This window comes from Corythoichthys intestinalis, chromosome 18 (assembly GCF_030265065.1).
Source record: "Corythoichthys intestinalis isolate RoL2023-P3 chromosome 18, ASM3026506v1, whole genome shotgun sequence".
Classification (NCBI taxonomy): Eukaryota; Metazoa; Chordata; class Actinopteri; order Syngnathiformes; family Syngnathidae; genus Corythoichthys; species Corythoichthys intestinalis.
The window spans coordinates 36,162,560-36,234,648 of NC_080412.1; the positions used below are offsets into that span (position 1 = coordinate 36,162,560).

At 39.9% G+C, this 72,089-nt stretch overlaps 3 protein-coding genes across 4 annotated transcripts; 2 read left to right on the plus strand and 1 right to left on the minus strand.

Annotated features, from left to right (window-relative positions):
• Positions 1–1,728: 1,728 nt before the first annotated feature.
• On the plus strand, positions 1,729–15,799 carry b4galt4 (UDP-Gal:betaGlcNAc beta 1,4- galactosyltransferase, polypeptide 4). Its single transcript, XM_057821963.1, has 7 exons — positions 1,729–2,215; positions 10,551–10,984; positions 12,467–12,699; positions 12,771–12,958; positions 13,631–13,753; positions 13,927–14,031; positions 14,107–15,799. Exons 2-7 carry the CDS (start codon positions 10,723–10,725, stop codon positions 14,234–14,236), a joined length of 1,041 nt encoding a protein of 346 aa, XP_057677946.1. The 5' UTR covers positions 1,729–2,215; positions 10,551–10,722; the 3' UTR covers positions 14,237–15,799.
• A 7,196-nt stretch (positions 15,800–22,995) lies between these two features.
• Positions 22,996–55,388, plus strand: arhgap31 (Rho GTPase activating protein 31). 2 transcript variants are annotated; one of them, XM_057821879.1, is made up of 12 exons: positions 22,996–23,376; positions 39,731–39,833; positions 39,925–40,069; positions 44,139–44,221; positions 44,303–44,410; positions 44,507–44,649; positions 44,715–44,919; positions 45,041–45,162; positions 47,825–47,881; positions 47,961–48,605; positions 48,710–48,843; positions 48,949–55,388. In XM_057821879.1, exons 1-12 carry the CDS (start codon positions 23,277–23,279, stop codon positions 50,863–50,865), a joined length of 3,762 nt encoding a protein of 1,253 aa, XP_057677862.1. In that variant the 5' UTR covers positions 22,996–23,276; the 3' UTR covers positions 50,866–55,388. The 2 variants fall into 2 exon arrangements, with proteins under 2 accessions (XP_057677862.1, XP_057677863.1); XM_057821880.1 differs by having other exon boundaries at positions 39,739–39,833.
• A 13,353-nt stretch (positions 55,389–68,741) lies between these two features.
• On the minus strand, positions 68,742–69,867 carry gsx1 (GS homeobox 1). Its single transcript, XM_057820276.1, has 2 exons — positions 69,252–69,867; positions 68,742–69,177 (listed from the first exon to the last, which is right to left on the minus strand). Exons 1-2 carry the CDS (start codon positions 69,865–69,867, stop codon positions 68,822–68,824), a joined length of 972 nt encoding a protein of 323 aa, XP_057676259.1. The 3' UTR covers positions 68,742–68,821.
• Positions 69,868–72,089: the final 2,222 nt, after the last annotated feature.

A 72,089-nucleotide genomic window follows, 5' to 3' on the forward strand; every position in this document is an offset into this window, starting at 1 on the left:
GCAATTTTCATTTTTTGAGGAAAACAACCAGACTGAAGGGATAAATTACAGAAATATGTTAAGGGCTTTACAATGGAAAATATAATCTTTTTTATTACTAACATGTTAATATCATGATAATCCACAGATGACTTACTTTTACATTTTAATACAATATTAATAATTTCCTTGTCATCTGTACATGTGAGGAACATCGAAGATGGATTTCTTATAATCATTTTGTGACAGTTATTAACAGTATGGCATGGAATTTCAGCAGCCAACTGAGGGGCAACATTTGTAAAAAATTTATTAAAACCATCAACGATATCATTCATGTTATGGATGTTCCCATTTCCATCGGTAAAATAATCAGGATATGATCGAGCTGGAGATCCTTGTTTAATTAAATGATTTAGTGTATCCCAAGTTGCTTTCATATTATTTTTATTTGCATGTAATCTTTTTTTATAGTACACTTGTTTACTTGTTCTAATGATGTCGGTCAACTTATTTTTGTATGTTTTATATCTCTGTTCCGCCTCTTTTGTTTTGCTTTGATGAACTGTTTATATAAATTATTTTTCTTTTTGCAAGCATTCATAATTCCTTTTGTGAGCCAAGGACTTTTTGTCTTTTTTTTCTTGATAGAATATTCTTTAACAGGACAATGTTTGTTATATAAGAAGGTGAATATAACTAGAAAAGTATCGTAGGCACGATCTTTCTTACTTTAGCTATATGTGTTTTACCACGAGAACTGCATGTAATGCTTACTGTATCATTTACGATACAAATTAGAGAACGTATATATACAAATTAGTTTTTAAAAATATCTTTAAATGTTATTATTATGTTCAAGGACCACATAAAGCTTTCAAATTTAAAAAAAAATTAGAATTTTCTGTTCATTATTTCTGGGGTCGGGCATTATTAACATGATGTTCTGAACCTCCCAATCAGAGAAAATAAAATAAGTCTCTTCAACTCTTTCCTTTCTCTTAAAGATCTGATCAATTCTCCGTTGCATTGCCCATTTTTATTAATTAATTCAACAAGCTTGTTCTTTTTTGTTTTCCAGAAAACATGTGCATTTGAACCAATCAGAGATAACTATCCATGCTGATCACATGTCAGTATGTCAGCCAACTGAACAGATAACTGAGTCCAGGCCATGGAGGTGGGTTAGCTGAGCGCATGCACACATCGACGTGACTCATGTGTGGCAGCCTGGCAGATTGTTTATGGCATTACTTTAAAATACAATTTTGAATGAAAATCAGTTTCTCATGTATGCCTTAATACAATAAGTGTAGTGCAGTACCCTAATGCATGTTTAAATTTTTATTTATTTATTTATTTTTTTTTTTAAATTTGCATTTCTAGGGTTTTAGGAGGTTTCACCCCCCCCCCCCCCCCCCCCCCAAAAAAAAAAAAAAAAAAAAAAAATGAAATCTGGATCTGTGGCGACCTTTTGTCAAGGAGTTCCGGCAAGAAATTCCAGCCACTTTCCCCCTGCGAAAAGCTTATATTTAAAACCAATAGATGGACTTCCTTCCAGCTTAGGTGAAACCAAATAGACGGACTTTATTTAAAGACACCCATATGAAAGCAAGCGACGAAATTTCTTTTGTTTTACAGACGCCCTCACGAGTTATCAAAAACGACCTCATCCAATATTTAGTCTTCGTTTTTGAGTACACTTGCTTTTGTTTTGAAAGCCCCACACCGCCCATACCAGAAGTAGATATATACACTGTATTTGCGTCGATTTTACGCCGCCAAGTGGGGAGTGTTATGTTACTGCCTGAAGTGGAAACAAAACTCTTGTAAACTTTAACAGAGGCCTGTTTGCTTTCATTGAAACAAAGTGTCACTTTTATCGGTCGGCAAGCTGTCCACTTTAATAGGCCTACGTGCGCATTTTCCAGCGAACGTGGCCGATCTAGCGGAATACAGAGAGGTGACTGGGGAGGTGACAATCAGTAACGGAGGTAAACGACGAGTTGTATTGTGCGCAAACATGGGCAGCATCCGGGTGGAGCAGGACGTGTCGCCTTCGTGAAAAGTACATGCTCCTCTCATTTTTTTTACTGGCGTGATTACAAATGTACTGTAATACTGCACAGTAGTGCTGTGTTAGGGATGCTGCGTGCAGCTAGCCTATGCTAGCTCGACCTGTCCCGAAAAGATGTTGATGGCGTGGAAAAACAAGCATCACTAGAAGTCATTGGAGGTAAGTTGCTCAAAGTATATAAAAATACGTAAACTAGGTGCCATGATTGTTATTGGAGAGCTTCATTGTAGCAGTATTTTTACTATTAACTAAAACAGCAACATAATGCTTCTGGTGTAGCCATCTATTTTATTTAACTGCAGATTTTTAATGCAGCTATAAATTAGATGATAAAGTAAATTTTAAAAATATATGTGGCAAAATAGGTTTTGGGGATGGAGTGTGTTATATGGCAATATCTGGTTAAAATACTGAAACAAATTCTAACAACATTATGTCATGGCTTACACATGTTTCTGATTCCCTTTCTTTCTTTCTTTCTTTTTTTTTTTCTTTTTCCACTAAAGCAACCAATTACTTGGACAGCACGGTGAAACTAGTAAATCAGTTTTGAGATTCTGGGTTTGTAAGTTTCTAATCTTACTAGCAACTGTAGGGTGTTTACTAGGGGTGTGTATTGCCTCATATCTGCCGATACAATTCGTGTCACGATTCAATTCAATCCCGATACTACACTTGAAGACAATTATTTAGATATTTGTATATCACTTTAGAAAAAACAAATCAAAATGGACATAAGTACATTTACAGGGGTGGACAGTAAGGGAATTGAAGTTCACTGGCCCCCCTATCAAAACCACTGCCAGCCACAGTAATAGGGTGGTAGGTGGGTCCCACACTTTTTCTCTATGGCGTGACTCCCGGGGCGTGGCCCCCCTCTGCCGCGGGAGTGGCGGGAGGTCGGGGCTCCGAACCCGTGTCGCCCCGCGGCGGCTCCTCGGCACTCTCCTGCCTTCCCCTCTCTTCTCTGCCTGGGTATTCGCCCTGCGCCCTGTCGTGGGTCGCTGGTTGGACGCCGGTGTATCGGCTGGATGTCGCCTGCTCCGGCGGGGGACCCTGCCTTGCCCTGGGCTTGGTGGGCCGCTGGGGGTCCCGTGGCGTGCTGTGCCGATTTGGTGGGCTGCGGCGGCGGCTCGTGGGCTGGGTGGGCGGACGGGGGTGGGTGTGGGCTTGGTAGTGCGTCCCCTCTTCACATCCCTGAAGGCCGGTTGATGGGAGTGCGGGTGGCCCGGGGGACCACCCTGGAACCCGGGGGGTGACGATGACTTGTTTGCTGGGCTGCGGTAGGAGGGATGGGCTGCGCTGCCCCCCAGCCCCGACCACCCTCCCTCACCGGGTTGGCTGGATGGGGGCTGTGGCCCTGGGTTGGCATCTACTTGGCTGTCCCGTGTTTGGTTGGGCTCGCGTGCGGCTGGTTGTGATTGGGCGCGCTCGGGTGGGGGGTCCTGGTGCCGGTATTGGCGCTGGGGTGGCGTAGGGTCGGTTGCCAACAGGCTTACACTCGCAAGGGATTCACACGATTACTGGGTTCTAGATCACAGTGCTGGTTTATGTACACTCTACCCCTCCCGATCACTTAGCTTACAGTTTACCCCACCTCCCTCCCCTTCTTTCCCTGATAAACAGCCCCCCCAGATGGTGCCAACTGGAAATACATCTAGCTGATGATAGCACCAACATATTAATAGTTAGTTTAGACATTCAATGTGTTTCTTGTTGTTGCTTTTCTTTCTTTCTTTTCTTGTGTTTCTTTTTCTTCTGTTCCACCATAACCCCTTCCTGTTCGCTGCTTTGTCATAATAAATGAGGTATGTTGAATGATCACAATGGGAGCATTTCGTACTCTCAATGTGAAACATTAAAACTGTTCATACCAACCGACACTTAGACTCCCATTCTCTGTGTCAAACAGCTGAACAGGACAGGTTTTTAAAAAAAAAAAAAAAAAAAAAACACTGGCCCAGGTCAACGCGTCGGTTATTGATCCCAATAATTACGAAAAAGAACAATTTGCTAGAATAACTTTTTTTTTTTCGCGGTTGGTTTAATGAAAAGTGCAGCAAACTTTATTAACCATCAACGAGGTGGTGTGCTCGTCGACACATTTACGTCATCGATGACATGGACTACATCGACTAATCGTGACAGCTCTAACCTGCTTTAGTCCAAACCTGCTTAAATGCAGGGTTCTAAATACTCCATGGCTCTGTTTTTGCAGTCCAAAAGCCAAATGAGTTCAAATTTCAGACTTATAAAAGGAATAATCCAAGCAACCACTAGAGGGCGACGTACACAAATGTTTATTTGGATTAGTCTAATGTTGTTGTTACTTGAGCAGACTGCAAGGTACAGTGGGGCAAATAAGTATTTAGTCAACCAGCAATTGTGCAAGTTCTCCTGCTTGAAAAGAGTAGAGAGGCCTGTAATTGTCAACATGGGTAAACCTCAACCATGAGAGACAAAATGTGGAAAAAAAAACAGAAAATCACATTCTTTGATTTTTAAAGAATCTATTTCCAAATTAGAGTGGAAAATAAGTATTTGGTCACCTACAAACAAGCAAGATTTCTGGCTGTCAAAGAGGTCTATTTTCTTCTAACTAAGTCTAACGAGGCTCCACTCGTTACCTGTTTTAATGGCACCTGTTTTAACTCATTATCGGTATAAAAGATACCTGTCCACAATCTCAGTCAGTCACACTCCAAACTCCACTATGGCCAAGACCAAAGAGCTGTCGAAGGACACCAGAGATATAATTGTAGACCTGCACCAGGCTGGGAAGACTGAATCTGCAATAGGTCAAACGCTTGGTGTAAAGAAATCAACTGTGGGAGCAATTATTAGAAAATGGAAGACATACAAGACCACTGATAATCTCCATCGATCTGGGACTCCATGCAAGATCTCACCCCGTGGCGTCAAACTGATAACAAGAACGGTGAGCAAAAATCCCAGAACCACACGGGGGCACCTAGTGAATGACCTACAGAGAGCTGGGACCACAGTAACAAAGGCTACTATCAGTAACACAATGGGCCGCCAGGGACTCAAATCCTGCACTGCCAGACGTGTCCCCCTGCTGAAGCCAGTACACGTCCAGGCCCGTCTGCGGTTCGCTAGAGAGCATTTGGATGATCCAGAAGAGGACTGGGAGAATGTTATGGTCAGATGAAACCAAAATAGAACTTTTTGGTAGAAACACAGGTTCTCGTGTTTGGAGGAGAAAAAATACTGAATTGCATCCGATTTTCTGTTTTTTTTCCCCACATTCTGTCTCTCATGGTTGAGGTTTACCAGTGTTGACAATTACAGGCCTCTCTAACATTTTCAAGTGGGAGAACTTGCACAATTAGTGGTTGACTAAATACTTATTTGCCCCACTGTAATGCTGCTGTGCGCTGCAAACTACTGGACGGGAGTGGAAGTGCAGCCACTGAATTCTTTATTTCCACTAAAAACACACGAGTAAAGATCGATACAGATGGATTATGAATTCGAGCATTGCGTAACGTAATATCGTGATACATCTCAAAATCGATTTTTTTAACACCCTTAGCATTTACTCAGTCTCACCTGAAGTCAGCTGAGATGGGTTCCAACTAGGCATTTGCCGGTATGATATTCTGACGGTATGATAACCTTAAGCCAAAATATCATGGTATCACGGTATTGCAATTACAGCTCGAAAATGTTACTTTGAGATACATGGGTTTATTTTAAAAAAGAAGAAGAAAAAAAAAAACTTTTCCCTTGAACATGATTTTTATTTTTCAAAACATACTAGCAAATTGGAACATAAGTTAAATGTTAAGTTAAAATGAATTTTAAAAATATATATGTTCCAAATAAAATTACAATAAATGAAGTCCTTTAGGTGAGCCTAAACCCACGGCCACAGCTCAACATTATTACCATCAGAACAAAAATAATTTAATTATTTTCCATAAAAAGCACATGTGTATGGCTCATAGCATGTTTATATACACACACACTCTTTCTCAACACAGACAGTTGCCAGAAAGAAAAAAACACGTTTTACCACCGCTAGACACACGAAACACGCTGGAGTCCACTCTCGTAGCTGGTGGGGAACGTTCATGAGTCATGACAGTGCTTACATACCTTTAATTTTGTATAAATGCGAAAGCATATTGAACGTATTGCCTCCTTGGCAGCCACCCTCCGCAAACATGTATTACATGTCGTTTGGCCCTGTTCCTCTAAACTGCGGCCGTCTGTAACATTTCTGTAGCCTATGTATTCCCATACCAGCGATTTCGTTTTCTTCGTTGGAGGAAAAATTCAGGAGTTTCACCTCCTCCAGCCATCGTGTAGCACAACTGACTCACTGACACTGAGCAACAACCGGTGGGGGAGGGTTGAGCCTTGCAGCTGCAAGTGAGGGACTTCTCCATGCATTTTTTGGGACGTAAAATTATAGCTAATACCTTAGAGACGGTATGAAGGAAAATTTTTGCGGTTTTGAAACCTTGACATTTTCTTACCACTGTATACCTTGAAATTGATAATCTGCACATGTCCAACTTACCCTAATGAGGACAACCTCAATACAAAATGGATTCATGGATGAAAAGATACATACAGCAAATGAATGGTGTATTTACTGTATCTGATTTCACGCCTCTGAACAGTTGGCTTAATGTGAGTGAGAACTGGGACAAACAGTGGTATAGAAAAACGATGGATAATCGGTAGGGGGTCTGTGATGACACCTCAAATAGATCTGCAATGTGATACTTTACTGTACAGTTGTTAATATCACATAGGAGGCCCAGTTAGCATTGTCACCAAACTCATGGGTCTAAACACAAAGGAAAATAGTGCTCTAGATACCTAACCTGCAATGTAAACTTGACCCATTTTTGTTACTGTACGAGTTGTCATTGATATTTATGGAAGATTCCATTTTTCGTGGTATATTTAAGTTAACGTTGTCAGGACTAGAGAGAGGTTCGTGTCATAGAGTGATTTCAACTAGCCGTATGTTTGGAAGAAGTTGCACAAAGTTCTACTTTGTAGCAATTAGTTTTGTGCACTGACACTAGGCCTGAACGATATTGGAAAAAACTATTGTTGCGATTTTTTGGGGGTTTGTGATATATTGCGATATTATATTGCGATATTAAATAAAAAATATATTTTTAAAGAAATTTTCACTAGATGACTTGAATAGCTGTTTGGAAAGACTTTGGATGACTCACCATCACCACAGTGTACAGTGATCCCTCGTTTTTCGCGGTTAATGGGGACCAGAACCCGCCGCGATAAGTGAAAAACCGCGAAATAGCGCACCCCCCCACCCCCCAATTAAAAAAAAATGTTTTTTTGTTTTTTTGTGCTCAATGTATTTATTCAGATTTAGCATTGGAAAGAGATACATATAAGACATGTTTTTTCTCACTTTTTGCCCCAAAGTGATTTAAAAAATGTATATGAATAAATGTTTTTTAAGCACTTCAAATGTCATAATTATCATCAGTTTTAAACATAACTGTCCAACCAAATCATTTTTTAACAAGAATAAAGGACTGTTGTAGAAAAATGCTTGGCTTTATTAAATGCTTCTGTTTATCTACCTTAGCTGCGACTCTTGGAGTGACATGTAGAAATTTCAAACCCCTCATGATCATTTCTCTCTGGCATTTATTTTATATGTCTCAGTGTTTCCCACAGGATTTTAGGAGACTGTGGTGGGAGGGCCTCTGACCCTCGGGGTAGGGTGTGTGTGTACATTTTCAAGCCTGGTGTATCTCTTTAGGGCATTATGAGACCACTGAATGTAATATAAATTGCTGTATATGAACATAACAGGTTGGTATCATCCTTAAGAACACACAAAGGCATATCAGGAATATTTCAAATTTAATCTCGAATCAAAAAGCCATGACACAAAGTCATTAATTCATTCACTCACTCATTCAATCCATTGTTCATTCACTCACTACTGACACACTCTGCACCCTGCCATTGAACATTTAATTTTTCCTGGCTTTGTGAAGAAAATTTCCATAGCTCTTCCAAAATTGAACGCATTAGGGTTTGGTCCATTTATGGAGACTCTCAGGCAGGCAGCAGGGTGTTCTCCTTGCAGTCTGTTCCTGAGGTCTGATCTGACCTTGTACTCTCCTTTACTTGACAATTATGCACCATATACCCATTTCCCACTGAAACTAGTGGGTCAACGCGCGTTTTTCCAAGCCGATGCAACCCGCTAGCAATTGGCATTTGGCACCTTTCCCATTGACAAAAAAAAGCTGTCTCTTTTTTTTTTTTTTTTCCCCCACCCGTCTAACCCTCAACCCCTCCTCAGCCATGCGTAAGGTTTGTGACGTCACCACGCTAAGATGTGCTTCGACAAGTGCAACCGAATTCATTCAGTTCAAGGAAGTAAACAATGCAAAGCAACATAGAAGCTTCCTTTCCGTTTGTGTTCTCTGTTTTCATGCTTTTTACTGCCCTCAAAATGGTCGAAATGCAGCAAAGGACCATCACTCTGCTTGTGCTGAGTCAACGTAGGCGACGTGAATTTTGGCTTGAAATTTAAAGGAGTGGTGTATGTCACAGAAGGAGGAGAAGAGCCTTTGTTTCATCTGTTATGGCTATTGCTAACGCTGCTACACCGACTGTTCGCTGTATGTGGATCAGGTGTTGTGCCGAAAAATAGCCGCCCCACGTGAAACGTCCCCCTGACGGAAGCGCCCACACGTAACTCGTACAACCAGCTTTTTCTTACCAATCGATGGACACGGAAACGACTTTCTTTTACCGTGAATATGTATTATTTTACTCTGCTTGAACTAATAAATATTGTATTGTGATTATGTATTTTACTCTGCTTGAACTAATTAATCTTGTACTGTGAATATGTATTATTTTGCTCTGCTTGAACTAATAAATGTCATACCTGTGTGATTGTCATCGGGATATGGTCGTGAAAACTTGTATACTAATACATTTCTGTTCAAAAATGGTTATGTGGCCCAATCCACGTTTTGTTACCAAAATACATTACTAGGATTTGTTGTAATTTATTTATTTAAAACTGATTTTACAGTCGAAAATCCATTTCTGTAATGCGTCCATGAAAACATTTGACGTTTTCACCTCAATAAAGCCTCATAAATAAGCGCTCCCGTCAGGGGGGACATTTCACGCGGGGGGGACATTTTTCGGCACAACACCGGGCTAGAGCACATGGTTTTTGTTTTTGTTATGACGCATCACGTACTAGCCTACGTCACCACGTAGATTAGGGTGTTGACTGTTGACCCGGGGTTTTGCTTTCACACTGCATGGCGATCAGAGCCGAGGTGATTTTAACGCGGGTCGCTTGGCGGGTTGATTGACACGGGTCGAAGCGGGTCGCTGCACCTTTCCCACTTCCACCAAAAACCGATTGTTAGCGGGTTGGCCAGTGGGAAAGGGGTATTACATTCACACCATATATTATGCATATTTGGCACACCTGTCAGCACCTCTAGTCATGCCCTTACCCTGTTCATTGTGGAGAAGTCCCTCTCGCAGTTGACACTGGAGACTGGAATGACCAGAGCAACTCCTGCCAAGTGGCTCAACGGGAGAGCCGGCAATATGTTCCAATCTGCGGTAATTTCGGTTTTACATGACCAAAAACACATCGAGTCGCTAAAACCAACAGTCTGTCTCGCGCTAGCCATGTTGAATATGTTGAAATGTCTCTCGCTAGTTTCTTGTAGCTTTACCGACGTCGCGTCAGCCCCTCGCTGATTGGTCCGCTCCGCTGTCTATTTGCTGTGGCTGGCTCCGCCCTGGAAATTTTTTTTCTGTTGAATGGTGGCCAGACAGCTATGAGTCTGGCGTACCAGGCTAGTAGTCCCGTCTATGAGCGCGACCTGTTGGCGCGTGTGTCTGTGTGTGTGCACGCACGCGCGCGCTCTCGCTCGCACGGATAGTAGAGTGGAGTGGGCTACAGCTGTGTAATCGGCTGACTGACGCATCTGATTGTTATCTTTTATTTTTTATTTATTTATTTTTTTCGGCGGGGGGGGGGGGGGGGGCAAACGAAACTGTGGCGGGCCGCCACAGTCTCGTTCATTGGTGGGAAACACTGTGTCTCCAACATCTCCACACACACACACACATTCATCCCAGCGCAGCTTCCTTGCAGAAACTGTGTAACAAGTTAAATGATGATTGACACATTGCTCCGCTTTGAAGTCCGCTTCTTTGGCAAGATCAAAGACAACGAGCATCGTTAACTTTAATGAGCAAGTGCTGCAGTGACTGTGAGGAACAAAGGGCTGGGTGAGGGAGGGTGTGAGGCTGTGAGCAGAGCAGAAAGCAAGGCGTATGTGGATTAAAAAAAATAAAAACTATCGCACGTGCTTGCGATGGGACTATCGCGCACACGCACATCGCGATGGCAATGTTTAAACAATATATCGTTCAGGCTTAATTGACGCTAACATTTGGTCCCTCTCTCTCTCTTGCGCAGGTGATATCATTTCATTCACCAGAAACTACTTCAGGCTACAACCACGGATGTAACCACAGTAGTGAACCACTTTGTGGAAAACTGTAAAGCAGCAGCATGCTTCATTGTCATGGGCTGACTGTTCCGGCCATGGAGGACGCATTTTAAACTAGCGCTTCAACATCACACAGCCATGGGCATTTGTTCATCTACATGCAAGATGTTACGCAGGGTGAAGTATGTTTTCCTGCTGCTTCTCACCCTGTCTGTGCTGGCATGGTTTTCCATGTTCTCTGGTGGCAGTGTAAAATCTGCACTGGCCCCCTCAGCGGCAACGAAAGCTGTCATTAAACGGGACAGCATGCAAGACGAAGCAAACTCGGGAACATCAAAGGTGGTCCGCTTAATTACGCCAACACCCATCGTAGAATGTCCCAAAGAATCACCACTGCTACGTAAGGGAACTCTCACTTTTGATTTAACAGGAGAATTAGTGATGTCCCGATCGCATATTTTTGCACCCGTGTCCGAGTCACCTGTTTTTGAGTCCCGAGCCGATATCGAAAAAATATATGGCGGAAAACACTCAGGTGGCTTGAAGTCCCGCTCTGAGACCCCCAATTTGGCCAATTTTCAAAATTGTCCGATATGCATGTGTGATGCATCATTGGAAAGCATAAAATCTAAATTTTCTGAGGGGAGAAAAATTTTGAACACGAGGGCATTTAAAAAAAAAAATTAAAAATTAAACAGCAAAACCCTAGCTGGAGGTGAGAGCACGCAGGAGCACATTTAAAGACACCATGATTTTAACGAGATATTATCGTGTACTTACCTTGTTTCGATCCAAAAACTCCATGTAGCATGACTCGGTGATACCGAGTGTCAAAACCCAGCTGTGAATGGCCACAGCCGGACTTTTGGGGGATTTTATGGGTGAAACATGGTAATATAACAAGAAATCGCAGACATCAAGGAGTGGTCGAGATTTTCATTTTCATATATTTATACAATATATATATAATTTATATATTAAATATTTTTTTCAATTTTTCTTTGTTTGGATCGATTATTTATCATCTAAAATATTGGGGAAAATGCGACAGTAACAAAAAAATACAATTCAGCGATAGTCATGAGCTAGATATCCGTGACTTATACACACGCCAATTTTTTCATTGTGACGTAATTTGTTTAAAAGTTTAAAATATGCGAGGGAATAATTTTTTAAAGTCGTTTTTTTTTAAAACTAAATATTAGACAACAATTAATGATTCTAAGCTAAAAATAACTGGCATTTTGAATAATAAATACGATTACTTAACTCCTTCTTATGGCTAGGTTGAAACAAAAGCGGTTGCGCGACGTCTGTAAATGTGTGTTTCCAGGGTAAAACGGACAAATTAAAAATAGTTCTGGGGATTATTGCGCCATAAATCTGCTATGGCAGAATATAGACATATTGTTCTATCGAACACAACAGTTATTTTGGCTTAAAATACAGCAGTTTATTTTAAAGAGGGGGGCAAGAGCAGAAAATGCTTTTTCGGTCTTGTCTTCGTTTTCTGCCATATATTTAGTATATTTTTGTTGTTGTTGTTGTTTTTTTACTAAAGTTCCAAACAAGGTACAATACTGTACTGTTCACAGTACTTCCTCCTCTTGTTTTTCCAGTGTTGCGGAGGATAAAACGTTCATATTTTTGTTTCTTTTCACAATGCCATATTTTGTTTTGCTATGTGTAAATGCTATTTGTAATTGTACCTGCAGTACTTATTAAGGATTTTATAATGTGTTCTTATGAGAAAATTCCACTCAACATACGACCATTTCGACTTACAAACCATGTCCTGGAACAAATTAAATTCGTATGAAGATAAACCACTGTACTTCTGTAAGAGCCAATTCTGAAATGTCATTGAATTATAATTCCACAGAAGGCGCAGTGAGGCTGAACTTTGAGCCCTCCCTGAAGCTGAAGGAGGTGGAGGTCGAGAACAATCAAGTGACCGAAGGCCGGTATCAGCCTTCCTCCTGCACGGCGAGACAAAGCGTGGCCATTCTCATTCCCCATCGCAGCCGAGAACGACACCTCCTCTACCTGCTTTACCACCTGCATCCCTTTCTACAGAGGCAGCAACTCCACTATGCTGTTTATGTCATCCAACAGGTATTTTATCATACTTAACATAACTGCCCATACAGAACCATAATTTAATTGTTTTTTTCTCTGTTCAAAAGGCTGGCAATGCCACTTTTAATCGTGCCAAATTACTAAACGTGGGTTATTTGGAGGCTCTTAAAGACTACAGATGGGACTGTTTCATTTTCCACGATGTGGATTTGGTTCCTGAAAATGATAAAAATCTCTACATTTGTGATAAGCAACCCAAACACTTGGTGGTTGGACGCAACGCTACCGGATACAAGTAAGTTCAAGGCAAAGCCTAATTTTCTGTGTGCAACTTTTAAATTGTTTGAAATTAAGGCCACGTTTACAACAACGCAATCACAAAAAGGGAGACACAAAAAGGGTCTGTGACAGTAGGTCAGGATTAAAGAAAATAATAATTATAATTAAAAAAAAAAGAGGAAAAACCGTGGTGAGAGGTAGACAAATGGAAAAAAAAAGGCAATGATGCAACTAGCAATGAAGGGATGAACAAACTGTCAAATGGCAGCAAGTCAGTATCTCGGCAAGCCGCCTAGGATCTGTTTAAAAACACTGATGATGAGCTGGAATTAGATGCAGATATGATGTTGGGAACTCATCCCACACCTATGTAACAAAGCAATCTGACCAGCATCAGAATGTGACAAAATCATTCCAGTTGTCATACATGCATCGCTTGCTAGCCAGCACAGCTATTCTCCCAGTCCAGCCCAACCGCGTCATCACCCCCAGCGTGCATTGCGCGCGTCAAACATGGTGCCCTCCGCAGGTCAAAATCACCAAATATTATGGATTTTTAAATCAATGGCAATAATATATGTGTTTCTAATAACATATTTTAGTAAAAGAGAACCTCTAAGCCTCTAAGTGTTTTGATAATCCTAAACTACGTACTTGGAGTATAATATGAATGTGTTTCCTCTCTCAGGCTGCATTATAAAGGTTACTTTGGAGGAGTTACAGCCATGAAAAGAGAGCAGTTCCGTAAAGTGAATGGATTTGCAAACACCTACTGGGGTTGGGGTGGGGAAGATGATGACCTACGCATCAGGTGAAAAAAAATGTGCTTAAAACCACACACATCAGTTGTAGTTGCTGTTTTTTTTTTTTTTTGCTAAATGTCATAGCTTTAGTTTTTGAAAACATAAAAAATTGGGAGTTCAATCAGTTTAACTACACTGTTCAATGGTGAAAACAATTCATGTCTTGCATTTGGACTCTTAGGGTGGAGCTGCAGAAAATGAAAATTGTGCGTCCACCGGCTGACCTTGCACGCTACACAATGGTGTTTCACAAACGGGACAGCGGCAATGAAGTCAACAAAGACAGGTTGGTCGTTTTTGCGTTGTGTTCTGATGACTGATGATTTTTAGTAATTCTTCTGTTATCTCCTCCCCAATCTAGGATGAAGCTGCTGAGACGAACAACATTGGTTTGGAGAAAGGATGGACTGAACAGTTGCAAATATCAGACAATATCAGTGGATAGGCTTCCACTCTATATCAATGTGACTGTAGACATTGGGAAGCCATAGAGCTGATGTTTAAATTCACCGAAGTGGCGGGAGTCAAATATTAACAAAATCTTTTATAATTCCACTGATCTTCAACCGACTTCTCCGTGGCAACAAAACTGATCAACAAATTTTGTGTATGTAAAGCAACACGAGCCGGCTCCACATTTGTCAAACAGCACATTTAAAAGGGACCTTTGCTGTTGTATTCCTATTCATTTCAACTGTTATGTGTACTACTATGTGTCCATGAAGGACTCGGAACCTCAAATGACTGAATGTGAATTCATATTTTTTACTATACTCTTTGACATTTCAAGTACACGTTTCTCAAAATGTTGAACTGAATTTAATGTTTGGACGTGAAAAGCAGCAGAAATCTTTGATATTGTTGCAAGACTGAATAGAACCTTAAGTATGTCCAGTGAAAAAATAGCCTCCAAATTATATATGTGTATATATTTTTTTAATTTTAAAAGATTAATGTATATGGTAATTAGAGATACTTTATATACAGTCTGAAGGTTCTATTGTTTTAAGACTAAAGTCTTAATTTAATTATATCATAAATAAGTAACATTCAAATTATTATTTTTAACTTGTTATTCAAGAAACGTGTTTGTCGTGCAATGGAGATGTTATTGGAGTATGCAATAAGAAGTGACATTCAGTTGAATTATATAAATATCAATTTACATAGAGGATACTGTTGAATACTAGTTTATGACAGTCATTTTCAAAATGTGGAAAAAGTGCCCTTGTAGGATTTGGGTTGTGCGATAAATCAATGGCTGTCTCAGATCAAGATACTGTAGGTAGTTACTATTTTTACTATTAAAATAGTTAATATGCCTTGACTGCCTTTTAGATGTAGTCCTGCCAAGATCTTTAGCCTGATAAAATGAGATTTTTATTAATATTACATTTCATTTTTGCAAGGGTCTACTGTTGTTGGTCTGCGGGAAAATGCAATTTTTACTCAAGTGTCTTATTTTTTCAAGTGTCTGTGACCAATGAAAATAGCCTCTGATTATACTCTAAGTAACAATGCATGATTGTTAGAAACGGGATTTGAGATACACATATCATTTTCTTGCCATCCCTAAAGGATGTATGGCTTTTTGTGTTACAACTTACATGTTTTGAACCCAAGTGACGATCAAACTTTTCTCCAATTCATTGCTTAATTCCAAAGAACTTGAATTACACGTAATGGAAATTTCAGACACATGATCAATCTTGAAAGACTGATGTTACTAAATACATATTAGCTTAAATTTGTGCTTCCTAGGTCCATGATACAACACATTCGAGAAGGCAACTAGTGGATGTACAGTATTTTGACATTGAGTGACACATTTAAAATGGTGAGCGGGAAATGTAAAATAAACTATTCTTTTCACATTGACTCATGGTCCTCTTGAGTTATTTTTATGGTATATTCAGCCACATAGTTGAAAAAAGAAAAAGCTATTTATAGTGCCTATGCTCTAACTGCAATGTACGGGTCTGGCCACTGAGGGGCAGAAATAACAAGGTTCCCTGTCCTGTAATTTAGGCTTTATTCAGAGGGCTAGTATGGTATTCATATCTGATTTCAATGCTTGAGCACGACCAAAATTCTGCTTTTTAAAAGATGTTTAATCTTATTGATTACAGCCACACATGCCCACTGACAATAGCCTTATTGGGCATTTGATTTGCGTGGAAGCTACAATATAATACTGTATTTTCAGACAGGTGTCTTTTATACCGATAATGAGTTAAAACAGGTGCCATTAATAAAGGGTAACGAGTGGAGCCTCGTTAGACCTCGTTAGAAGTTAAACCTCTTTGACAGCCAGAAATCTTGCTTGTTAGTAGGTGACCAAATACTTACTTTCCACTCTAATTTGGAAATAAATGATTTAAAAATCAAATAATGTGATTTTCTGTTTTTTTTCCCTCATTCTGTCTCTCATGGTTGAGGTTTACCCATGTTGTCAATTACAGGCCTCTCTAATCTTTTCAAGTAGGATAACTTGCACAATTGGTGGTTGACTAAATACTTATTTGCCCCACTGTACGTCTGAGTGGCACTCCTGGCCAAACTATGAAAAACACTGTGACCTATAGTCTGCAAAATACGGTAATACATACACAATAGAACTTTCAAATTCTTGTTTCTGAAAAGAGACAAAGTTAAGGCCATGTTGGAGACCTTCACATCAACATCACAAAAATAGGATGTCCCAGTGGCACATAGTTTCCACTCGCTTGTATGTATCAGAAGCTAAACATTACAGCAACACAAATGAGCAGTGACCGCTACAATGAAGGCTGTTGGTGTTCGCTTCCACTGACCTCTTGACTTTTTTTCTTTTTTAAACAGGGCAAAGAGAAAGCGGGATGTCATAGGCTTTGTATGGCTAGAATGATGTCATGTCCTCTTCCTATGGTGCAGAAAGAATCTTTGTCTTCCAGAGGCCAGGCCTGGTCATCAAGCTCACATGTGACACACTCACAAGCGTACTATAAAACAGGGAGTGTTTATTCCATGTTATCTAATGTGAACTGGGTGTCAAATGCGATTAGAGAGCACTATCACTAAATAACCATTATGTCTAGTTCTTATGGCTGAAACGCTGAGACATACAGTGGGGCAAATAAGTATTTAGTCAACCACCAATTGTGCAAGTTCTTCTACTTGAAAAGATTAGCGAGGCCTGTAATTGTCAACATGGATAAACCTCAACCATGAGAGACAGAATGTGGGGGGAAAAAATCACATTGTTTGATTTTTAAAGAATTTATTTCCAAATTTGAGTGGAAAATAAGTATTTGGTCCCCTATACACAAGCAAGATTTCTGGTTGTCAAAGTGGTCTAACTTCTTCTAACGAGGTTTAACGAGGCTCCAATCGTTACCTGTATTAATGGCACCTGTTTTAACTTATTATCGGTATTATCTGTCCACAACCTCAGTCAGTCACACTCCAAATTCCACTATGGCCAAGACCAAAGAGCTGTCGACGGACACCAGAGACAAAATTGTAGACCTGCACCAGGCTGGGAAGACTGAATCTGTAATAGGTAAAGCGCTTGGTGTAAAGAAATCAACCGTGGGAGCGATTGTTAGAAAATGGAGGACATACAAGACCACTGATAATCGCCATCGATCTGGGGCTCCATGCAAGATCTCACCCCGTGGTGTCAAATTAATAACAAGAACTGTGAGCAAAAATCCCAGAACCACACGGGGGGACCTCGTGAATGACCTACAGAGAGCTAGGACCACAGTCACAAAGGCTACTATCAGTAACACATTGCGCCGCCATGGACTCAAATCCTGCACTGCCAGACGTGTCCCCCTACTGAAGCCAGTACACGTCCAGGTCGGTCTGCGGTTTGCTAGAGAGCATTTGGATGGTCCAGAAGAGGACTGGGAGAATGTGTTATGGTCAGATGAAACTAAAATAGAACTTTTTAGTAGAAACATAGGTTCTCGTGTTTGGAGGAGAAAGAATACTGAATTGCATCCGAAGACCACCATACTCACTGTGAAGCATGGAGGTGGACACATCATGCTTTGGGGCTGTTTTTCTGCAAAGGGACAAGGACAACTGATCTGTGTAAAGGAAAGAATTAATGGGGCCATGTATCGAGAGATTTTGAGTGAAAACCTCCTTCCATCAGCAAGGGCATTGAAGATGAGACGGGGCTGGGTCTTTCAGCATGACAATGATCCCAAAAACACAGCCAGGGCAGCAAAGGAGTGGCTTCGTAAGAAGCATTTCAAGGTCCTGGAGTGGCCTAGCCAGTCTCCAGATCTCAACCCCATAGAAAATCTGTGGAGGGAGTTGAAAGTCCGTGTTGCCCAATGACAGCCCCAAAACATCACTGCTCTAGAGGAGATCTCCATGGAGGAATGGACCAAAATACTAGCAACAGTGTGAAAACCCTGTGAAGAGTTACAGAAAACGTTTGGCCTCCGTTATTGCCAACAAAGGGTACATAACAAAGTATTGAGATGAACTTTTGGTATTGACCAAATACTTATTTTCCACCATGATTTGCAAATAAATTCTTTAAAAATCAAACAATGTGATTTTCTCCCCCCCCCACATTCTGTCTCTCATGGTTGAGGTTTACCCATGTTGACAATTACAGGCCTCTAATATTTTCAAGTGGGAGAACTTGCACAATTGGTGGTTGACTAAATACTTATTTGCCCCACTGTATTTCTAATGCAGTATATTTAGTGACATACTAAGAAAACAAATGTACAAATTATAGTATGATTATTATATTATCATATGACATGAGTCTTAAGGGCAACTCAGTAGAGCAAATCTAAGCAAGTGTTTTCGTCTGTCACTTATTGGGGGAAGAAGTGATGAGCAGAATAATCTAAATGTTACTATGAAGTGGACTCACCTTCTGAGCAGTAGCTTTGCTGAAGTATAATTTTATTTTTTGTCCCAACATGTACACTGTTCAGTGACTTAAGTCAATTGCCATCTGCGTCACCTGGGTCACTTCATGTTCTGTAACCCAAAATCAACAGATAGTAACTAGACCTGTGCTGATTACTGATATACCGGGGTATGAAAACGTCACCGTTTCAAAACCGTAAAAAATTTCCGTCATACCGTCCCTACGATATTAGTTTTTTTTTATGTCCAAAAAATGCAGGGAGAAATCACTCGCTTGCAGCTGCAAGGCTCAACCCTCCCCCACCAGTTGTTGCTCAATATTCAGTGAGTCAGCTATAGACCCTACCCACCGACGTCACAAAACCACGTGCTGACTGTATGGTTCCGCCCCCTTGTCCATCATTTTGTCTCTGTATTAGCATTGGTTTCAATTGATCGAGGAATTTAAAATGCATTTCATGGAAGACCCGGGGCTTTCGGATGCCGTAAACTCACTGGATGTGTTGCATAAAAGGCGTTATGTGGAAAAGCTTCGTTCTATACAGTCGCCAGATCCATATTTGATGCCCAAATCGATGTTTTTCGACCCACTGTCTGCCTGACATCTGCTACGCTGATATTTACAATTATCTTGTCCACACAAAATCAGCCTATTCTCACGAAAATTTGAAAAACTTCAAGAGCTTGGAGGCTTATAAATACTTCGTTGCTGGTTGGGTGAAATAGGTCCTCGTCCAAGAAAATTCGGCAGGAATCTATCTTGTGCTTGGAAAGGTGAGTTACGAAATTTTCAATTCAAAATCTTTTGTTATTGCTAACATCCACTGTCAAGTCTAATGTATTTCATGTCGTTTGTCAATGGAGTTAAGGCTTTTAATGTTTATATGGTTTAGCGATAGCACTCTCACTACATACATACGTGTATGTTGTCGGCGATTAGCCTAGCAATGATCTTAATTGTGGTTATTTGTCAGCCCAAAACCCTCTAAGTATATCTTAAATGCATTTTACCGGATATAAAATGACTACTACATAGTCTGTGGTGATTTTTTGGTGCCCAGTTTTCACGTCGAATTGCAGCCGTCCATTTCACTCTCCTCTTTGGATCCCTCGGAATACGGTAAAACTTCAAGTCTCTCCTTCCATCTTCTCTGTTAGTGCAACCAACAGCCACACACGCCTTCACCATTTTGATTATTAATGTTAAGGAGCAGAAAACACGCCGTAAATAGGAGGAATGTACGTAGCCGTAACAGGTTAACACTATGTTTTGACAGACAATTGGGCGGTACCATTCAGGAGAGCGGAGTTGTGACGTCACGTGGATGTAGGGTCTATACTACACAACGGCTGTAGGAGGTGAAGCTCCTGAACATTTTCCCCCATCGAAGAAAACCAAATTGCTGGTACAGGAATACTTCGGCTCCAGAAAAGTTACAGACGGCCACGGCCTATTGGAGTGCCAACCGACACGTAAAACATGTTTGCTCGGGGTGGTTGCCTAGGAGGCAATACCTCCAATATGATTTCACATCTACACAAATTTAAAGGTTAGTAAACACTGTCATGAACGTTTCTCACCAGCTACAAGAGTTAACTGCAGCGTGTTTAGTGTGTCTAGCGGTGGTAAAACGTGTTTTTTTTTCTCTTTCTGGCAATAATAGAATCGGAATTGTAAAAATCGTATCAACTCCCATCCCTACTTAAGACCTGCGTTATAAACCTAGCCGAAGTGATCCAGAAATGCCCTGAAATCAACAGCAAATTATCTTAAATGCCCCAAAATTAAACTCACTGGTTACCATTGACCACCATAGATGTCCAATGCGTACATGTTAATTCACTGCCACCCTCCTAGTTCAAACGAAATGGACATCAACAAGTGATAAACTCAATTCACAGCAGAAGGATGAAAAGAGCTTGCTTTTTGTGTTTATTACTTTGACAGCAAAATATTGTTGAATTATTTCCTGACTCCTGTATCAATAATTGTCATATTGCCATATTGTGAGCAGTGTTGGGAATGTTATTTTTTTTTCAGTACCGGGGTCATCGAACCAATTATTTTTTTCTGCCGTTACAACGCCGTTACCGTTACTGACGGTCAAAAGCGGTGCGTTACTTACTCTGAATAAATTGAAGAAACTACCAGCCGTAGCGAGTCTACTATTTGTCATCCAAGACTTGGGGTGTGTTCAGGTTTGAGAATAGCGCACGTGTTTTGATTTGTGCTTTTTCTTAACAAAGATATACTACACAGGATGTGCTGGCACTCAGTTTCTTTAATAGCACGTATAACTTCAACATTAACACAAACTTACGGCTCTCGGCAGGCCGTGTCTCTAACTCACTCTCGCATCATGTGAGCAAAACAATATTGGCGCCGTGTGCACTTTAGGATGCTTCGGATAATTCTGTATCAAAATATTACAGCACATACTTCTTATGACTCCAGGCTGTTTGTCCCATCTCATTCAATTAGACAATGCTTTCCAAAGCTTGCTAACGTTTCTGTGTTTGCTACACCTGAATGCTAGCCTTGTTCCCATCCCCCACTGTCAGCCAGCAAGAATGCTGCTTCCATCTTGAGGACGGCAGACACTTTGAGGGTGACGGGAGGAGTAGGGGGACGAGGCTACCTGAATGCACCACCTGGATAGATGTGATGGAAGTGATTGTGATTGGCTGAGGGTTAGAGTCAATCAGAGCCGGTGTTTTCACACACAAACCGGAACAGCGCGTGCGGCAAACACACACACGAAAAACAGATGCAGAGGGATATGATGTCAGATCATTCAGAGGAAAATATGTCCTTTACGAGGTGGAGATATAACCACTATTTCAAGTCAAAATACTTGAAGTACAGTAGGCTATGTCTACTTGACCAGTTGTCTCAGGTTGTGAGAGTTAGATTTAATTGATTAAGCTTTATGTTGTTTACTGCTGATTGTTATTTTATTATATTGTTTACTGTTTATTTTTGTTGCACTTCAAGTGTAGGATAAATCTGTTGCTGGTGAGGTGCAATAAATATTACATGGTTCTATAACACAACTACCTGTCTGTTCTTCTCTATTCAACTGACTCGAATACTGCTCAGAAAATGTCAAATTCTTTGACATACAACAACTTCTTTTTAAAGTAACGGAATGATTACTTTCCCTGGTAACTAGTTACTTTTACTATAGAGTAATTCAGTTACTAACTCAGTTACTTTTTGGAAGAAGTAGTGAGTAACTATAACTAATTACTTTTTCAAAGTAACTTGCCCAACAATGGTTGTGAGATAATCGTTATCATGAGCCTTGTATCGTAAATCGTATCGTGAGGTACCCAGATGTTCCCATACCTAATTGGCAGAAGTATCAGTTCTGTTAAAGCAATGTTTCAGCTACCCGGTCAGGATCTATAACAGTCCAATCATGCTCACATGGATTTTCTGCTTCACTTCTCAACAGATTGCACTTTGAAATCCAATTCAGTCAATCATTGCGGTTGGTGGTCCCGTCAGAGCGCGTGCACTGCAGTTTTGCTAAAGATACGACTTTTGGGAAGGGTTAAGCACACAGCTTAGAGATGTCAAACCTCATAATATGGAATTTGGGATTGCGGGTGTGTAATTTTCCCTGTAAAACCACTTAGTCTGGGAATACAAGGAGTCAATCATGACAACCAGTGCATACGAAACAGTGCAGTGGTGACATCCACTTTGAAAAGTCGAAGAAAAAGTCCTGCTTAGTGTGGAGTCAAAAGTAAAATGCATGAAACAAGAACCATGTGTCCATCTCCTTACCCTAACACCCCTTCCATCCAATACCTCCCCACCCCCCCATTTCCCATCTGTGCCCTTCAAGCCCTCACTTCAGTTACCTCCCACTTCCCTCCTTCCTTCAGAACCCCTCTGTTTTTGTTTTCCAGCCTAGGCCCTTGCACAGGAAATTGTATACACTGGGAGCATTCAGGAAGGTAGAGGGAAGCCATCCCTTATTAATTTGGGGGACGTGAAGAAAGAAAATTGAGATATAACTAAAAAAAATCGCTGGAACCCTGCTTTTGAGAGCTCCTTTCAGTGAACTTAAGCAGTTCTTCAAATCCGTGCCACACCACGGAGTTCAAACACAGAACTCAAACATCTTGAAGGGAAATCAGATTATAAATAGAACGTTGTCGAGATGATTGGCCTCCCTTGTATTAGTCGGTGCTGGCTACAGAGGAGCCAGTGAACGAGGAGGCTGTGGAATGAAGGAAAAGAGGAGGAGATAGAAAGGAGCAGCGAGGACTGGCCAGTGGAAGGGGGGAAAAATCTCAACAACAGGAAACAGTGTGATTCTAATGCTGTTTCTGCAAGTCCTTCACAGATAAAGCTGCCACGTCCCGGCCAACCAAAAGTGTCGTTCTGTCATTCCTGTAGAGAAATGCCACTCCGAAAGTTTGAAAGTTTAAACAAGTGACGTCACTTCTGCTCCTCAGCCTCCAGCCGGGCGCTTAGTCAAAATGTGAGCGGATGCAGCACATTTGGGAGAAGATTGCCGGGTACTCGACACGGCTGCTTTTTGATCCACGAGCTCACCCTCGCTCAAGGTCATATGGATTTATCGTTGCGTTTACAAGGAGCTGCTAATCGTAGGGACCGCTAACTGGAACCACATGAAGAAAAAAGGGACCAAGCAGAAGTCCAAGACCAAAGGAAGTGAAAATGCTTTCGGCTGTGACCTGACGGAACATCTCCAGAACTCAGGACAGGATGGTAACCGCTGAACTTTCTTCTCATACAGACAAATTAATTTGAGTAAATGTTGTTTCAGTGATTGTACAACATATTTGTAGCTTGTAATATACAAACATTTAAATGGCAGGATTTCCATAAATAGTTTTCCGGTCACCAACATGGTTTTTGTTCATTGGCTACATACCACGTGATTTGTGTCTATTTAAGTGTTTTACATTCAAGTTGCCATTCATTTACCTATTGGCTGCAGTCACTGGTCATTTGTGAAGTTTGGGTGTGGCTGTCTTATTTTTTTTTTTAACTCAATTGCTTCCAGTGACGGAGAGTCCCTATGACTCGCAGTCTGGGCCTTGTTGCTGCCTACAGGAAACTAGGAGAGACACAAAGAGCATGATAGCCAATTATTCAAACATGTGACTTTTGTTGTTCATGATAATCTATTAATCCAGTCAAATTATTAAAATTAAGATCTGCATATGAAAAAAACACCAATTAGAGTTTAGGGGAGTACACACTAGGGAAAAAAAGAAAGGAAATTAATACAAAAGCAAACTTTTAATGTGAGGGCATTGAAGGGGGTGCATGTACACAATGCAAGGCGGGGAATTCGGTCGGTCCAGGAAGTGAGGGAGGGGGGACGGTCACGCCGACATCCACCTCTGTCATGGATATGGGTGGCCACTTTTTGTTTGTTTGTTGAATAGTTGATGTTGAGCTACACAAATAAAAATAAATACCGTAATTTTCGCACTATTAGGCTAGCCTGACTATAAGCCAATACCCATCAAATTTGGCACGAAAACGGCATTTGTTCATAGATAAGCCGCACTGGACTATAAGCCGCTGCTGCCATTACTGTATATTTGCAGCAAAAGATACAGTGCCCTCCATAATTATTGGCACCCCTGTTTAAGATGTGTTCTTTAGCTTCTCATAATTTTTTTTTAATTCAAATAATATGGGACTTTAATGGAAAAAAAGAGAAAAATCCAACCTTCAATACAAGTGCATTTATTCAGTGGGGAAAAAAATCCCACATAAAGAAATAATTATTTGACATCAAATAATGTGTGTCACAATTATTAGCACCTCTGGTGTTAATACTTTGTACAACCCCCTTTTGCCAACAAAACAAGGTCTGGGGACTGAGATGGCCATGGGAGGAGCTTGATTTTGTGTCTGGTGAACCATTTCTGTGTAGATTTGGCCATATGTTTAGGGTCATTGTCTTGCTGAAAGACCCAGTGATGACCCATCTTCAGCTTTCGGGCAGAGGGCAACAGACTTTGATCTAAAATGTCCTGGTACCAAGATTGAGCTTTTTGTTTGTTGCCAAAAAGCTCAATCTTGGTCTCATCTGACCAAAGCACACGGTCCCAGGCTTCAACTGGGAAATACCACCAGGCTTCAGCTGGGACCGTGTGCTTTGGTCAGATGAGACCAAGATTGAGCTTTTTGGAACCAAACACTCTAAGTGGGTCTGGCGTGCCACGAAAGATGCGCATGCTGAAAAGCCACTGTGAAGTATGGAGGTGGGTCTTTGATGCTGTAGGGCTGTTTCGCTTCCAAAGGCCCTGGGAACCTTGTCAGGGTGCATGGCATCATGAATGCTTTGAAATACCAGGACATTTTAAATCAAAATCTGTTGCCCTCTGCCCGAAAGCTGAAGATGGGTCCTCACTGGGTCTTTCAGCAAGACAATGACCCTAAACATATGGCCAAATCTACACAGAAATGGTTCACCAGACACAAAATCAAGCTCCTCCCATGGCCATCTCAGTCCCCAGACCTTGTTTTTTTGGCAAAAGGGGGTTGTACAAAGTATTAACACCAGGGGTGCTAATAATTGTGACACACATTATTTGATGTCAAATAATTATTTCTTTATGTGGGATTTTTTCCCCACTGAATGAATGCACTTGTATTGAAGGTTGGATTTTTCTCTTTTTTTCCATTAAGGTCCCATATTATGTGAATAAAAAAATATTAGAAGCTAAAAAACACATCTTAACCAGGGGTGCCAATAATTATGGATGGTACTGTATTTACCGGTAGCGCTTTATTTGCCAGCAGCATTACACGACTGTCATAAGACCAAATGAACCACCATGAAGCTATGAACCAATTGGCTGCAAAGCTTCATTGTTTCAAGGAGCTTCATTTGGCCATCAATGCTCCCTTGGGGGAGACAGTCAACCTATGCTGCCACCTGCTGTCAACAGTTTTTATCCAACTTGCCTCCTAGCATGCATTGCAGCGCTACAGATGTAAATAACAATCAAAATTCCTGCTCCGTGCTAATTATTTCTTCCGTTACTGTTGCAGTTGTTTCATTAATTGCTAGATATGGTATTTGGTAACACTTTATTTGACAGTGGCACCATAAGATTGTCGTTAGACAATCATAATTATGACATGACACTGTCATGTGCATTAATGAATGCCTGTAAAAGATGTCATTTAGTGTTATCCGTCAAATTATCTCACTTTTGAATGGATGTAAAAGATCCTAGCTGGACATAAATGAAGTTAGTGACATAATTTGCCAGATGACACTTAAAGACATCTGTCATAAGCATTCAGTAATGCAAATGATAGTGTTATTTCAAAATTATGACGGTCTTATGACGCCGCTGTCAAATAAAGTGTTACCTATTTACCCAAATAAATTAACAAACAAGCCGCAATGGACTATAAGCAGCAGGATTCAAAATTAAGGAAAAAAAGTAACGGTTTATGGTCCGAAAATTATTGTAGTAGACTTCCCAAAAACTGTTAGGGCTAAGCTATGTTGGGAGGCCACTTCTTGGTTCAGAGAGGATAACTTAATTCTTGACTTGGGAGAGTTGATTGATCCGATTAAAAGAAAACAAAATAGCATTTTATGATTGTGATGTATCTGGTTCAGAAAGAATAACAGGAATGGTTTAAAAAACAAACAAGTATTTTCCACACAATAAGGAGCACCGACTTTTCAGGATGCTCAAATTGTCCCCACCAACCTTTAAGCAACCTTCTATGCATTACAGAATTGGTTCTGGACTGGTTATACACGTAGGTAATTTACTAGTAGATTGTCTTCCCATATGTTTCAAGGATAGAATTGACCCTACCATTATTAAGCGATTTTTTTTTATGTCCAAACTGACATTTACCCCTTTTCACTTGCTAAATGCAACGGTCCATTTTCCCCCTCAAACGCACGTTTGGTTGCCTGATGACTTGACCAACCCCTGACACACACACGCAGGCTGAAACTCACACAGCCGCCTCCTCCGCCCCCTTCGAAGAGGAGTGATATTAGAAGGTTTTTTGAGCCAGCAGCAGCCACTGCAAATAATTTAAAAGGACGCCAATGTTGTGGAGATGGGAAACACACCACTAATTTTGCTACTAAAAGTCCCACCTGCATTAGAGTTTGCATAACATTAAACTGTGTGAACTTGCTAACCTGCAAAACTTGAGTAAGAAGCAGCTTAGAGAGGTGTCCTTCTGTTTGTGTTTTCTACTGTTATGGGGCAGCTCAAGAGCTTTTCGGATGAGCGTTTGACTCAGTTAAATTGGCCTGAATGCATCATTCGCTGTCTCAAAACTCACATTACCAAAAAATTTGACCGTGTAGTTTTTGAGTTACTGTCATAGCAACACCTTAGCAACGAGGGACGGACCTCACTGCCAGCTGCTACCTGATGACTCCAGAGCACCTGAGCACTCCAATACAAAAGTATAGCACCACGCCTTGCCCGCCATATATTGCAAACATTTTCTGGGTTTTACTCGCGAGATTCGTCATGCCATCTTGATGCGTAGCGATGAATTGCTCACACGAAGGCACGAGACTCTAGACCCCCAAAAAAAACCTTCTTCTTCATGGATCTGGACAGCTTTTGTGAGAGTCAAGCGGAAGAACTTCTACCCGGGTCCTTGATCACGTCTTTGTTTACAACATTTCAGCGACAATGTTAGGGTGCACTGAGAAGTGACGGGCTGTCAATCAGGCGACTGTGCAACTCAGGATCAGGCACGGGGAATCCTGGGATGGAACAAGAAGTCAAATTAGCCGGGTGTGATACAATATGAGAAATACCTGAATGCTGGACGTGACTGACGGTTATGCCGAAAGTGTCTGGCGACAAGCAGCAACCACGGGCAGGCTTATGAAGGCGGCTGATTGTGATGGATCGCAGCTGCCATCATTCCCCTGCTTTTCCGCGAAAACCACGAAAACCACGAAAAATGAGGGAATACATCAAAAAAAAAAAATTTCACTGTATTCGCCCGCATTCACGGAAAAAACAAAAGCAGGGGAATACAGAGAAAACTTTTTTGCAGTATTCCCTCATTTTTCGCATAAATGCAGGGCAATACAGTAAACATTTTTTTCATTGATTTCCGTCGTTTTTCGAGGTTTACGTAAAAAACGCAAACACTGCAAGAAGCGGGGGAATAAAAATGAGGGAATACAGCAAAAAAGAAATTTCACTCTATTCCCCCGCTTTTCGTGGTGTTCGTCCAAGTTGCGCTAAACTGCGAGGGCCCATTCAGTCCTGCTTGCAGGCCTAGTTATTATTATTCAAATTTTTATTTATAATTTGTTTTGCTATGTGTAATTGCTCTTGGTGATAGTACCAGCAGTATTAAGGATTTAGTGTAGGCTTTCGGGCTGTGGAATGAATTTATGGAATGATAATGTATTCTTATGGGAAAATCCTGCTCGACATACAACCATTTTGACTTACAAACAAGGTCCTAGAACAAATTAACTTCGTATGCAGAGGCACCACTGTATAAGGAAATCTGTCTTTTGAGAAAATTTAAGGCTTTTAGGTGCGCCTGATAGGGCAGAAAGTACGTGTAATAATATAAAGTATGACTTTTTTTTTTTTTTAATCTCTAAATTTTCATGAGAATCAGTTGTGGGGTTCTTGTGTAATCATACTCATAGGAGGTAATGCATTACTAAATTCTGGGACTAAATCTTACACTGAATGAATGAATACAAGGAATTTGTAGCCACGACCAAATTTAGCATTTATGTTGTATGTCTCTTGCTTTGTTTTTGGTTTTATAGTCATTCTCAGAATGTATCTAATCATAGTCTCAGTATATTTTACTGGATGCCATCCAGCACAAAACATTTCAACTACACTTTAGGGAGGTCTTCTCAGAACAACTATCAAAGATATGTTGTGTTTATTGCATGCCATTTCAAAGAATAGGTTAGAGTAACAAAAACTAGCATACTGTTATTACCACACCACATACACTGCTGGCCAAAAGTACTGGCACCCCTGCAAATGTGTCACATAATGCTCAATTTCTCCCAGAAAATGATTGCAATTACAAATGCTTTGGTAGTAATATCTTCATTTATTTTGCTTGCAATGAAAAAACACAGAATGGGGATTTTTTTTTTTTTTTTTAATCATCATTTTACACAAAACTCCAAACATGGGCCAGACAAAAGTATTGGCACCCTCAGCCTAATACTTGGTAGCACAACCTTTAGACAAAATGAACTGTGAAAAACCGCTTCCGGTGTCTATCAATGAGTTTCTTACAATGCTCTGCTAGAATTTTAGACCATTCTTCTTTGGCCAACTGCTCCAGGTCTCCAAGATTTGAAGGGTGCCTTCTCCAAACTGTCACACTTGGACTGAACGGAGCGGACTCACGCGCAGAATTCAGTTGTCTTTTATTTAACACAAACATAAGAAGCAGGAACAAACTGAGGGCGCTCCAGAAGGAGGAAATAACGAGCTATAGAGGAAGTCGGCGTGATGTCACGATGACGTCACCTCGCTTAGCAACGTGTCGCCATTTTGTGAAGGGGGTACGCACAGCTTAACATTCCATAGACAGACGTCTGAAATTCATATATTTCAGGTGTGTTTTGAGTCTTTTTTTCCTAAAAACGTCTTAAACGTGGTTTACTATTATCACGAGTCACTGCCGACAGACGCGAGGAGGTGATGCAATTTACAATTAGCGGTTATTGGCGTACAAAGCTGCTGATACAAAGTCGCAGCTGATAGCTGGATAAACAAAGGAATGGCCTGCAGTGGAGTTCGGAAACATCTACAACTACCTCATAAAGTCACCCAGTAAGTTGACCTTTATCATTTACGTGTACGGTGTGGAACTGAGAAAATTGGTAGAATATACAAAGTGATTATTTCTGCCGTTACCGGTAATTCTCCTCCAAGCTTTATTTAGCCGTCAACACGTCACTGCAAAAAAACCAATTCCCACCAGGCCAATAATATACAGATTGACTAATCAGAGCAGTTCACGGCAAAGGAAAAAAAACGCTTTGCGAGTTGCCGGTTAAGGTAAAAATAACCACTGCCTAGTCTATTGAATCGTAGCAGCTAATTGGGGCAAAATATAATTGATTAAACTCACCAGTAATAAAATGTCGGCTGCAAACGTAAATGTGCTTGGATTTAGGTTCCCACAGGCGAAAATAGTCCACGGAACCGTCTTCTTTTACTGTTCCTCGATTAATTGCGCTCAGCCATTTGTTACTCCTTTTTTTCCTCACGTGGAAGAATGAAGAACTTCAAATGCGGCTCCGAACTCTTCCTTGTGTGACAACCCGCAACACAGCAACTTTTAGCCATTCCGACGGAAAAAAGACAGCAAATAAGACGAAAGTTCAATGCGTTTCTATTATAAGTGACTGGTCTTTTACCCCATTGTCAATATGGCGACGCTTTGTTGTGGCTGGTGACGTCATTAAATGCCCGGATGTCCGTCTGCCTCTACTAAATAAAATGATACAAACGAGAAACAAGAAAGCCAGGCAAAATGCACTGGAGTTTACAACTACAACAAAGAGCTATGCATGAGGCACAAAATAACAAAGAGCTATGACAAAAATACTATGAACAACATAGAATATCTTGGCTATGGTCTGGCTTTGGTGGCAACGAAGGGCGAAGACACTTTGGCACGAGACTAGGGAGTGACAAACAATTTAAGCACATGCGGAATGGGGCACAGGTGGGAACAATAGGTAATCATTATCAGTGACAGGTGAGACGGCAGGAAGGGTGAGTGGTGGAAACAGGAGGGTGAGGCTTCAAAATAAAGCAGGAAGAGAATATACCAAGACATGACAACCCTCACCCAGGCGTGACACAAACTTCCATTTTCAGATCTCTCCACAGGTGTTCTATGGGATTCAGGTCTGGACTCATTGCTGGCCACTTTAGAAGTCTCCAGTGCTTTCTCTCAAACCATTTTCTAGTGCTTTTGAAGTCTGTTTTGGGTCATTGTCCTGCTGGAAGACCCATGACCTCTGAGGGAGACACTGCTTTCTAACACTGAACCCTACACTATGGTGCACAATTTTCATAATGCCATGCACACGGGCAAGCAGTCTAGTGCCAGAGGCAGCAAAGCAACCCCAAAACATCAGGTAACCTCCGCCATGTTTGACTGTGGGGACCGTGTTCTTTTCTTTGAAGGCCTCGTTTTTTTCCCCTGTAAACTCTATGTTGATGAGTTTTCCCAAAAAGCTCTACTTTTGTCTCATCTGACCAGAGAACATTCTTTCAAAGGTTTTTGGCTTTCTCAAGTAAGTTTTGGCACACTCCAGCCTGGCTTTATTATGTCTCTGGGTCAGAAGTGGGGTCTTCCTGGGTATCCTGCAATGGAGTCCCTTTCCATTCAGATGCCGACGGATAGTACGGGTTGACACTGTTTTACCCTTGGACTGCAGGACAGCTTGAACTTGTTTGGATGTTTGTCAAGGTTCTTTATCCACCATCCGCAAAATCTTTCGTTGAAACCTCTCGTCAATTTTTCTTTCCCGTCCACATCTAGGGAGGTTAGCCACAGTGCTATAGGCATTCCACTTATTGATGACACTGCGTACGGTAGACACATGTACATTCAGGTCTGTGGAGATGGACTTGTAGCCTTGAGATTGCCCATGCTTCCTCACAATTTTGCTTCTCAGGTCCTCAGACAGTTCTTTGGTCTGCTTTCTTTTCTCCATGCTCAATGTGGTACACACAAGGACACAGGACAGAGGTTAAGTCAACTTTAATCCATTTTAACTAACTGCAAGTGTGGTTTAGTTATTGCCACCACATTTTATGCACCACAGGTAAGTAACAGGTGCTGTTAATTTCACAATTTAGAGAAGCATCACATGATTTTTCAATGGGTGCCAATACTTTTGTCTGGCCCATTTTGGGAGTTTTGTGTAAAATGTAGGGATGTCAAATGATTAAAATTTTTAATCAATTTAATTACTGCTTGAAAATTAATTAATCGTAATTAATCGCAATTAATCGCAATTCAAACCATCTATAAAATGTGCCATATTTTTCTGTAAATTATTGTTGGAATGGAAAGATGAGACACAAGATGGATATATACATTCAACATACTGTACATAAGTACTGTATTTGTTTATTATGACAATAAATCAACAAGATGGCATTACCATTATTAACATTCTGTTAAAGCGATCCATGGATAGAAAGACCTGTAGTTCTTAAAAGATAAATGTTAGTCCAAGTTATAAAAGAAATTATATTAAAACCCCTCTTAATGTTTTCGTTTTAATAAAGTTTGTAAAATTTTCAATCAAAAAAAAAAAACTAGTAGCTCACCATTGTTGATGTCAATAATAATTATGGTGCTGAAACACATAAAATCAGTCGCACCCAAGCGCCAGCAGAGGGCGACAAAACACCAAAAAACACAAGTAACAAATGGAAATAACACTTTGCTGTCATTTTAATCTGTTTGAGCGGGACATGTGCGATAAATGCGTCAAATATTTTAACGTGATTAATTGAAAAATGAATTACCGCCCGTTAACGCGATAATTTTGACAGCTAGTTTATAATAACATATTTCATTCAAAGAGAACAATTGTGGCTTATTAGAGCCAACAAGTCTTTAAGTCTGAGGTTCCCTTTAAAGGCTCAGTTCTTTGACTACCATAGAAAAGATAAGATAAATGTTAGTACAAGTTATAGAAATTTTATATTAGAACCCCTCTTAATGTTTTCGTTTTAATAGAATTTGTAAAATGCTCATGGGTCTTGAAGCCTATAAAATCAGTCGCACCCAAGCGCCAGCAGAAGGCGACAAAACTCCGAAAAACACAACAAGTACACATTTCACTGGGCTGTCATTTTAATGTTTGAGCGGGGCATGGGCGTTAATTGCGTCAAATATTTTAACATGATTAATTTTAAAAAATTAATTATCGCCCGTTAACGCGATAATTTTGACAGCCCTAGTAAAATGATAATGATTTATTTTTTTCCCTCCATTCTATTTTGTGTTTTTTCATTGCAAGCAAAATAAATGAAGATATTACTGCCAAAGCATTTGTAATTGCAATCATTTTCGGGAAGAAATTGAGCATTATCTGACAGAATTGCAGGGGTACCATTACTTTTGGCCAGCAGTGTAATCTTCTTGTAGTAAAGGTACTGTGAACATTATGCTTGCAATGTAATAGAATGTAATAACAATATAATAAAATCATCTAACTTTGTATATGCGTAATTTCAGAAAAAAAAAATAGAAAGTTGTTCACTGGTTTGCAAAAATATACAATAAGAATTCCTGTTTAAAGAAAGAATCTTTGCTCACAAAGAGACAAACACTGTTTTAGAACGTAATATTGTAATAAAAACTGGGAAACCTGCTACACTGTAGACAACTAAAAGTGCACACATTGATGGATGCCCTTACAGCAGCTAAGCGTGTCCTTGTGTTGACGTCTGGGCGAAAAGACAGACGACATAAATCAAAGCCGCGACAATGGTCATCGTCCAACTTTTCACCACAGGCATGCAACCTACAGTCCAATCAATGTGAACATACTGGGAGACACTTTGAGGCACAGATGAGGAATGACAAGCAATGCCTAAAAATAGTTTGTAGACTATTTTCACGGCAAGATACATGGAAGTCAGGGCGTAGTTCAATGTTGGGATAGTCTGCTGGGTAGGCAGAACACAAATTACATGGGTATGAACTACAATACTGTTCTGAATTAGAAAGGCTAGGGATCATATTCTTGGTAAAAGGCCAAATTATAAGTGATGCACTGAAAGGAACAAGCGCAAACTATTTTGGAGTAGTATGGACATCATTTTTTTCCCAATGGTTTTCACATGGAATAGAACACAGTGTCATGGCGCCATCCAAATAGAAGAAAATTCAATGATAGATTTATATCGGCGTTTACCCGCGCTTTGGAGAGTTAAAAGGATTACAGTTAGAGATGTCCCGATCGGGTCCGAACACATCATTTTCAAAGTATCGGAATCGGCAAAAAAATGTCGGCCATGCCTTTTTTTAATTTATATATATTTTTTAATTGAATCGTTTTCTCATTGTATATAACGTTACAAACATAATATGTTACACTCATCCAGAGTCTTTAGTTTAGTCTTAAGGTAGGGTTATCAAATTTATCCCGATAACGACGGTAATTAATTTTTTTAAAAAATGTATCACGTTGAATTATTTAACGCAATTATTGCATACGCTGCACGACTCACCCATTGTCGCGCTCAATCTGTAATGGCACCGTTTTACCTATATGGAGAGATAAAAGGCAGCGTAAAATGAGTAGAGTGAATTTTGGCAGCCTTTGGAGCCTTTCTTTAATTGGCTTGAGCCTTACAATCCCTCTCCCTACGATTAGAAATATCATATGGAAGCAATATGGGGAAGCAAGGTAGCAATTGATCTTTTTCTTAACACCTTAAATTATTTTCCAACGCAGAGAAGATATATCAATTGGTAGCACGACGCACAGTCATGGTTCCACTTCCCATCATGCATTTGGGCATGGCTACAGTATCATTTACTGAAAGCTCAACAAATACACTAGATGGCAATATTTAGTCACAATATACAAAGTCACAAGTCTTTCTATCTGTGGATCCCTCTCACAGAAAGAATGTTAATAATGTAAATGCCATCTTGAGGATTTATTGTCATAATAAACAAATACAGTGCTGTATGTTGAATGTATATATTCGTCCAAGTTTTATTAATTTTTTTCTTAATGCTTTGCCAAAATGTATATGATGGGGAAAAATCATCGGGAATGATTGGAATTGAATCGGGAGCAAATAAAAAGCAATCGGATCGGGAAATATCGGGATCGGCAGATACTCAGACTAAAACGATCGGGATCGGATCGGGAGCAAAACAACATGATCGGACTAACCCTAATTACAGTGATAGAAATAAATATGTGAATTTATTCCAAGGCGCTAGTATGCAATACTAGTACAACACAGTATTTATAACTGAATTCATAAATGGTCTAACAAGCTCTAAAAGTTCATCAACAGAATCTCCATCCACTCGTAAAAGGTTCTTCTGTTATATATCTGTTATAACTAGTTCATAGATCATTAGCAAATTGTTAATGCATGATTTACTGTTTGTTTGTTAAGCATCTATAATGCCTTATTGATACCGTACTTTCCGCATTATAAGGCACATCAAAGTATAAGGTGCACCTTCAATGAATGGCCTGTTTTAAAACTGTTTACATAAATAGGGCGCACCACATGATAAGGCGCAACAGTGGTAATAGTAGTAGTAGTAGGAGTGGTTGTGGTTGCGTTATACATCCACTAGATGGTGCTGCGCTAAATGGAATGTCATGCCATGATCAACCAATATTGATCCATATATAAAGTGCATCGGATTATAAGGCGCACTGTCTGCTTATGAGAAAATTGAAGGCTTTTAGGTGCGCCTTATAGTGTGGAAAATACGGTAGTTAATAATGAAATTTTCGCACTATAAGGCGCGGTTATAAGCCGCCACACACCAATGTGACACGAAAATGACATTGGTTCATAGATGAGCTGCACTGGACTATAAGCTGCATCTGTCCTCACTGTATTATGGAATATTTTCACCAAAATATATCAACTGGTAACACTTTATTTGACAGCGACATCATAAGACTGTCATAAGACCAAATGAACCACCATGAAGCTCTAAAGCTTCATTTGGCCATCACTGCTCTCTTAGGAGAGACAGTCAACCTCTGCTTCCACCTGCTGTCAACACTATTGTCGTCCAACATGCCTCCTAGCATGCATTACAGCGCTACAGACCAAATTCTTGTTGTGTGCTAATTGTTTCTTCAGTTACTGTTCTAGTTGTTTCATTAATTGCTAGTGATGGTATCTGGCGAGTGGCAACACTTTATTTGACAGTGGCGCCATCAGACTGTCATAAGACCATCATAATTTTGACATGACACTGCCATGACCATTAATAAATGCTTATGACGGATATTATTTTGTATCATCCGGCAAATTATCTCCCTTTTGAATGGATGTTAAAGATCCGAGCTGGACATAAATGGAGTTAGAGACATAATTTGCCGAATGACACTTAATGGCATCTGTCACAAATGCCCATGATAGTGTCATGTCATAATTATGATGGTCTTATGATAGTCTTATGACACCGCTGTCAAATAAAGTGTTACCTATTAACCCAAATAAATCAACAAATAAGCCACAGGATTCAAAATGAGAGGAAAAAGTAACGGCTTATAGTCCGAAAATTAAGGTATATCATATACTTATGGATAATGAGTAATAAATGACTCGTAAACGGCATGTCAATGATTTGTACCTACACCTTATAAATTAGTAATATACCATTAACAAGCTATTAGTAAATTACTAACTAATGACTTATTAAGTATCAGTTGAAAGTTTATTTATGTTGTGGGGACATTCTAAAGTTGTAACTACTCCTCATTTCTTAATTGTTAGTAAGTGAGGAATAAGTGCTTAACTTTAGAATAACGTCCCAATAACATACTAATACTTAACTCACACTTTCCAGATCAGTTGTTAATAGTTTGCTAACCATTTACTAAACTTTGAAGAACATATAGGCTGAACATGTTCGAGGAACAGAAATTTGATGTGATATTTAAAATATTTAAAATTTTATACCTAAAGATTGTTCCACCCATAGCCCTTTCTGAGTCCTGATCTTTACCAAGAAACACCACAGATAATGTTTAATACATAGAAACATACATATTGAGCCATTACATGCCAGAACAAGAAAATATAACAGTATTGTACAAACCCATGAGCTTGGGACACTTTTTATGAGAAGCACAGGATAAACTGATTTTAAGGGGCATTTAATGTCCATACATCATAGCAGACTTAACAAACACTTAACAAGTCAATAATAAATTATTTATTAAGGGTTTAGTAATGATGTATTAACGACCGTAATTTTCGGACTATAAGCCCCTACTCTTTTCCTTCATTTTGAATCCTGAGGCTTATTTGTTGATTTATTTAGGTTAATAGGCTATTAGCATGTATTGAAGCGCTACAGATGTAAATAAAAATTAAAATTCATGTTCTATGCTAATTATTTATTCAGTTACTGTTCCAGTTATTTCATTAATTGCTTGCTATTGTATTTGGTAACACTTTTTTTGACAGTGTCGTCATAAGGCTGTCATACGACTGTCATAATTATGACATGACACTATCATGGACTTTGCTGAATGTTTATGACAGATGCCATTAAGTGTCATCCAGCAAATTATGTTACTAACTTTATTTATGTCCAGATCAGATCTTTTACATCCATTCAAAAGTGACATAATTTGGGGGCCGTGGCCCCGTGTCGGCGCCCGCGTGGCGTCTCCGCTCGTCTGCCCGGCGGGGCCCGCGTGCGGCTAGATGTTATTGGGCGCGCTCGGGCGGGGGGTCCCGGTGCCGGGATTGGTGGCAGGGCGGCGTAGGGTCGGTCGCCAACGGGCTTACACTCACTAGGGATTCACACGATTACTGGGTTCTAAATCACAGAGATGATTTGTGTACACGCTACCCCTTTCTATCACTTAGCTACCTTCTTCCCCCTCTTTCCCTGGTCAACAGGCCCCCCCACATGGTTTCAACCGGAAATACATTTAGCTGACGATAGCACCAACATATTAGTAGTTAGTGTAGTTAGGCGTTCAATGTATATCTTGTTGTTGTTTGTGTTTCTTCTCTTTCATCTGTTGTTTCTTTTCTTCTGTTTCCCCATAACCCCTTCCTGTTCGCTGTTTTGTCATAACAAATGAGGTATGTTGAATGATCACAAAGGGAATATGTCAGACTCTCAATGTGAAACATTAATACTGTTCATACTCCATTCTCCATGTCAAACAGCTGAGCAGGACAGGTTTAAAAAATAATAATAATAAATAAATAAAAGTGACATAATTTGTCGGATGACACTAAATGACATCAGTTATAAGCATTCATTAATGCTCATGACAGTATCATGTCATAATTATGATTGTCTAATGACAGTCTTAAGGCGCCACTGTCAAATAAAGTGTTACCAAATACCATAACTAGCAATTAATGAAATGACTGGAACTGTAACTGAATTAATAATTAGCACAGAACATGAATTTTGATTGATATTTACATCTGCATGCAAGGAGGCATGTTGGACTAAAACAGTGTGGACAGCAGGGGTCAGAAGAGGTTGACTGTCTTCCCCAAGGGAGCAGTGATGGCCAAACGAAGCTTCTTGAAGCAATGAATCTTTGTAGCCAATTGGTTCAAAGCTTCATGGTGGTTCATTTGGTCTTATGACAGTTGTCGCTGTCGAATAAAGTATTACCAGTTCATATCTTTTGATGTAAACATCCCATAATACAGTGAGGACAGCTGCGGCTATCTATGAATAAATGCCGCTTTCATGTCACATTTGGTGGGTGGCGGTGCGAAAATGACAGTAGTTATAACTAGAGATGTCTCGATCGGGTCCGATCACATCATTTTCAAAGTATCGGAATCGGCAAAAAAAATAAATTATATATCGGACATGCCTTTTTTTAATATATATATGTTTTTTAATTAAATCATTTTCTAATTGTATTTAACGTTACAGACATAATATTTTACACTCCTCCAGAGTCTTTAAATTTAGGCTTAAGGTAGGGTTATCAAATTTATCCCGATAACGGCGGTAATTAATTTTTTAAAAATGTTTCACGTTAAATATTTAACGCAATTAATGCATCCGTTGCACGACCCACTCACGCATTGTCGTGCTCAATCTGTAATGACGCTGTTTAACCCATTTAGAGAGATAAAAGGAAGCGTAAAATGAGTAGAGTGAAATTTGGCAGCCTTTGGAGCCTTTTTTTGATAGGCCAAAGCCTTATAATCCCTCTCCCTATGATCAACAAATATCATGGGAAGCAATGTGGGGAAGCAAGTTAGCAATTGATCTTTTTCTTAACACCTTATGTTATTTCCCAATGCAGAGAAGATATATGAATTGGTAGCACTTCGCACAGTCATGGTTCCACTTCCCATCATGCATTTGGGTTGAATGGCTACAGTATCATTTACTGAAAGCTCAACAAATACACTAGATGGCAATATTTAGTCACAATATACAAAGTCACAAGTCTTTCTATCCGTGGATCCCTCTCACAGAAAGAATGTTAATAATGTAAATGTCATCTTGAGGATTTATTGTCATAATAAACAAATACAGTACTTATGTACTGTATGTTGAATGTATATATTCGTCCGAGTTTCATTCATTTTTTTCTTAATGCATTGCCAAAATGTATATGATCGGGAAAAAATATCAGGAATGATTGGAATTGAATCGGGAGCAAAAAAAAAAGCAATCGGATCGGGAAATATCGGGATCGGCAGATACTCAAAATAAACGATCGGGATCGGATCGGGAGCAAAAAAAAAAAACATGATCGGAACAACCCTAGTTATAACGGATAGTTTTTATAAAGTGTTACCAAAAGTTTTAATTGTCATTCAGCTCAGTATTTAGCAATTCTTTTAATAATATTACCAGTATGACCAAATTTTGCACAATGCTGAAACCAAATTTTGGCCCTTTTTTGTTTCTATTGTTTTCTTTTTTGTTATTTTTTTTTTTTTCCCCTTTCATAGTCAAACCGTAAAAGCCAACGCGGCTGGAATATCCATTGCGACAGATGGGCACAAACTGAATACTGCACAATATTGAGCATGTGTCAAACTGTCAATGAAATTGAGATCAATACTATTGATGAAAATGTTTGGTGTGTATTGGTTGCCCAAGCTAAGAAAGTTGTGCCGGTCACTGGTAGCTCTTTTCTATTAGAGGAAATGTCGTAAGTAATACTCGCTACAACGGCTGGGTGTGTCAACCTTCCTCTGAAACAAACAAACCATTTTTAACTTCCTGTCAAAGGCCACCTACAATCAGCAACCCTAAGGGAGAGAAAACAAGGCCATATTACTAAATGTACTACACAGCCCATCACTTTGTGAGAATACAACAAAAAATTTCTACGTTTCAGTCCCTCAGGTGCTACAGAAATGTGCAGAGTTTATCGAGAAGCACGGGATTGTACATGGGATCTACAGGTTGTCAGGGGTCACCTCAAATATTCAACGACTCAGGTACTTCGCTTGTTGCATATGTCAGGGGTCTTTCTGAAATCATTGTAACCGAATCAGTTGACTTGACCGTTGCGTGTCTGTCTGTGTGCAGACAGGAATTCAGCTCTGAGGCGTGCCCTGACCTTACAAAGGAAGTGTACCTACAGGACATCCACTGTGTGGGTTCTTTATGCAAGCTGTACTTCAGGGAGCTACCAAATCCTCTGCTCACATATGAGCTATACAGCAAATTCACTGTAAGTATGCTGCAGCGTTCATACTCTATATCATTGATGGGAATTCCGGCTGTGTAGAGAGCTTGCCATTTAGATTTGACCTGCTAAAGAGAGCATGCTCCTGAGTAAACCCCTCTAATGTTTTGATTCTGCAATTAACTCAGTCATTACCAATCTACAGTGGTATGAAAAAATATCTGAACCTTTTGGAATTTCTCAAATTTCTGCTTAAAATCACCATCAAATGTGATTTATCTTTGTCAAAATCACACAGATGAAAAAAAAGTGTCTGCTTTAACTAAAACCACCCAAACATTTATAGGTTTTCATATTTTAATGAGGATAACATGAAAACAATGACAGAAGGGGAAAAAATAAGTAAGTGAACCCTCTGCCTAAGGACATTTAAAGAGCAATTGAAACCAATTTTTTTACCAAATATTTAAGACAGGTGTGTGCCCAATCACTAATGAGCAGTGTTGGGCACGTTACTTTAAAAAAGTAATTAGTTACATTACTCACTACTTCTTCCAAAAAGTAACTGAGTTAGTAACTGAATTACTCTATAGTAAAGGTAACTAGTTACCAGGGAAAGTAACTATTTCCGTTACTTTAAAAAGAACTTCTTGTATGTCAAAGAATTTGAAAATTTCTGAGCAGTATTCGGGTCAGTGGAATAGAGAAGAACAGACAGGTAGTTAACTTGTAAAGTGCTTCAGCAGATTTGAATTGCTTACCACAGATGTCGACAAAAGCTTTGCCCCGGGACATAAATTACACATTACATGCAGGTTCTTTCCTTTAATTTCGACAAACTTGAAATAGTGTCTATATCTCCACCTCTTAAAGGACAATTTTTCTTCTGAATGCTCTGCCATCCTGACCCTGTGCATCTGTTTTGTGTGTGTGTGTTCCGCACGCGCTGTTCCAGTTTGCTTGTGAGATCACCGGCTCTGATTGGCTTACCACGACACATGACTCTAACCCTCAGCCAATCACAATCACTTCCATCGCATCTCTCGAGGGGCTGCATTTAGGTAGGCTCGTTTCCCGACAATTCACGTCACCTTCAAAGCGCCTGCCGTCCTCAAGATGGAAGCAGAATTATTGCTGGCTGACAGTGGGAGATGGGAACGGGGCTAGCATCAGGTGTAGCAAACACAGAAACATTACCAAACTTTGGAAAGCATTGTCTAATTGAATGAGCAGGGACAAACAGCTTGGAGTCAGAAGTACGTGCGCTATTCTCGAACCTGAACGCACCCCAAGTCTTGGATGACAAATCAACAGAGCAGAGAGTCGCCTCGACACGGCTGGTCGTTTCTTCAATATATTCTGAGTAATTAACGCACCGTAAGTAATTAGTTAGAGTACCCCGTTACTGAAAAAAATAACACCGTTACGTAACGGCGTTATTTATAACGACGTTACTCCCAACACTGCTAATGAGTGGTTTAAAACTCCCCAGCCCACTATAAAACACACACACCTAGTTAGAACTGTCATGATGAGAAGCATTGTCTGATGTGCATCCTGGTTCCGTCAAAAGAGTTGTCTGAAAACCTGCGATCAAGGATTGTTGATTTGTATAAAGCTTGGAAAGGATACAAAACCATCTCTAAAAGTCTGGATGTTCATCAATCGACCGTCAGAGAAGTTGTCTACAAATGGAGAAAGTTTGGCACTGTTGCTTCTCTCCCAAGGAGTGGCCGTCCACCAAAGATGACGCCAGGAGTTCAGCGCAAAATACTCAGAGAGAAAAAAAAACCTAGCGTGTCTGCTTAAGACTTAAAGAAATAACTGCCACAGTCCAATATCTCACACATCAACTATATGTAAAACCATGGCCAAGAATGGTGTTCATGGGATGACTCCACAGAGGAAGCCACTGTTGTCTAAGAAAAACATTGTTGTTCGTTTAATTTTGGCAAAAAGGCACTCGGACACTCCTCAGACGTTTTGGCAAAATATTTTGTGGACTGATAAAACCGAACTTGAATTGTTTAGGAGTACCACACAACGTCATGTGAGGAGGAAAAATGGAACAGCTCTCCAACATCAATACCTCATCCCCACCGTGAAGCATCGTGGAGGGAGCATCATGATTTGGGGCTGTTTTGCTGCCTCAGGGCCTGGAAACTTGCAATCATTAATGAAAGAATGAATTTAAAAGTTTTTCAGGAAAACCTGAGGCCGTCTGTCAGACAGTTAAAGCTAAAAAGAGGATGGATGCTGCAACAAGACAATGATCCAAAAGACAGAAGTAAATCAACTTCAGAATTTCAGAATGGTTTCAGAAGAACAAAATATACGTTCTGGAGTGGCCAACTCAAAGTCCAGACTTGAACCCATTGAGATGCTTTGGTATGACCTAAAGACAGCGATTCATGCCAAACATCCCAGGAATCTGACTAACCTATAGCAGTTTTGTAGAGAAGAATGGGCCAAGATAAATCCTGATCGATGTGCCAGACTGATTTGCAGTTACAGGAAATGTCTGGTTAAAAGTATTGTTGCCAAAGGGGGGGTGGCACAAAATAATAAATATGATGGTTCACTTAGTTATTTTTCCCCCTTCTGTCATTATTTACATACTATCCTCATTAAAATATGTAAACCTATAAATGTTGGGTGGTTTTCATTAAAGCATTGTTTTTTCATCTGTGTAATTTTGACAAAGATCAGCTCACATTTGATGAGGATTTTATGCAGAAATGTGAGAAATTACAAAAGGTTCAGATACTTTTTCATACCACTCTATGTATCTCTCTTCAATGATGATAAATCTGAATAAATACATTGAACACCCCCCCAATATACATATATATATATATATATATATATATATATATATATATATATATATTAGGGCTGTCAAAATTATCATGTTAAAGGACGGTAATTAATTTTTTTAATTAATCACCTTAAAATATTTGACGCAATTAACGCACATGCCCCGCTCAAACAGATTAAAATGACAGCATAGTGCAATGCCAACTTGTTACTTGTGTTTTTTGGAGTTTTGTCGCCTTCTGCTGGCGCTTGGGTGCGACTGATTTTATGGGCTTAAACACCCATGAGCATTGTGTAATTATCAACATCAACAATGGCGGGCTACAATTTTTTGATTGAAAATTTTACAAATTTTATTAAAACGAAAACATTAGGAGGGGTTTTAATATAAAATTTCTATAACTTGTACTAACATTTATCTTTCAAGAACTACAAGTCTTTCTATCCATGGATTGCTTTAACAGAATTTTAATAATGTTAATGCCATCTTGTTGATTTATTGTTATAATAAACAAATACAGTACTTATGTACTTTATGTTGAATGTATATATCCATCTTGTGTCTTATCTTTCCATTCCAACAATAATTACAGAAAAATATGGCATATTTTATAGATGGTTTGAATTGCGATTAATTACGATTAATTACGATTAATTAATTTTTAAGCTGTAATTAACTTGATTAAAAATTGTAATTGTTTGACAGCCCTAATATATATATATATATATATGTATATACTATCTACTTTGCTGATTTGTGATATTCTTTGATGAAGATAAACAAGGAATCATTGTACTTGCACTGGTACATTCATTAACAGACAGACAGATTCCCTTGTTTCTCTTGTATAAGTAAAGGATTCACTTTTGTGTTTGATTTGGCATTGATAAACGCATTTGAATCTGAGTTTGGAATCTCTTTCCCATTCCCAATAATCCTCCTGGAAATGCTTAGGTTACACAGCATATATCTGTAACTCTTTTCTTTTCTTTTTTTATGTTACCATTTTGCTTCTTGGAAGCTTGCCACCAAAAATGATGCCAGACACATACAAGACTGTATAAAAGCAGAACTTTTCGTCACAAATGACCGACAAATCTAAAAAATGTGTTCAGGCCTGTGTCACTTTTTTTTGACTGTGCACACTCATTGTGCAATAAGCTTATTTACGTTCACCAAGTGTCCAGGTCCCACTCAAAGGGAGGTTACTTTGTTCACACAAGCTGAGGAATTCGGTTCATGCTCCAAAATAAAGCACTGAATGCAATCAAAACATGACATTTATTTTACATGCAGGAAGTGGCCTCAGTGTGCGGCGATCATGAAAGACTTGCACACATTCAAAAGACGGTTAAGGAATTACCGACCCCTCACTTCAGGTGAACTGCTTCATACTTCATTTACTGTAACTCACAGTGTTTTAATACTGGAGAGATTGAATGTTTCTCAACTGCCTTTAGAACTCTGGAGTACCTCAGCAAGCATTTGGCCCGCCTCGCCACTTTAAGTGCCCAGACAAACATGCACACACGCAATCTGGCTTTAGTTTGGGCTCCTAATCTATTGAGGTGAGTTTGGCTCATACGAAAAGAACAATCGGATCCTGACCTTTGATTTATTTATTTTTTCGCATGACCAAAATGTGTGATTTATTTTTTTTATAGATCTAAAACAATAGAGGCCACATCTGGTAATGGAGACATGGCTTTTCAGGAAGTGCGAATACAACAGTCAGTGGTGGAGTTCATTTTAAACCACACCGAGCAGATCTTTAACACTGACTCCGTGCAAATCAAACCAAAAGAAGGTATGACATTCATCTATGGAAAACAAGTCTTGAAAATGAAACTGTGACGTATTGTACTTCGACAGGGCCAAGTTTAATATGTGGGGAGAAATACGCCACGCTCCCCATTAGCGGTCAGAGTGGGCCGATGAAACTGATGAGCCTGGAAGAAGCCCAAGCTCGCTCCTTAAGTCCAAATCATCCTCTGCACAAAGAACGCCAACGGGAGAACAGTCTGCCTGACACCAGCATGGCCACGCTCTACCACACTGTCATAGACTTGGACAGCAAGTATGAAACTGTTTACTGAGTGAACAATGACAGTGGTCCTTGAAACCGAGGGTGAAAAAATCCCTAAATGTCTGCAGAATTACTTCAGAATTTTACTAAGCAACAATTCTTTATATTTTAGGAGAAAGCTTTCTGGAAAATCGAAGAAATGGAGATCTATCTTCAACTTGGGACGCTCCGTGGACTCCAAAGGAAAACTGAGCCGAAATGGAAGCGTGTTCATTAGAGCCCCTGGGTTAACAGGCAAGTGCATGCAACTGTAATTGACAACTATACCTAATAAACAATATCAATACTCAGAGGTGGGTAGTAACGTGTTACATTTACTCAATTACATTAACTTGAGTAACTTTTTGAGAATATTGTACTTCTTACAGTAGATTAACCATGCAATACTTTTTACTATTACTTGAGTAGATTTGTGAAGAAACACTACTCTACTTTGGGCTACGCTAGATTCGTTACATTTTTCGTCTTTATTCTTCATTTTGATTTTATTTTTGCCAACAGATGCCGACATAGGCCTTCTCCAGTTTCACTTATGAGACGTCGCAACAATCACCACATGCTCCCTATAAGCGGAGTTTACGGGGGGCCAGGCCCCCCTGGTGGCCAAAAGTGTCATTGCATGCAATTGTAGTTGTAAAGCAAAAAAAAAAAAAAAAAAATGAATGAAATGAACAAAAAAGATATTTTTATAATGGGTGAAAATTATTTTTCAAACACATCATGTGACTAGACCTTAGACCAGACATGTCTAAAGTCCGGCCCGGGGGCCAAATGCGGTCCAAGGTCAAATTTCATCCGGCCTCCAGTCTCTGTCATAAAATGAATAACGTCTGGCCTGCACACAGACTTCATAAATTGGTCAGCAGTACTGCTACAAGCATATGAAGTAGCTTACACACTAAATGCTGCTCCTCATTTACCCACTAAAACGCAGCAGCACTCTAAGCAACATAAACCCCGTGTGACCCTTTACTATATAAAAAGTTGATTAGGTTCGCTATAACAGAGAAGTCTACTGCATTAAGATGGTGGCTGTTTACTAACGCCAGCAAGTCTGTCATTTTGCATCTAGTTCTCTATACATGTTCTAACACTGCCGTTGCCTGTCATTTTTCATCTAGTTCCATATATATGTGATATCTACTGTACTATTATGTGGCTGTGTGTTTGTAGCAACTAGCATCTGGGTGTTGTTTGTAGTGGCTGTCGGCCGCAGTCAACTATTATTGTCTTTTTTATGTAGCGGAATGAGTTGAAAACTTTATTTACTCCTGGTCCGTTCCTCATTGCGTGCCGAAGACCGCGCTGACTGTGTTTTAGTTCGCCTTCATAGGCGGATCTACTAATCAGGCAAAGTAGACGATCGCCTTAGGCCCCCAACCAGTAGGGGGCCCCCAACCACCTGCCTTGCCCCAACGAACAACGGCTTGGGCCACAGGAGCCAGCAGCAATCCCAACTATTCGTCATGTATAATTGTGTCAGCATACCAAACAAACAAATTACAAAACAAAAATGAAAGCCATTTGAATGCTGCATTTATATTATCTCCCCCCCACACGCACCACAATGGACTGTTCCACGACGACGGCCTGAGTATCAGTCGCTTAGCTTCATTTAGCGCCGTTTAGCATCGCTTAGCTGTTCGTTAGCTTCACTTAGCTCTCCCGCAGTTTTCACGCCACTAAGCTCGCTATTTTTATGGCTCATTTGCTACTTTGCACGTTGGCTATCATTTATTTCGAACACATGAGCGAAGTGCTCCCCATGAGAGCCAAAGTGCAGTGAGGGAGAAGTTGAGTACAGGCCTCTAATGCCTCTTTTAACTTTCTTCTTCTTCACACCGAACATAAAATACACGACAGCACACCCTGTGGCGAAACAATGATGTACAGTTCCAATCAGTCATACAATAACACTCAACAGCTGGTTAACAGCAAAAGCACGTCATGTTCGTCATATAAATAATGATTTCTGGAGTTAATCCCACATACTTCAGAATTAATATTATAATATGTTGAGTAAATACTACATAATACAGATTCTATACTAAGAATAGCTTTCAAATGACACTCTTCATGACAAATATGATTGGCAATGAATAATTATTTTAATTATTATACTACTACTATATACAGTAGTATACTATAATAATATTGCTAGATTTTTTTAAAGAATTGTTTTGAATAATGTTGGAAAGGCAAAGTCAGTGTTTTGAATCTGTTTACTTTCCATTCTTTTACACTAGTAAATGCTATCAGCATTTAACCTCATCGTTTATTTGTGATTAATTATTGTTATTTACATGATTATTTGTACTTTAATAAAGAATTTAAGTGTTACAAAATAGTTTTGTGGATTAATAAGCGTCAACAAAAATTTCATTGCTAAATTAGTAAAAAAAAGAAAGATTTTAGATTAGTCGATTAATCGCAAAACTAGTCGACTGACTAATCAGGAAAAAATTTGTCGTTTAGGAGAGCCCTCGTGTACCAGAACATATTTCCTCCACACCCTTATCCCCTTTTTAACCCCTGACCCATGAAGAGGGCCCCTGGATATGTTCGCCTTAGGCCCCAAAATTGCCAAGTCCGCCACTGTTCGCCTTTACCAGGTATAAATAAATAATTGGAATTATGACGTTTGTGAATCGTTCTCGAGTTTCCCACGGCCGAACCGCGAATAACCTAAGAATTGGAAAATTAGCACGCCTCTACCCACTACTAGTTCCATAACTTCAGTTTTTGTTCCGTTCTTTCACCTTTGACTTCATTGCAGCCTTAGTTTATTGCGCCATCTTCTGGCTTCTTCTAAATTGTTGCTAAACGTCACACAGACAACATAATCCCATTGATAAATCCATTAATTTAATCATAGCGTTGTGCATTTTTTCCTCAGAAAAGTCATCTCTTCGACCGTCCAGAAGTATGGAGTCACTGTGCTCCTTGCCAACAGGTAACGTTTTTGCCAAGTAAAATCAAATTTACATAGGCAAGTCTTTAAAAAATGTACTTTCACCTCCTGCTGTTCCCAGATGATGATAGAACTGGAAACAGTCCATCAGGGGGACAAGGCAGCATTTTTGTTCCGGATGTCAAATCAAGAACACTGGGATCTGATTCACTTTATGACTTGAGTGAACATGAGCAAAACTGGGAGTTTAAAGGGAAAAAATCTGGCAGCGTAACAGGCGGTTGGAACTCTGGGTTGAGCCAAAAGGGCAGCTTATCAGGTGCTTCAGCAACCCCTCAAAGAACATTGCCGGAGCAGCTCAAGGTGTTTAAGGGAGATGACCTGAGTGGCAACAAACCTACGTCTCCTAAAAACAGAAGGATGCTGTACTCGGGTTCCTCCTACAACAGTTCATCTCGACCTTCCTTTCCTGGAAGCTTCTTTCCGCTGGAGTCATCGCCGAGGCACCAGCGTAGAGCCGTCAACATATCGGAGCCTTTCGCTGTGTCGGTACCCCTGCGCGTGTCGGCCGTTATCAGCTCTAACAGCACGCCTTGCAGAGGGCTTGCCAAGGATAGGATGGCTGCAGCAGCACTGAAACCTTGCAAGGAGACTTCAGACCAGAGCGGTGGTGGAAAAAGCAACATGTGTCCAGTAGTGGAACCCAGCAACAGAGATGGAACAGAGAAGAAACAGACAGAGAGAGTCTCAAATGCAATGCCAAAGGGTAAGACCTTCTTCATTCAACCCATTTTAACGACTACAACTCTGTTGCGTTGGATAGAAATTGACAACTACCAGTTGCTAATAAAAAATGTGCTTTGTTCTCAGGTAAAACCAGAGAATTATTCCAAGAAGAGATGAGCAAGACTCAACTGGAAGCGCTTTCAATTGTGAGTGAAGGCACAGCAAAAATACCCTTCACTGGGCAACAACTGGAAAATCAGTCAAAACCCGCTCAACAGGTAAATCATCTATTTTTTGTTGAAAAATTGGCTTATAAACAAGTATTTGACTATTGTTATTGGATTTTCTGTGATGTGTGCTAATATTTTTCTTCATATTTCTAGGATAAGGAATTATGCATCACAAAGGAGCTTTGGTATGACGTCCACCAAGAGCTGAAGATAACAGAACCTGAAATGGACCTACTAGATAAGACTTACGATGCCATCCTACCTGGCCAAAACAAGAAGTTAACTATGGATGTAAAGTCAAAAAGAAGCCGCAGCTCTCCATCGCTGTCCATGTTCTGTAAAGACCAGTCTTCCAAATCCTATCTCTATGATCATCTTAACACCTCTAGGTCTGAATCTACAGTGAAACAGCCTTCAGAGTCCGACATTGTATTTTCTCTCCTAAAAAATGATCTTTGGGTCAATGAAGGCATAAAAATTGTCAACCCTGTTCTGGAAGAAACTGACAAGAAATTTTCTTCTTTGAATAAAGCGCATACTATAGAGCCCCAAGTTAGTTTCACAAGTGACTCTCAAATCCTCAGAGGCTCCTTAGCAGCAATTGATAGCCAAGGAGAAGCTGAAGAACATGAAAGTCCTGAAGAAACCCAAAACATCTCATGTGATGTAGAGAAAATTCCTGAAGTTGTATCCCAGTTTTCCATATGTCTGGAGGAGAGACCAAATTCTCTGGACCTGCCAATCCAGGAAGATGATGAAGGATTGGCAGGAAACTCTGAAGAGCTGGATCTAGTGGAATCATGGGAAGACCTCAGCTCCAGCAAGCAGTGGGTCACAAGTCCACTGCACTCCCCAGACGTGGAAGAGTTGTTTAAGCAGCAATTGCCGTTCAGCTCTCAATCTGTAACTCTGAACTCAGACGAGGATCGGACCTCATTTTCTTCACACAGTGTTAAACAATCAAAAAGATTATCCCTTGCGAAAACCTCATCAGGAAACATTTCACAAACATCCAGCAGCAAATATGAAACCGATTTGGCCTCTCTGCCTTCTACGAACGCTAGTCTCAACACCAGTAATGGAACACAAGCTCCAATTGGAAAATGTGGAACAAAAAAACTGAAATCATCGCAACACTTTTATAGACAAATGTCTTACGAATCAGCCGGACCAGAAAAAAGAGACGAACACAACCTTTCCAAACACAGACCATGCTCCCTCAACCTAGACTTGGGGCCTCGATGCATTAGGGACATTTCTAACCAGCAAAGCCGTCCTTCGCTCAAGCTTTCTTCCTATACGAGGAGTCTGTCAGAGACTGTAAACAGTGGGCTCCTCTCCGAGTTGGACTTGTTCTTGAACGATAGCCAGGCACCTTTGCGACGAAATTCTGCCCCCCTCAGTGTTGCATCCGTCCGGACCGCCTTCATGATTAAGACGTGCAAGGCCAAAGCTGTGCCTGTTGTACCTCCAAAGGTGCAGTATAGTCAGATACCTCACTCCAGACAAGACAGTGACATTGAGACAGAGAAAGAACAAGACACGGCTTGTCCTAAAAATAGTACAGAGAAAAGCCACGAAGCACCTCCCCCAGCGATTTCAGATCTGAAGGACGAGTTAGAGAATAAGGAGCCTGTGGCCAAACAGCAAAACCACCCAAAAGTTCAGAAACAAGCAGAAAATGTGACGACAACCACAACAGTACCGCCAGTCATCACCAGGCGACACACCCCCAGTCTTGAAGTTTTTGTTGACAGACCTAACAGAGCAAATATTTTACAAAGGTCGTCTTTTAGGAACCGGCAAAGACCCCAGAGTCTGATACTGTTCAGTCCTCCTTTTCCCATTATGGATTACCCTCCGCCCGGTGACGACGGCAAACTTCTGTCCATCAAGAGCATGAATGAGGAATCGGCAATGAAAGAGACATCCGTAGATGGGGTTGCCCTCCAAAATAAAATGACTATCCCAAAGAGTGGTCAGAGACTAGAAACATCAACCAGCTGCTTCTACCAACCACAAAGGAGATCGATGATTTTTGAGAGCAGGAACCACAGACAGATAGAGTAAACACAGAGACTTGCTGAATGTAAATGACTTACTGAGACCGATATGATGTTGTAAATCGCAGTATACTATTTTATATAAAGCTATTGTTGAGGGTTGGAAATGTATTAAATTAAAATTTCTCACTACGTTCATGAAGTATTTAAGAGAAATATTGTACAGAACCGAGATCTTTTAGGCCATGATTCACTGAACGAACATTATTAACAGCCACTTTATTACTAACAACAACTGCTTTTGAGAACATGCGCAAAACTTGTGACAATCAGCTTTTGACTATGATCAGTTAGCTGCAATTTAGTTGTTTTGTATTTTATATACTTGAAAACCGATGAAGGTTGCATTGACTGTAGGAGTCTCGGGGTCTTGTTCACGAGTGAGGGAACAATGGAGAGTGAAATTGGACGGCGAATTGGGGTAGCAGTCGCTTTATCACATTGTTGCAACAGAGAGCTGAGCCAAGAGCCAAATCTCTCCATCTTCCGTTCGATCTTCGTTCCTACCCTCACATATGGTCATGAACAATGGGTCAGGATCGGAAGAACAAGATCGCGGGTACAAGCGGCCGAAATGGGTTTTCTCAGACGGATAGCTGGCATCTCCCTTAAACCTGAGTTATGCTTCTGCGTTGCGGTGATGGCGTAGCGACTAGAGTGTCAATAAGCATTCGACAGTTCTGCGGCCAGGGAACGTGTTGCTCTGTAATTCACCGCCAAGCCACTAGAGGGGTGTGGCATTGTGTTTGCACGGTTTTGGGGGACTCTTGTCGACTTCCTCTAGCTTTCTTCCAGTTACAATGCCGACAGAGATGGAACGCTTGAATGTGGATTTTCAGCTCATCAACATTGAACAACAAATGTTGATCATACAAATGTTGAGGCGCAGGGAACACAGAAGACGGTTACAGAGGTGGTCGTTAGCGCATGAATGTTTGTAAATGGCGGTGATTTCGCGCTGAACTGGAAACAACAATCTGAGCAGACAAATCGCAGTCCATTTGTGTCACGTTTAGCTGCACGTCAGGCTACGGCAGAGGGTCGTAATTCGGGTCTGCCTTGACGGCGTAGGTCTGCCGCAGAAGCATAACTCTGCCTTTAGAGACAGGGTGAGAAACGTTGCTATTTGCAAGATGCCAAGAGTCGAGTCACTACTTCTTCATGTAGAAAGGAATTAGTTGCGGTGGTTCGGGCATCTGGTGCGGATGCCACCAGGGCGCCTCCCTAGGGAAGTGTTCCTGATACATCCAGCTGGGAGGAGACTTCTAGGCAGGACCAGGTGAAGGGAATATATCTAGACACTGGCTTGCGAGCAGCTCGGGATCCCCCAGTCAGGGCTACTTAATGTGGCCAGGGAAAGGGAAGTTTGGGGCTCCCTGCTGAAACTGACGCCCCCGCGACTGAAGTGATTGAAGATGGATGGATGGCTATTTCTTAAAGGGATCCACGGAAAGAAAGACTTGTAGTTCTTAAAAGGTAAACGTTATTATGAGTTAAAATAATTTTATATTGAAGCCCTTCTTGATGTTTTTGTTTGTATGCAATCTGTAAAATTAGTTTAACTAGTAGGTCGCCAGTGTTGTTGACGTCACATGGTTACGCTGCCAGGCTTCCAGAGTATGACATCTGTTCAACCCTTTCAATTAGAACCCGAGAGGAACATTAATAAGCATGACAGCACTGTCGATATTTCACAAAACGAACAGCAAAAGCAAAATGAACAGGAAAGACGGGATGAGACGAGAGTAGGGGGAAAAAACGGTGTTCTGCCAAAATGTGCTACACTGGCGAAACATGCTACAAGAGGCGAATTTGACACCCAAAGTACTACCGTGCACTTTCAGCTTGTTTTGTTTAGATGCATAAAGACAGAACGTACTAAAGACTCCTTAGAAAAATACTTAAAAGGAGTAATATCAAGTAAGGGTGGTTTAAATATGCTACGTGACTAATGTGCTCAACAAATCAACAATCTGCTTTAAACCTACCACAACAAAACACAATGCTTAAAAGTATGAGAGGGAAACAGATGCAACGAAAAGGTATTAAAAGACTCAATAAAAACGCAAATAGTAAGTACTAGTCGCTTTTAACCGATGAGTGCCTGTGCTGGATGTCTCGCCGCGTAGATGGAATTGCAGTAACCCGGTAGAATTCGTCGAATGACAGTGACAATCTACGTTATCACCCTGAGCGTCCATTTCACGCTTAAAACATGGCGCCCTCTGTAGGTCAAAACATGTACTAAATATTACAGATTTTTAAATCAATAGCAATATTTTATGTGTTTCTAATCACATATTTTAGTAAAAGAGAACAATTGTGGCTTATTAGAGCCTACAAGTCTTTAAGTCCTAGGTTCCCTTTAAAGGCTCAGTTCTGTGACTGTCATAGACAACGACATATGTACCAGGTTTCTGCGTACTTGCTGAGGGGAGAATTTATCTTTCTTTTTATATTTACAAGCACATTTCATGCGTAATAAGCAGTGTTGGGCATGTTACTTTAAAAAAGTAATTAGTTACATTACTCACTACTTCGTCCAAAAAGTAACTGAGTTAGTAACTGAATTACTCTATAGTAAAAGTAACTAGTTACCAGGGAAAGTAACTATTTCCGTTACTTTAAAAAGAACTTGTTGTATGTCAAAGAATTTGAAATTTTCTGAGCAGTATTCGAGTCAGTGAAATAGAGAAGAACAGACAGGTAGTTAACTTGTTAGGTGCTTCAGCAGATTTGAATTGCTTACCACAGATGTCGACAAAAGCTTTGCCCCGGGGCATAAATGACACATTACATGCAGGTTCTTTCCTTTAATTTCGACAAACTTGAAATAGTGTCTATATCTTCACCTCTTAAAGGACAATTTTTCTTCTGAATGCTCTGCCATCCCGACCCTGTGCATCTGTTTTGCGTGTGTGTGTTTGCCGCACGCGCTGTTCCGGTTTGCTTGTGAAATCACCGGCTCTGATTGGCTTACCACGACATATGACTCTTAACCCTCAGCCATCACAATCACTTCCATCGCATCTCTCGAGGGGCTGCATTCAGGTAGGCTCGGTTCCCGACAATTCATGTCACCTTCAAAGCGTCTGCCGTCCTCAAGATGGAAGCAGAATTATTGCTGGCTGACAGGGGAGATGGGAACGAGGCTAGCATCAGGTGTAGCAAACACAGAAACGTTACCAAACTTTGGAAAGCATTGTCTAATTGAATGAGCAGGGACAAACAGCTTGGAGTCAGAAGTACGTGCGCTATTCTCGAACCTGAACGCACCCCAAGTCTTGGATGACAAATCAACAGAGCAGAGAGTCGCCTCGACACGGCTGGTAGTTTCTTCAATTTACTCAAAGTAACGCACCGCTCTTGACCGTCAGTAACAGTAACGGCGTTGTAACGGCGGAAAAAGTAACGCACCGCTCTTGACCGTCAGTAACAGTAACGGCGTTGTAACGGCGGAAAAAGTAATTAGATTACCCTGTTACTGAAAAAATAACGCCGTTACGTAACGGCGTTATTTATAACGGCGTTACTCCCAACACTGGTAATAAGCCACGTTTCTACCAAACTGTACTGTTCCGTCCATGTAGAAAAGCATTCATTTTTGCAGGGTAAAGCCATCCTGTCTCACGATGGTCCAATATTAGCTAACGTTCCCTAACGTTATAGCAACAACATTGAATCAACAAAACCTCATCCCTCATATATTATTTGGCTACACTCTGATGAATCACCATGATGGATTTGTTTGCTGTTCTGTGTTGCAAGAACTGATCTGTGCTTCTTGGAAAACTTGCTTGGAAGACATTAGAAAGCTGTATTGTAAAATACTAACAATGAGCTATCGGAAGATCAATTTTGTTTGAAGTGCGTGACCAAATCCATGTACATTCAGACTTCTAAAAGAAAGGAAGTGTAAAAAAAACTGATAACGTCGCTGTTTAACAGTATAATTGTGCTAGCTACAATAGCTGTGATCATATAGTTTGCAGGAAATATACTGCTGAAGATGTGTGTATTGTTACATGAAGTAAACTTTAAACAAGGAATTAAAATATAAAGTATTACTATTATGAATGTGATAAATGTATTTAAAAGGAAATATAGTTTTCTGATATACGGAATGTGTGTTGGATATTAATCTACGGAAGAAGCTTTGCATTTGATTTTTTTTTTCTTAATATTTTTTTTCATTTCTGTTCATGACAAAGATCTTAAATCAGCTTTGTGAGGAAGAGCAAAGCAGATTCTGGAGTTGCTTTCCTGAAGGTTGACAGATGCATGGCTGTATCATTGTGGACCTTCACAATGTATCTGAGTAAAGTCTACTGACAGCATCTGGAAAATGTTTTATTTGTCGTTTATCTTGATGAAAAGAGACTCTGAGTTTTAATACTTGTCCAGATATCTTGAATGCTTACAAACATTGTGATGAGAGTGGAGGTTTTTATTACTCGTTTATCATGTTTGCATTTGCATTGAAGCCTTAAAACATCACTTGAAAAAGTGCTTGTCAGGAGATTTTTTTTGTACAACAAACAACAAAGAATTTGAGAATAAACAGTTCTTAAATGATGTGGTGTTTTCATGTATTACAGATTCATATTGGAGTAAAAAACAAATTATAACAGTAACCCATAGCAAAGCAAAATTGAAGATGAGATCTTGTTCATGTCTCATTTACATCTCTGAGAAGTGAATCAGCAATAATCGAGACCAGGGTGGTTTTCTCGGTTTTCTCAAATTGTCTCATGAGACATAAGTCTCTTAGTGAGCATTACCTGAGAAGGTCTTGAGAATAGTTCTACTGGCACGATTTTTCAATAAAGTCTCACAGTTGTCTCCTTTCAAGATCTCACCAAGAGACAACTATGAGTACTTGTGACGATCTCAAATGCGTCTCAATTTTATCTCCTTACTTGGAGTCACGATCTCAGTAATGTCTCAGTAAAAGTCATGGATGAGCAAAGTATTTATTATTTATCTTTTACTGATTTCGCCAAGAAACCCTATATTGTGTCAGTCACAAATATTTCTCAATTTGATAACTTTCCAGTCTGCAATTGTTCACTTTGGCTTTTCGAGATTCTTCCATCGTAACAAAGTGTAGTGTCTGCTCAGACATGTCCAGTCACATCATAATTCATATAATGCCAAAATCCAAGAAAATATTATAATTGGTCAAGTAATTAAATAACATTTGATTCATTTGGTTCATCTTGTTCAATGTAAAAATTAGAGAAAACTATCGGCCGCTACAAATCCATTATCGGTTTTTGGTTTCGAAGACCGAAAGTTTACCACAAAATAGTGTGAAGAACCATAGTCCTGTTGTTAAATGACGTAACCAAAACAGGCAACACGCTGGCTGACGATGTCTCGCTAAAACTACTAAGCTTGAGAACGATAAACCGATACGACCGGATATCCGGTTTTACATGTGAGAGATACAGCTGTATCGATAGTAAAGTTACCATTCGACAGTAATTAGCCATTAAATATTCAATGAACCGATAGTAGAGACAGAATTCAGCTATCGCGAGCACAAGAATTGGCTTCTAATGCCTAGTTCAATGCATTGCTTAATATGATAATAATTAAGCTTTTACCTCACATGCTGCACTTGAGTCATTCACCACACAGCGCACTTAGATTTGTGACCTTTCATTAATAGCTAGTTATAGAATTTAGTAACACTTATTTAACAGTGGCGCCATAAGACTGTCATAAGACCATCATAATTATGACATGACACTGCCTTGAGCAATAATGAATGCTTAAAGCAGACATCATTTTGTGTCATCTGGAAAAATATCTCACTTTTTAATGGATGTAAAAGATCCGAGCTGGACATAAATGGAGTTAGTGACATAATTTGCCGGATGGCACTTAATGACATCTGCAATCAATAATGCCCATGATAATGTCATCTATTAAGTATGACGGTCTCATAGCAATCTTATGACGCTGCTGTCAAATAACCTACCTATTACCTTCCCTACTAACCCAAATAAATCAACAAATACAGTGGGGAGAACAAGTATTTGATACACTGCCGATTTTGCTGGTTTTCCCACTTGCAAAACATGTAGAGGTCTGTAAGTTGTATCATAAATTCTCTTCAACTGTGAGGGACTGAATCTAATACAAAAAACAGAAAATCACGTCGTATGATTTTTAAATCATAAATTTGCAATTAATTGCATGAAATAAGTATTAGATACATCACAAAAATCCAACTTAATATTTGGTACAGAAACCTTTGTTTGCTATTACAGATACCAAACGTTTCCTGTAGTCCTTGACAAGGTTTGCACACACTGCAGCAGGGATTTTGGCCCACTCCTCCATGCAGATCTTCTCCAGAGCCTTCAGGTTTCGGGGCTGCTGCCGGGCAACACGGACTTTCAGCTCCCTCCATAGATTTTCTATCGGGTTCAGATCTGGTGACTGGCTAGGCCACTCCAGGACCTTAAGATGCTTCTTACGGAGCCACTCTTTAGTTGCCTTGGCTGTGTGCTTTGGGTCTTTGTCATGCTGGAAGACCCAGCCACGACCCATCTTCAGGGCTCTCACTGAAGGAAGGAGGTTGCCAAGATCTGGCGATACATAGCCCCATCCATCCTCCCCTCAATACGGTGCAGTCGTCCTGTACCCTTGGAAGAGAAGCAGCCCCAAGAAATGATGTTTCCTCCTCCATGTTTCACAGTTGGGATGGTGTTCTTGGGGTTGTACTCATCCTTATTTTTCCTCCAAACACGACGAGCCGAGTTTAGACCAAAAAGTTCAATTTTGGTCTCATCCGACCACATGACCTTCTCCCATTGCTCCTCTGGATCATCCAGATGGTCAGTGGCAAACTTCAAACGTGTCTGGACATGCACTGGCTTCAGCAGCGGGACCTTGCGTGCGCTGTAGGATTTTAATCCATGACGGCGTAATGTGTTTCCGATGGTTTTCTTCAAGACTGTGGTTCCAGCTCTCTTCAGGTCATTGACCAGCTCCTGCCGTGTAGTTCTGGGCTGATACCTCACCTTCCTCATGATCAGTGATGCCCCACGAGGTGAGATATTGCATGGAGCCCCAGAACGAGGCAGATTGACCGTCAACTTGAACTTCTTCCATTTTCTAATAATCGCTCCAACAGTTGTTACCTTCTCACCAAGCTGCTTGCTTATTTTCCTGTAGCCCATCCCAGCCTTGTGCAGGTCTATTATTTTATCCCTGATGTTCTTACACAGCTCTTTGGTCTTGGCCATTGTGGAGAGGTTGGAGTTTGTTTGTTTGAGCATGTGAACAGGTGTCTTTTATACAGGTAACAAGTTCAAACAGGTGCAATTACTTCTGGTAATGAGTGGGGAAGAGGAGGGGTTCTTAAAAAAGAACTAAGAGGCGAAGTATTTACTAGTTGGTAATGTATCAAATACTTATTTCATGCAGTTAAATACAAATTTATTATTTAAAAATTATACAATGTGATTTTCAGGATTTTTGTATTAGATTCCGGCCCTCACAGTTGAAGAGAACTTATGATACATATTACAGACCTCTACATGGCTTGCAAGTGGGAAAATCAGCAAAATCGACAGTGTACCAAATACTTGTTCACCCCACTGTAAGCCGCCCTCGAATATAAGCCGCAGGATTCAAAATGAGGGAAAAAAGTAGCGGCTTATAGTCCGAAAATTACAGTATATCTTTTCATGGGACAACACTGACAAAATGACACTTTGACACAATGAAAAGTAGTCTGTGTGCAGTTTATATTATAGAGTTAATTTTTTCCCCCTAAAAATAACTCAAAATATAGCCATTAATATCTAAACCCCTGGCAACAAAAGTGAGTACACCCCTTTGAAAAAATGTCTATCCATAAATGTCCAAATTGAGTACTGCTTGTCATTTTCCCTCCAAAAAGTCATGTGACTCGTTACAGGAGTGCTGTCAGCATTGCTGCAGAGATTGAAGAGGTGGGGGGGTCAGTCTGTTAGTGCTCAGACCATACGCTGCACTCTACATCAAATTGGTGTGCATAGCTGTCACCCCAGGAGGAAGCCTCTTCTTAAGACGGTACACAAGAAAGCACATGGATTACTGGAACCATGTCCTATGGTCTGATGAGACGGGCGGGCTTTCTTGTGTACCGTCTTCAGAAGAGGCTTCCTCCTGGGGTGACAGCCATGCACACCAACTTGATGTATAGTGCGGCGTATGGTCTGAGCACTAACAGACTGACCCCCCACCCCCACCACCACCTCTTCAATATCTGCAGCAATGCTGACAGCACTCCTGTAATGAGTCACATGATATTTTGGAGGGAAAATGACAAGCAGTACTCAATTTGGACATTTAGGGATGGCTGTTTTTTCAAAGGAGTGCATTCACTTTTATTGCCAGGGGTTTAGATATTAATGGCTATACTTTGAGTTATTTTGAGGGGAAAATAAATTAACTATCATATAAGGTGCACCCAGACTACTTTTCATTTCAGTGTTGTCCCATGAAAAGATATACTTTAATATCTGCAGAAATGCGAGGGGTGTACTCACTTTTGTAATACACAGTAGCTAATACAGATACATACAGCATGTGGGCTTATTTAAGGCTTTTAATTTTTTGCAGCTCCAGACATATTTGTTTTTTTTTGTTGTTTTTTTGTTGTTGTTGTTGTTGTTGTTTTTGGTCCAATATGGCTCTTTCAACATTTTGGGTTGCCGACCCCTGTCCCAATTAATGAAACTGAGTTTGTCTTTTCTTTACCAGCAGATGACGCCCATGAGCCACCATGCAGAAGACCAAAGCAAGTCACATTGCAGTCCAGCTGGACGCACATGGGACATTGTGTGCGTCTGTGTGTGGGTGTGCTGCAGGTGCAAACAAAGTTACTCGACGTTTAAGTCAATAACTCAACAGCAAATTGTATTTATCCACATTTTATCTTCAGAAAAAATCAAATGGACCAACAGCATATCCATGCGTAAAAATCATTTGACTTAATTGGATTTGATTGACATATTCTAGTGTTTTTTCTTTAAAAAGCAACTTCATGTTCAAAGCCAATAGTTTCAAATCCAATAGAGAAAATGGACATTTGTCGTATGAACCTAAATAGGAAGTTTAAGTGTGCTTCCAGTACTCACGTTGAACGATTTACTGAAGCGGAAAGCAGCCAAACGCGTAAAAAGGACCAGCATCGTACGCACGTAGAACGTGTATAGTTTTGGCACTTGAAGAGGTCACTTCCATGTCTACGTCAGTTCATTATTTGTCGACCTCTGACACGGCTTCTAAAAGCAAAGACCAAATTAAAAAGGCGCATTCTGCACACCCTGAAAAAGGTAAAGCAAAAGCCCGGTTGCGCGCGTTGAATATTCAATGAAGAAGGGGGGCACCGAGGGAGAAGAGAAGAGAAGAGAAGTGAAGCTGCGTGCATGCCAGTCCTTCATCTTACATTACTGATTAGCTGTTAAACAGATTATATGCAGCTGAATAGGTTCAAATGTTGCAGGAAGAATGCACTTCAGAGTTCAAGGCGCCAGTTACCTTCTCTGACACTTTGTCAGCATCTTCATGAGAGGTTGCATCATGCACGCTTCTTGAAAACAGTGCAAAAACAGTAAAAAGAGCAAGTTTAGGGAGTTTTTTTTTTTTTTTTAATGCAAAACTGCTAAATTTTCAATTCGGTTGAATAAAATGTGTGCAATGAAGAAGCTAGATGTGATTTTTTGTGTTTGTGTGTGTGCTGATTTTTATTGTTTAAATACATTTATACATGAGTATTTTTGTTTATGTTTTTGTAAAATACAAGTAAATGTTTTTTAAGTACATAATGGGAGTAATTTGAATGGTTGTGATTGTTGAAATAAACATTTAAAAGAAGGTTTGTGAGGCTGGAACTGCAGCTTGGTTTGGTTTATCTTATCAAATGAGTCCAACTAATATGTTAAAATGTTTATTTTTTGTATTTAAAAAATTTTAATTAAATAATTTTGTTTGGTCTACAGTTTAGTCTTTTTTATTTACTGGCGTGTAAAAGTTTTAAAGTGTGCAGCGGCCGCACATGCAAGCGAGCCGTGCACGCTCTCATTGAGAAGCCACGTGTCCGTTTGCAAAGCCTCTCCAACTTAACCACCTCCTTTGTACCACTAACCCACATCGGCAGCGTCCCTCCACATAAAGGGATTTGCAATTTCAAGATATTTCAGCTTAAATGTTTTTGACAGTTCCCTCGCTTTTACCTCGGCTTGGTTATTTTAACTGTGCCAAATGGGTCACCTTGGGTTGCTGTCTGCGCGCAAAGGGCTTTTGCGCGCATTCAGCCTGAATTTTTTCCAACTTTCCTTGACGGGGAAACCAGCTGCTGGTCGTGAAAAGACGGCTTATTAATTGTCCTTTGTCATGCAGAATTGCTTGATTTCTAAAGAAACGTACAAAGGCTCTTTTTCAGGATTCAAGTATTTTGTTTCGTGCGTATTTTTCAAACCATCGAATCAGCTGCAGCGCTGCGCCCCGTCTACCAGACTCTCAGGTACTGACTGCCTGCTCCCTTTGTCCCCTTTTAATGCTGTTGTAAATCGGGCAGACTGATTTGTTACAAGGCCTTCTTTTAATCTGATAGATAAGAGACATGTCAAAGGAAAGCCGTAAATAAAAAATTAGCCGGGATAAAGACAAGGGCGAGTCTGCTAGATGGGCGCCTGTTGACTCAAGCGGCTCTCCAGCGTCAGGGGAGCCCTCTCGTCAGCCCCGCCGAGGTTACGTCCACAATCCCCTTTTATTCCTTTTAGAAAGACGCCCTGCTCCTTTTTGCTTCAATGAATTGATCGCCACAAAATTAAGAATAAATAAATTAAGCATTTGGAGCACCGGCCTCCCCCAGGCAGGGCGCGCATACCCCCGGGCTATTCAGCGGATAAAGGGCTCCACATTTGGGGGCAAAATGAGGCTATATGATGCAATTAACAAAATAGTCTAATCCCATATCTTAACAAATGCTAATATTGCCGTTTTGTTAAAACGCTTAAGTGAACCATTAAAGGAAAGTTTAAAAGCGAAATCGTACAACCAAAAGGGACATTGATGCAAATGGCAGGCTCTGTGTGCACTTTGGAGTGGGCTGTTTTGTTGGGTTTCTGCCCTTTTTTTGAAAAGTCTACGATATGTTTAGAATGAGACAGATACGATTTAAAGCGCATTCAACGTAATAAGATCAGTTTAAAGTCTGAGTACTAAAGTAGAAAACATGTTGGCACGGTGCGTAAAAACACAGGCGCAGGGACTGACAACACGCGTGCAGATATACTGTATAATCTTTATTAAAATACATATTTATGAATCAATATTTTTTCATCACAACTTTTTTATCCAAATAATTGTACCGACGTATGAGAATAGAGAATTTCACCAGAAGTTACCCATTATGTTTTTTATTAATTATCATTATTATTTGGCTTTTTTCCCCCTTCATTTTTGTTCACAAACAAACACACTCAAAAAAATTAAATATAGTATTTATGCAAGAACCTTATTCCAACTGGTTTCACACAGCTGTTTTAAGTAACTATTACGTTTTGTAGTTAACCCTTTAGCACCTGGGCCTATTTTGTCCGGATTTGATATACTGTATTGCCTTTATATTTTAAAGAAAAAAATGTTCACAATGGTCTGGATGGGTCCTTTTTTTCAGGACACCATAACCTTCACGTCCTAACTGTTGTTTTCTTTAATGACCAGTTATAATCAACATTTTGGACCCCAAAAGACAAAACAAAGTTGTCAAAATGTGTAATATTTATCTCCCATTGACAACCAAAATGCTCAATGAAACTTTTTGAAGCTTGCTAATATTTATTCGACTTGTTAGGATAAACATTCAACAGAAAAAAAAATTAGAATGAACAGTTTTATATTTGATAATTCAACAGAAACAGCAGGTATGGTCATCTACGTTTTTGTTCTTTCTACATCCTATGGTCAAAACAGGTTATATACAGTAGACCAAAAATTTTAAATAATGAATATATACTGTATACATACACAGTGGAATGAAAGAGTATCTGAACCTTTTGGGAATTTCTCACATTTCTGCATAAAATCACCATCAAATGTGATCTGACCTTTGTCAAAATCACACAGATGGGGAAAAAAACTGTCTGCTTTAACTTAAACCACCCATACATTTATAGGTCTTCATATTTTAATGAGGATAATATGCAAACAATGACAGAATGGGGAAAAATAAGTAAGTGAACCATCACATTTAATATTTTGTGCCCCCCCCCCCCCCCCCCCTTTGGCTGCAATAACTTCAACCAGACGCTTCCTGTAGCTGCACATCAGTCCGGCACATCGATCAGAGCTAATCTTGGCATATTCTTCTCTACAAAAGTTCAGTCAGATTCTTGGGATGTCTGGCATGAATTGCTGTCTTTAGGTCATGCCACTGCATCTCAATGGTGTTCAAGTCTGGACTTTGACTTGGCCACTCCAAAACGTGTATTTTGTTCTTCTGAAACAATTATGAAGTTGATTTACTTCTGAGTTTTGGATCATTGTCTTGTTGCAGCATCCATCCTCTTTTTATAGCTTCAACTGTCTGACAGACGGCCTGAGGTTTTCCTGCAAAACATCCTGATAAACTTTTGAAATCATTCTTCCATTAATGATTGCAAGTTGTCCAGGCCCTGAGCAAGCAAAACAGCCCCAAATCATGATGCTCTGTGGGGATGAGGTGTTGATATTGGTGAGCTGTTCCATTTTTCCTCCAAACATGACGTTGTTTGTTACTCCCAAGCAATTCAACATTGGTTTAATCAGTCCACAAAATAAACTTCTGTGGAGTGTCGAAATGCCTATTTGTGAACGTTAAACGATAAACAATGTTTTTGATGAATGGGTGATTTTGACAAAGATCAGATCATATTTGATGGTGATAGTATGCAGAAATGTGAGAAATTCCAAAAGGTTCAGATACTTTTTCATACCACTGTATATATCATTGAACACAAAAAGGGCTTGGAGGATATATCTTTGTGAGGTTAGGTATTGCGCCCATCACCTTATCAAAAGTAGATACATACAATCAAGCATCTCAAACTAACACACGCATCTATATACAAATTGAAAAGATTGACAGTGAAAAACAATCAAATATAAAATTGAATTTTTTTTTTTCAGGCATGCCACTCAGCTTCCCCCTGAACAATACACAAGGCTACGTCATACACTACGTCACACAGCCCACTCCTCCGCTGTTTGCGCACTGCTGTCATTTATCACTCGCCGACTCGTCCGAAGAAAATGAAAAATCTGGCCCATCCTCCTCCTCGAGTTGATTAAATAATGCATTAGCTTGCACTAAATTTAGTTTTCGATTTATTCCGCACGTGTCAAAGTCACTCACTCAATCCAACCGGTTGTCGCTCGCTACCTCGCCTCCCTCTCCTTAGGTGGAACCTCGCTCGGCAGTTTATTAAAAATATTCACATTCCATCAATCCTTTGTGACCTCACAATGGCTCCTGGGATATGTAGTTTTTCGTGGTGCTTTCGGTTTTAAAAAAAAGACAAGAAATGATGGAAATATGGACATAAACACATGGTCCATGCAGCGTTTTAATGTTTATTTATGAGGGCAATAAAACTGTAAAACTCAAATGACATTATCCCCTGTTTTACTTGGTTGATTGACTTCGATTAAAAAGGTGCATGGACCTCAACTTCCGCACTTTCAAATGAGACCAACCAGCGGCACGGGCGTGACGAGGCTTGTTAGAGAAATGTTAAACGGTTAAATGAAAAATGCCTAAATTATTTAAGTAAAACGTAATAATCTACTTGAACATGTTAAGCAATTCCTATTAAAACCTTTTACATGTTAAATGTGTTGTTGTTGTTGTTGTTGTTTTTTACAATAAGAGTGTTCATTAAAATATATTCATTGTGACGTTGTTAGTATTCTGGAGGAGTGGGGGACCAAATGCAGAACATGGGCCTAACTGGCAAGTGTTGCGCTTGCGAGAGGTAACAGAGGAACTTTGCAACCCTTAAGTATAAGCGCAGAAGTCAGGCTCACTTTTATGTGTTGTTTTTTTTTCAAACGAACACACTCCACCTATTTACTACTACTACCACTAACCCTTTACTACTTACAGTTGTGGTTTCACTTCACCCACAAGTCTTTGCGCCTGCTTTGTTTTCTGGCATGTGCACTTAAACTGGGTGTGGCTGATTGACTCTGCTAATATACTAGTATCTAACTCTGTCAGGGGTGTCTGTGTTCAACTCAGTTAATAGACACCGCGCCAAGAGCAATCTTAAAACCGCCAGTGTTAAAACAACACCCAAATAAACATCGATTTTCAAAAATAATTTACAGCAAAAAGTCAACTCCACAGCTTTTGCTGTGTACGGAAACTTCAGAGGGACAAAAGTCATACAATTTGTGCAATCACGTTACATATATATTAAGCAATGCTTTTTCATGTTTTAAGCAGTGTTGTTTTTGCCGGCGCTTTTAATTTTCGAATTAGTCTTAATCTTTTGGATGATAATACTTTTTAGTTTCAGTCATATTTTGGTCATTTCAAAATGTGTTTGTCTTCGTCTAGTTTTTGTTAATGAAATCTCAGACTAATTTCATCTAGTTTAAGGTAAGGTTTACTCAATATTTTTGTCTGTAAAATTTGAAAGTGTCATTCCAAAAATACATCATTTACAAAAAAGGTTTCCAAGTTCCAATTATTTCGAATGAACATTGATGGACAAGCACATACTGTAACATCTACAAGCATCTGCAAATCTATTACGTGAAAATACACACTCAGTAGGAAAGCAGTGTATTATTTTCAATTGATTATACCTACCTGGGTACCATGAACTGTATGTAAAAAAAATTGTCCTAGAGTTTAAGAGGGCGCTCGGCACTAGCAGTAGCCTAATGCTAACGCGAACAAGAATGCTATGCTCACGCTACGAGTTACATTTAGTGTGTGATAATCACTCAGCACAGACCTCTAAAAGCTAAAGCAACATTGCATATTTCTCTTCCCAAGATAAGAATACAAATTTTACCGTGTGTGTCTCAAAACAAGCAATGGGGAGACTTGAGAGAACCTTAGCGGGTGAATTGGGGGGGAGCAGCACGTCACATGATTGACACAACCAGACACTGCTATGATGCAGCCTAACTACACTTAAAATGTCACACAGCGTGAACACGTCACCAGTAGGTAGATGGCGATGTAGTGTGAAGCGCTTTGAACGCCTTGAAAAGGTGGAAAAGCGCTATAGAAGTATCACACCAATTACCAGTTACCAATTACCAACATGTGACGCAAACTATGGTGGATTTTGTCTCGCTCTGGTCTCGTCAGACAAAAACTGGCATTCGTGTTGTTATGTTTTAGTCTCCCAAGACATGTTTTTGGCTTGTTATCGTCTCATCATCATCATGAAAAAAATATTTGTCAGCTAAATATTTTTGTTTTCGTCATCGTTGACGAAAACAACACAGGTTTTAAGTGACTCTCTTATATGATAAAAACAACAATGGGTTCAGTAATTTGTAAAATCACAAAGCTAAGATGTATATGGCGTAAAACACAGACAAGGCTGAAAAGCAGTTTCTACTCTTGCACCCTCTTTAAAATAAACTGCTGTATTTTAAGCCAAAAGAACTGTTGTGTTTGATAGAACAATATGTCTATATGCTGCCATAGCAGATTTATGGCGCATTAAGACCCTGAACTATTTTTAATTTGTCCGTTTTACCCTGGAGACCCCCATTTACAGATGCCACGCAACTGCTTTTGTTTCAGCCCAGCCATAAAAAGAAGGTAAGTAATTATATTTATTATCCAAAATGTCTGTCATTTTTAGCTTAGAATCATTAATTGATGTCTAACATTTAGCTAGAAAAAAAAATAAGCGACTTAAAAAAATTATTCACTCGCATATTTTAAACTTTTAAACAAATTACGTCATAATGAAAAAATGGTGTCAGTAAATAAGACAAGGATGTCTAACATAACTATCGCGTTACTGTATTTTTTTTTTTTTTTGTTACTGTCGCGTTTCCCCCAATATTTTAAGATGATAAATAATCGATCCAAAGAAAGAAAAATTGAAGAAAAAAAAACATTTAAAAGGGTAAATATATATATATATAAAAAAAAAAAGAAAATCTCGATCAGTCCTTGATGTCTGCGATTTCTGCGTTGTGACCCTTGTTATATTACTGTGTTTCACCCATAAAATCCCCCCAAAATCCAGCTGTGGCCATTCACAGCTGTCTTGACACTCGATGATACATGCTACCTGGAGTTTTTGGATCAAAAAGAGGCAATTACGTGATAATATCTCATTAAAATCATGGCGTCTTTGATTACGCTCGCTCACGATCTCACCTGCAGTTAGGGTTTTGCAGTTGTTGTGTTTTTTGAATGCCCTCTGGTCCAAAATTTTCTTTCCTCCAAAAAAATTGAGATTTTAAGCTTTCTAATGATGTATCACACATGCATATAGGACAATTTCGAAATTTGGCTTCAAATCAACTGAGTGTCTTCCGCCATAAAAAACACCTATTTGAAATTCAATTTTCTTTAATTTAATCACGTTACATATATATTAAGCAACGTTTTTTCATACGTGTTTTAAATGACTCTCATACATAATTAATATAACAATGGATTCAGTGATGCGTAAAAAAAATGGAAAAGCTAATTTGTATATATAATGAAAAAAAAACACCCATTTAAAAGCTACAATCACGTTACGTATATATTAAGCAATGCTTATTCACAAGTGTTTTAATTGTCTCTCTTACATGATAAATACAACAATGGATTCAGTAACGTGTAAAAACACGAAACTAATGTGTATATACAATGAAAAACACCTATTTTAAAGTTGAAATAATGCATGTGCATTTGTTTTTAGTGCAGATTCCTTCAATGAATAGCGATATTTTATCAACAACATTGACCAATTTAAAGCGTATGTATTCTATTAAGCCTTCAATCCACCTGCCGGAGCTCATGAAAGCGACAATAAACTTGACCACACTTGGGGTGCGTTAACAACGCAACAATAAGGGTCATGGACACCAAGCCGTGTCTATTCATTGAATTTCATGCTAGATCGATATCTTAAGCATATGCACACTAAATAATGCGCGTTCATTCACTCACGGCGATGATTAACTCATGCAGTCACACGAGACTTACCCAAAGAGCAAATGAATGAGTGAGTGGCAGTGAAATCTGCTTTAAAAGTCCCCCAAGGGGGAAAAGACCAATATATTTATGACCTCATTAATAAAAACGAGCTCCTATTTCATTTATCATGTTGAAATTAAGCACAATTGTGTCGATGCTATTTAGTCATTTGATAAAATAAACCATCATATTTAATTGCAAATTATGTATAAAAGTTGGCATGAAATGAAGCAAAGGAACATTAAAATTTGCGTTTACATGCTTTACATTTTACATATTATAATATACTAATATAATGTGTGCAAGCAACAATCTGTAAGTGCAATGCAGTTCATTCGACTTTGGCTCAGTTTTACGCGCGCAGTCAATTGCGCGCAAAAAGACCACCAAGACAACATGTACGGCTCAGAAATATTTTTATTTCAACATTTTTAAATAAATAAATATTTTTTGCAAATACACTGAATAATACATTTGATGCCGAGCTCAAAAACTGCCTCAATTTGCATCTAATAAGGGATCCCCCCCCCTTTTTTTTTTTTTTTTTTTTACAAATCCAACTCAATGTTTTGGCAATAACAAATTGATCGTTTTCAGAAAAAAAAACTACATACAAAACGTACAACGTGTATACATAATTTTACAATAGTTCAGGACAATTCCCTGATTAAATATTCTCTTTGTATATATGTACAAAGTGGAAAAGTCTTTTTGGCTTATTGAAAAACAATTGGTCCATGATGGGACTTCAAGGGGAGACGGACAAGTCCACGTCCTCCTTTTCGGAGAAGGACGAGGGGGACACGGGCATGTCGTCCTCCTCTTCCTCCGAGCATCTTGCTGCTGAAGAGCATTTGCACCCGCCGCTCGCAGTCCTTGGGCCTCCGGAACCGCTCTTTCCCTCCTTTTTGTGCTTCACCCTGCGGTTCTGGAACCAGATCTTGACCTGCTTCTCGGACAGGTTGAGGTAGGTGGCGATCTCGATGCGCCTGAGCCTGGACAGGTACATGTTGGAGGTGAACTCCCGCTCCAGCTCCAAAAGTTGCGTGCTGGTGAAGGCCGTGCGCATGCGTTTGCTGCTCTGGAGTTTACTGTTGCCGTTTTCTGTCGAATAGAAACCAGATCATCAGTATTTTGCATGATAAATATTAAAGATGTTGCAGTAGGTGAAGACTCACCGATGGAGATGCAATGATACTGACGCGGGTCTGGGACTGTATAAGCGGCCTGGTACATGGCGGCTCCGTGACCCAGGTTGATGCCGTTGGATGACGCGTGTTGCCTGGACAGGGGAGAGTGGCAGTACTGCGAGCCGAAAGCCGGGAAGGAGGCTTTGAGAAGCGGCAGCGCAGGCGGAGAAGGGTGCAGCTGCGTTGCGGCCATGCACAGCGGGCAGAAGCACAGCAACCCGGCCTTCCTGGAGTGGCAGGCGCCCGGCAACCCGTGCGGGTGGTGGCCCGGGCCGGGTGAGTGCACCGCGTACGGGAAGAGAGGCGTGCTGTTCTCGCTCCCCTTGTCGGTGGCCTCTCTTAAAATCAACGAATCCACCAGAAAGGACCTCGGCATAGTTGCAGATGTGCAGACCAGTCGTGCGTGCTGAATAGTGTAGCCAGTGGCGTGGGATGTGGGAGCTTGCTCGCGCGTGGAAGCGTGGACAGCGAAGTGGTGCTGAAGGCGAGCCGGGGGCTCCTTAAATAGGCGCCACGGAGCCGCTTCGGCCATGTGACGGTTACGCTGCAAGCCACCGAGAGCCCTCAATAGGGTTTTGTGCTTTCCCACTGCACGCTTCCCCATTATTTCACTTGTTAACTAAATGAACTGCATAATGTAGTCTATTCTTGTCAGCCCCACCCACGCCGCGAGAGGCGGCACTGGCCCATTCTGCCTTCTATCATCACTCTTATTTTATCATAAAACGCAGTTTATATCACCAGGAGTGGGATTCATTAAATTGCATGGCGTAATCGCATGCTACCCAGGGCGGCGGTTTGCATAGGAACTGTAGGGAGATACTGTAAAACTAGCAAGTTTTCAGGATGCTCAAATTGTCCTCACTGACTATTAAGCAACCTTATTTACATTATACAATAAGTTCAGCTATCATTGAGATTGTCTTCCCATATATGTTATAAGGATAGAATTGACCCTACCATTATTAAGGGAATTATTTCTCATTTTCTTAAGACTTACATTTACCCCTTTTCACTTGCTGAATGTGCCGGTCCATTTTGCCCCCTCAAACGTACGTTTTATTGGCTGATAACTTGCATTCATTTAAAATGTATTTATTTTCTACATTATTTCTTAGAAAATGGGTTTATTTACAGCCAGTGCAGACTTTTTTTTTCAGATAATCATACATTAATTATAGCCGAGGTCAAAAGTTTTCCTTTTTTTTTTTTTTTTTTTTTTTTTCTTTTAGTTTAGCTGTGCCTGTGGACAAGAGCAGTTTTTTACCTGAAGGAAGGCTCCATTTTTATTTTTTGTCATTCCCTGATCAAGATGTTTTTTCAGTTTATTTTATCTTATTTATTTAGACAGATAATGTTGAGTGATCTTAAGACAAATGTTTATATTTTGCATTCCTGGATAGTGAAGAGATTATTAATAAGATTGTATTTATTGTGTATGTTAATAGAATTTAAAGTTCCAATATTAAAATTTAAATTTGCTAATTCTGAAAGTTTTCAAAAATGTTTCTTTAGTAGTTTTATAAACAAACGTTTGAATTGAACTGTGTATCACCTGAACCAAAACACATGGAAGATGGTATAGGTCAATACAGATTTATTTTGCATTGATCATAGTCTATCAATTAAATAGGTTCATATTCTTTAGAAATGTAGCCCTGACCCCCTTTCACCCAATCTGTTTGGTCTCATTAAAGTCCTGTCCCCAGAAAATGTGTACATCCAGGTTATGCTGTTATTCGTCCCTATCAATGTTGAGACCAAACCTACGCACTTGCCAGGGCCGTTCCTGACCAATTTGGTACCCAAGGCAACATATTTGATGGTGCCCCCGCCCCCTGCAACAATAGCTATTTTCACCACAAATATTTAAACACTCACACTCACACTGTGCTTCTTTTGCCACTAGCAGTTTGTATTTTGGAAGGTGCTGGACTTGGCCTGGGATGTACAGAGGTGGAAGGAAAATATTTCAGGAGGATATCAACAAAGAGAAGAAAGTGGGATGTTACATTACCGTAATTATAGCACTATTAGCCGCACTTGACTATAAGCCGCCATCTACCAAACTTGACATGAAAACGACATTTGTTCATAGATAAGCCGCACCATGATATAAGCCCCACTGTATTTTGGGATATTCACACAAAAAACTTATTAACCGGACTGTCATGAGACCAAATGAACCACCATGAAGCTCATTTGGCTATCACTGCTCCCTTGGGGGAGACAGTCAACCTCTGCTGTCAACACTGTTGTCGTCCAACATGCCTCCTAGCATGCATTACAGCACTACAGATGTAAATAACTATCCAAATTCATGCTCTGTGCTAATTATTTCTTCAGTTACTGTTCCAGTTGTTTTATGAATTGCTAGTTATGGTATTTGGTCACATGTTATTTGACAGTGGCGCCATAAGACTGTCATTCGACAATCAGGATTATGATATGACACTGTCATGAGCATTAATGAAAACTCATAACATATGTAATTTAGTGTTATCCAGCAAATTATCTTATTTTTATATGGATCTAAAAGATCCGAGCTGGACAGAAATGGAGTTAGTGATACATAATTTGCCGGATGACACTTACTGACATCTGCCATAAGCATTCAGTAATGCCTATGATAGTTTCATGTCATAATTATGACGGTCTTATGGCAGTCTTATGACACAGCTGTCAAATAAAGTGTTACCTATTAACCCACACAAATTAACAAATAAGCCAAACTGGACTATAAGCCGCAGGATGCAAAATGAAGGAAAAAAGTAGCGGTTTATAGTCCGAAAATTACAGTATATTAGTCAAATAGTTGTTGATTGT

What these genes read in the sequence shown, in the direction of transcription:
- b4galt4 (XM_057821963.1), top strand. Translation starts at nt 10,723, where the DNA reads ATGGGCATTTGTTCATCTACATGCAAGATGTTACGCAGGGTGAAGTAT. An exon ending in CTGTTTATGTCATCCAACAG is followed by an intron (nt 12,700 to 12,770) that starts GTATTTTATCAT and finishes TCTGTTCAAAAG; the next exon opens with GCTGGCAATGCCACTTTTAA. An exon ending in CGCAACGCTACCGGATACAA is followed by an intron (nt 12,959 to 13,630) that starts GTAAGTTCAAGG and finishes TTCCTCTCTCAG; the next exon opens with GCTGCATTATAAAGGTTACT.
- arhgap31 (XM_057821879.1), top strand. Translation starts at nt 23,277, where the DNA reads ATGAAGAAAAAAGGGACCAAGCAGAAGTCCAAGACCAAAGGAAGTGAA. An exon ending in AGCTATACAGCAAATTCACT is followed by an intron (nt 40,070 to 44,138) that starts GTAAGTATGCTG and finishes TTTTACATGCAG; the next exon opens with GAAGTGGCCTCAGTGTGCGG. An exon ending in GCAAATCAAACCAAAAGAAG is followed by an intron (nt 44,650 to 44,714) that starts GTATGACATTCA and finishes GTACTTCGACAG; the next exon opens with GGCCAAGTTTAATATGTGGG.
- gsx1 (XM_057820276.1), bottom strand. Translation starts at nt 69,867, where the DNA reads ATGGGGAAGCGTGCAGTGGGAAAGCACAAAACCCTATTGAGGGCTCTC. An exon ending in GTATCATTGCATCTCCATCG is followed by an intron (nt 69,178 to 69,251) that starts GTGAGTCTTCAC and finishes TCTATTCGACAG; the next exon opens with AAAACGGCAACAGTAAACTC.